The sequence below is a fragment of the Populus alba genome, chromosome 16, assembly GCF_005239225.2.
Source record: "Populus alba chromosome 16, ASM523922v2, whole genome shotgun sequence".
NCBI classification, from domain to species: Eukaryota; Viridiplantae; Streptophyta; class Magnoliopsida; order Malpighiales; family Salicaceae; genus Populus; species Populus alba.
The window spans coordinates 3,840,503-3,912,591 of NC_133299.1; the positions used below are offsets into that span (position 1 = coordinate 3,840,503).

Here is a 72,089-nt window from a genome sequence, read left to right on the forward strand (position 1 = left end):
AAAAGCGGCAGCACCAGCCATTTTAAAATATAAATCATATTACACACACACACAAATACCAAATTATCCTTAACTTCATCAAATGTTAACAACAAAATCATATTAAAATGACAAAAATCCATCCTATTGTATAGCCTTACTTTTTAAAACCCAAAAAAGTAATTTTATATTTGCACTATTTCAAACTTTCAATAGAAAAAAAAAATAAAAAAAACCCTCAACATATGTACACCACCGTAAAGAACATGGCTGTAACATACTGTTTAATTGTTTTTTGGAAAAGACAAGAAACTTTCAATCCATAGGTTAAAGCAAATTAATATTTAGATCCAAACAAACTACTAATCATTCTTTCATTATAAATATATTTCAAAAAAATATAAAAACTTAACCTTTAGCAAGTTTTTTTTAGAAAGACAACTTTATTTTTATATTGTTTCAATCATTTGTTAACTTTTAATTTTTTTATAATAAGTTTCAATTTTATATTTTTTTTACCCCTTATTTCGAGAAAATGCTAAAATATCTCTTTTATCATTTTTTTTTTTATTTATTTTATAGATCACCTATCTAGTTTGCTCTTTATTTTAATTTTTTGATATTTTAAAATTTTTTTTTTCAAAAAAACAAGCATTCAAAAAATATAAAATAAATATGTGAATGCTTTGAAAACATGTTTTTTTTTTTAATTTGGATTTTTAAAAAAAAAATCAATAAGAATAAAGAATAATTAACAACTACAAAAACAAAACAAAAAAATATCATCAAAATGCATAAAAAACAACTTTTTTTAAAAAAAAAAAAATATTTGCTGTTTTTCGAGAATAAAGTTAAAAGTTAAGTCATGAAAAACAATCCAAACATTCCTTAAACACTAAACACATCCAAGTCATACATACAAGTAGTCTAATACTCTATCTTCGAGATGTTGCCAAGGATTGAATTGCTGCTTCCACAGCTTTTGCTTGCTGCGCGGTACCCAGTAGTCGTCCATGTGCTTCACAACAATTACACCTCAGTCAACTCTTAGAATATGGCTTTTCCCTTTAGCCAACATCATTAGCATTAAGTTCAATAATTACTAATTTGAACACCTAAATGGTGGCAAACACCATAGAAGAGCACAAAATCACCAGAAAACCCCATTTCCACCACACCACAGTAGCAGCTCCTGGGACTGATCTCTCGAACAACACAGAATCAGACGTAACAGGACCATAGCCTTGCGATCCTTCAAGTCAAGCCCTGAAGATTTTCATATGCTTCACAAACCCGAAAATTAAGGCTGAACTCCTTGCACCCCTAAAGCAATACTCAAAAGCTAATTTCATTCCGCTGAAGAAAACGCTGGAAATACCAGACAGCTTCACCCAGAAAATGGGAGACACAAAACTTGCAAGTGATTTTTATTGGTGGAAGCTTTTGCTCCACCATGTCTTCATAATCGGTCTAGCCATCCAAGGATACTTTCCTGAGAGCCAATCTGCAGATCCTGTGGAACATATTAGAAACTGAAGATCATACCATTAGTGGAATTAAAATCAACAAAATGATGAAAAAGGGTAAGATTTGAAGCTTACAGCAAGCTGGAAATCTGGTGGAGTGTCCAGCTCAAGGTTCTCCAATTCAGCGATTCCACAAGGTTCGTCATTGTTTCCATTCACTTCGTTTGTATTGTGTGCCATGCCAGTGTATGAAACACGGTTTACCCCTGAATTACTTGGAACACGAGGAGCAGAAACAAAAATTTCATTGCATAACAGAGAATCATCTAAGGCACTGAAATCAGAGTTTTCAACAGCCTGAGATTCACCAGCAAACCATTCAGGGAATTCCACATCACCCTCAAGCTGAAAAACATGTGCTGGGACATCAGGTGCTTCTTCCTTAATCACATTGTTCTAGCCACACAAAAAAAAAAAAAAAAACTTCAGTAAAGATTGAATTCATAGACATGCCATCGAAAACAAAGTCCAAATTTATGAATCTGTTTCATTTTCAATATTCAATGAATGAGCTTTAGCTATCGTTTTGAAATTTTTAAATGGGAATATTCATTTTTTAACAAGTGAATGACCAAGTAGACATAATGTGTTAATTCTTGCATTAGATGTGCTTAAATCTTTCTCAGAGATGAACTATCCTACACACTCCACAATAGGTATATCATATATGCATTACATTATAGAAAAATGTATCAACAAACTAACCAATTTACCTGCACAGCCAACTGCGTTATGTTATCATTGGTAATGTCATCATACATGACAGATTTCGCTGGTCGTGGCGGGTTGGGAGGATTGGAATTAGGGGTCCTTGGACTGGTTTGATGTGACAAAATATCATTATCTTCAATAAGTAGATTGTCATCGTTCTTTTCAGTTTGTTTCTGCTGGTAGAAAATTTTGGAAACTAAATATTCACCTTCCTTTTCATCTTCATCAGTACCCAGATGGTACTGATGCATAACCCATTTAGACTTATCTGGTTTGGACCCCTTCTTTGAACTTTTATAAAGAACCATGATTTTCTTGCAGCCTTTCTGAACTCCATTGTCCATCACAGGTTTTGTCTTGCCTGTCTTGTGCCAACGGACACCCTCCTCATTGGAACCGACTTCACAGTGGATCTTTCGGCGCTTTCGTTGACCAGTAGCATAAGCATTATTTGTTCTGTGAAAGAAATGGACACTATTTCCATCTCTCTTAGCACCTGAAACAAAATTTGGAAATGGTGATGAGAATAATATTTGTGCCCTCCAACAAAGTTTTATCTAATTACTCTTGTTGACTGAGTTTTTCCAGTTATAAATACTTAAGAAAAAACTAGTCATCATGTATTAGAAGATCATGAATGTATGCAGTTTTTAGAAGTTCATGTATGTGTTGGTTCATTATATTTAATGAGTCTTTAAAGAGTCACTTAAAACTTCTATGTGAGAAGTGTTTTAGTCACTGCTTAAGATCGGAAAATTGTACACACATACAAATGCAATAAAAGTTCTCACTATATTCAACAGTTTCTCACCTTCTGCTGCTGTATATAACTTATCATTCCCAACATGGAGGGTTTGGATATCTAAAACATGGCCAACCATGGAGTAAAAAGCTCAACAACTCAAACAGAGCAGCAAAGATTAACTTGTAGGATGATTACTAAAATTTATAATGGTGAATCAAAAATTAGCCAGCAATAACTAGCAGTGACTATGCCCTACACCCCATACTTGAAAAGGTGTTGGTATTCATGCTGGGAAAAGAATTTGTCTGAATCTTTCATAGTGCTTGATACACTCATATTCCATGAAAAAAATTGTCTAATTCAATCAAGTGAATTCATTTTGCAGAAATGGCAGTTAAACGTTCTAAACTGTAGTTATCAACCAGTCATCAAAATGTGGCATTTAGGAAAAACAAGAATAAATATCATGTTTGACAACCACTGACCAGGAAGATTTGCTGGATGGGTATAACAAATTCCTTTATCACCATCTAGTGTTGGAATAAACTCATCAATGAAAATGTGAGGTTTGGAATTCCCAACAGCACATTTTGCTTCTAAATGCTCCAAAAGCTGTGCATCAGAAGGATCAAACTTTACACCAATAGGCAGGCCAGGCCATTCTTGAGTGACCTGCAGATCAGAAGCTCCATGTTAAATACCAACAGCAGTGAGATACACCACAGAAATGCACAATCAGCCATAGGTCCATGATGGATTAACAAGCTCCCAGGTAAAAAATGATAATGCACCTCATGTTAAAACCACAAAGTTGACTCAGGAAAAGTCAGTTAAATAAAAGGAACAGGAAAGCTGCAGCTTACATCACTGTTATCTATATGACAATGACACTTTGGGCATTCACGATTTGCCCCACAGTCTTTGATTTGATAAGCAGAAGATCGAGACACTTTCCTCGCAATTGATCTGCCATCAATAAGCCAAGCCCTGCGAGAATGACACAAGTCATAACCAAATTAGCAAAGCATAATTTCAAAAATATACCAGAAAGAGATGGCAACAGCGACATTTGTAGCAAAAAACAGAGGATTGTCAGAATAACTGTGAATGATACCCCCACTCGTTTCAAATAAGAACTAACAATACGACTAGAAACATTACCAACACAAGTAGACATACAAAACCAGTAATCTTAATTGCTGAAATCATGGAACACAACCAGACATACAAAAGAAGAAAGGGTAAAGAATGGAAGACACATTTTGTTCAAGTCATATCTTAAAAACAAGTTCAAGCAGCTTCAAGCTTCCAGGACAAGACTACAATTTATGATGAGGTTAGTAGGTTTTCAACAAATTTCAGCGATCCTTTTTAACATAATTTGACCTACAACTATAAAAGGAGCACCAGAATTCTAGTCGAAAAGTCTCTCCTAAGTAAGATACTGTAGCTCCTCCAATGCTTTTGGGTATCAGACTCTTCACACAAGGGAATACAATGAGTAGCCAGTTCAAACAAATTATCTCCTCTATATTTGGTTTCATCCGACCGTCAAGAAAAAACTAATCACCACTGATGGAAACTCATTGCATTATAATCAATCCATCAAATATAAACATAAAAGCAGGAAAGTCCTAAGCTTTATGACATCATGCAGGTCCTCCATTCTTCAATTTCTCTTAACTCGGTAGCTCTCGAAAGCCAGAAAAAAATCTTCACCCATCACAGGAGTACAAAAAAGATTAAAAAAAAAAAAAACACACACTAATACACGTATTTCTTTACCAAAATTAGGCAACATTTTTTCATTTATCCCAGGAGTACAAAAATAGAAAAATCCAAGCCAAACCCACATATTAAGATTCCAAAAAAAATTAAATGAATCTAGAATAAGGGACAAAATTAGTCCATAAGTTACAAACATTTGATTTTTCTTCATGATTTCCCACCTTTCAATCAAAAGAAAAAAACCCACAATTATTTTTTTGTAAAAAAGTGTTGATTTCTTCATCGGAAACCAATTTATGTAGAAGCTTATTAAGCACTCCCTCATTAAAATTAAGCTTACCTTGCCATTTCTAGAGAGAGAAAGAGAGATTTCTGAGTATTTTAAGAGCTCAAAAATCTTTCCCTTTTCTCGACCAGACTCAGTGAACTAGAGAGAGAGTGGGTTTATATCTAGATTGTACGCGAGCGGGAAAACTGAGCTTCGGTCTCGCTATGAGAGGCTCGGTTCCCGAACCAGAGCTTCGGGTTCAGAATCTTATAACTAACGAGGTGTGGGCATGACTCTGGAGGGTCCCAAGGTTGACTGAACCTAAACCCGAACCTATGTTCCGTCAATTAAAAGTCGAGCGGTGGAGGACATCGGAAACCGTGTAGGGTGTCATTTTCGTTATTTTGTCCAAATTTAACTTGCTCCCCAAGCTAAAATAGAAACTGTTAAAACTGAAATTACTGCTTTTTTTTTTTTTTTTAACCGCTGTGGATTCGGCTGCTGAAAAAGGTTAATTGATTTTTACTTTTTGTAGTAGTGCTTGCCTTTTGGAAGGAAGGGGAGGAATGTTTTGAGAGTACTGTTTATAACGCGCTGAGAGAGAGGGGTTTATTGGTCTTTAAGTAGATAGTGGATAGATGTCATGTCATGTTGTCATGTCATCGTTAAACTCCATAGAAGAATGAGATTGCCCGATTATTCAGCTGTCAGAGAGATAGATTTCTTTCCTTTTAAAATTGTTTTTTCTTTAATCAGTGCAGTAATACTAGAGTAATACGTCTTTTCAACAAAAAGATTTAGTTAAATAACATAACTTGATTTTATTGTTTTTTTAAAAAATATTTTTTTAATATTATATTTTTAATACATGATAATTATATGCTATGTTTTTAAAATATGATAACTTAAAATATCATCCTTCGTGAGCATAATATTAATTAAAAATTTAATCAGATTGAATGCATCATATATTATCTATTACTCATTTTGCCCTCTCTTCTCTCCTAAAAAACTTGTAAAACACTTAAATTTTGTCTTAACATAAATAAAAAATCAAACTTATCCTAATCTCTAAGCATATGTTAATGTTTTTATATTGAAAATCTATAATTTCTTTTATTGATACTGTTGTTGTCGTTGTTGCCTCAACCATTCTTGTAGTCCTATAACTAAAGTAAATATATTATATTGCTATTAATTTATATTTAGTTTGGTTGAAATCAAATAATTGATTAAGTTGAATTTAGGGTTTGTTGAATCAATAATAAATTAGTGGTTAAATGTTTGCCACACTAAACTTGAAACATGTGGAGAAAGGCTAACTCTTGATGATATCATGATAGAGAACAAGGTCACTCAAACAGGAGCAAGAGTTGGATTTAATCATGCTATTGATGAGCCCAAAATCATCCAATAGATGACGTAAACGTTGATAGATAGATGAATTATATTTGTATATTTTGGGATTACTTGAATATTGTATTATTGAATTATTTTATATTAATTTTTCATATATATATATATATGATTAGTAATTAAAAGTGTATTTTTATCAAGGTTTTATATCATCATTTTACACTTGAAGTATCAATAACTCCTTAACTAAAGCACGTTTTATAATAACAAGTTTGATACTATAAGATACCTTAATTTATGGTAAATATTTATCTTAAATGCAGGCCTATCACATAAATGAAAAGACTGATTGATGAGTTTAAGTACTGAAATTGAAAGGACAAATAAAGGGTCAAACTTAGAAAAGAGATGTTGTTTCAGTTTAAACTGAAACATTGTTCGGTAATTGGGTCATATCTGGAGCTGTAGATCTCAAATTTAAATCTACTTTATATGGATGGAAAAATAAGACGTAGGCCTAAAACTTTCATATGGGGTCCAAGATTTAAAAAGATCATTTTCAAGTCCAAATTATAGCAACAACGGAGAAGTTAGAATTTGTCCTGCAGCCAAGACACTGTTCAGTGTTCAGCCCATATCTTGAATTCTAGAAGTCCAAAGGACCTTAATTTTTTTTCTTTGGAAATATGAGACAATTTGTTAGAACTTTCATGAGTACAATTAGTTCAAATTCAGACATTATCAATAATATTTTGTTCAAATAAAAAGATAAAGATTGTCACCAAGTCAAGATGTGGCCATCCACTCAATAATTAGTCATTAAATCAATAATTTTAAATTTTGTCCTATAAAAGGAGGCATTTGCCATGCATTTAGACATCTTGGTTGTTCAGATCAAGACCATGCTCTTTATTTTTTTCTTTATATTTTTGTAATGTTTAAGTTATATTTTATGTTATATTTTTCTTAATCTCTTATTTATGTTTTTCATTTTCTATACTATACTTATGTTGTTTATTTATATTTCTCCTCTTTATTATGTTTAGCTAAGTTAATTATATCAAGGTGAAAATGTTTCACTAATGGTGTTAGAATATGTATAATATAAACTCAACATGGACTTCAATGTTTATATCTAAGAAAGTTGGTTATTAGCATGTCTTATCTTATTAATTCTTAATATCTTGCTTGTTAAATGGTTAATCTAGATTTGTGTTGTATAACATTTGATACACCAAATGCTTGGCACTTTCATAGCCAACCGTATGGTATAACCTATACCTTTGATATGAAAGAAACTTGATTTATTGTTAACATAAATTAGTATCGTGAATTCCTAACAATATTTAAAAGTTCGGTGTTACTTAAATAAAATAATTAATATGATTATGTTAAAAATTTATAATGCACTATTAAGGATAAATCATTCGATTAGAACCTCCTTTATGTGTGGTTTCTAGTTAATTAATAAAAAGAGTTTATACTATACTTATTTATAATAATATTAGTGGATCCTTTAACCTTGATATTTGTTTTTATCATTGTTGAATCCTCACATTAATCTGACATCTCAAAGTCCTCTTATTATTATTATTATTATTATTATTATTATAGTCAACCTCCATGTGATTCGTCCTCGGTCTTGTAGGTTATTTATTGCTTCGACACTCCTATACTTGGAAAAGACATCAATCTTTTGATCGTGTCAATATATATATGAGAATATGTTGAGTTTAGCTAGAATTTGTTAATTGTGGTTATTGTAGTTTTTTGGAGGTTTTTTTAAACGAGACAAAATTTTAGGTATAGTTCCTAAAAGAGAAAACTCTGTTCAAATTTTGATAAAATTATAAATATTTCAATTCTTTAAAATCATAAAGTAAATAAAATTTCATATTGACAAAAAAACTATGATTTTATAAAAAATTTCAGGCTTAAAACACGAAAAATGACCCAAAACCTTACAATAACCAGAACGGTCAAATCATTTTTGCTATAATTCAACTGTTTTATCAAATGTCTAGTCATTTTGCAAAATAGTTTTGAATCATGTTGCGGTTCATAAATGCGACATTTTATTAATATCGCGGTTGTGATCCATGACATCAGTTGTCATGATTTTAAAACATGATATTTATCAAATGTCAAATTTCTGAACTGCAACATTATTGAAATGTCACGTTTCTGAACTATGATATCTTCAAACTATATTATTTTGCCAAAACGTTTTCATCCTATGCTATTTTGGCATTTAATTATATTTTGGATGCTAATTGCCTAATTTATCCTTTAAAATTATTGATTTTTTTTTCAAAAAAATTATATGTTGAAAAATTATTTGGATTTGAACACAAAAGTATTTTTTTAATATTAATTTTGTATAGAATTTTTATTTTTAATAGTAGATGTATAATCATGTTTTAAAAATAATGTATTTTGCAAATTAATTAACCTTAACAAAAGTTAACTCAAAATTTTATGAAAATTCAATTATCAAAAGATAAGATTTAAGATTCAATGGCCAAGAAAGAAAAATAAGATAATGTAATGTGACATGAGAGAGAAATGAGGGAAGAAAAAAATGGAAAGAAAGAATGGGTCACTGGGTACACATTGAGAATCCATTTTTGATATACTCAGTATCATTAAAAAAATCTCGATGATATAATTCTAACAACATATTGAAAGACCACCAAATAAGGTCATGATTAACCCTAAATTAACCTCGAACAAAACTCCTAACTAATTACAACCTTACTTGGTAGTCTTTTAATGTGTAATTAAAAATTGTCTTATCGAAATCTTTCTAATTTTATCAAGTATGTAAAAAATATGGAGCCTCGATGTATACCTAAAGACCCATTTTTTTTTTCTTTTTTTATTATATTTTTTTCTCTCATGCCATATCAGTTTTTCTCTCAAGCCATTGGATTTTAAATATTATCTCTTGACCATTGGATGCTTGTAAAATTTTAGGTTGACTTTTATACTTGTTATTTAAGACATGAATTCTCGGTTTTGTTCAAATCGTTCTAATTTCTAATACTTTTTTAACTTGCATTATTTTTTAAAATTTTTTATTAATCTGAACTAAAATGACAAAAGACCCTAAAATCATATTCATATTAATATTCAGAGTACGATTATGCTATTTATTAATATTATTAATAAAGTTGTGTTTGGTATTTTTTTTTTATAAATTAATTAAGTTATTTTTTTATAAAAAAAAAGGCTTCAAAAAGTTGTTATCATGTTTTGTTAGAAATAATTTTTATTTTAAATCAAAATTTGTTATTAAGTTAAGAATTTTAATTTATCAAAAGTTAAAACCTTTAATTTGTATCTTCAGGATCCTAACTTATATATTTTTTAATAAAATTAGTTTATGTCTTTTTTTTCCAAATATTTTTCTACTCTAAAATCATTTTAATTCATTTTTACTTTATGGAAAAAAACAACATTTATATTATAACTTAAAGTTAAAAATCATAATTTTAAAATTATATTAAGCAGACTCCTATAGGAACATTCTTTGGCCACCTTTCATGTAACTCTGGTTTGATAAAAAATAGGCTAAACAAGCAAAAATTGATATTATCCACTATACATATGACAGGACCGCAGCTTAAACCATCTCCACAAATGAAACTAATTGGATATCTTTATAAAAAGATTCGACTATAAAAGTAGGAAAAGTAAGTTTTCTTGAGTCAACCTTTGGGAGCAAAATCGTAAACTTAGAGAAAAAAATGTTGAGAATACATTGACATAGTTCATTATTAGAATCATATTAGATTCCTGGCATGCGTGTCAGTTCATAATTTTTTTTAATAAAAAAAATCTTTAAATCTGATAAATATTAAACAATATCTTTTTTATTTTTTTGAAAAACATTCTTCTTTTAAAACATTTAGATGATAACTCTTAGATCAACTTAGATTAATCTGTAAAATATAAGACTCGAATTATGAGATCATGATAACTCTTTAAAAAAAAAAATCAAAACTAATTATAAAAATCAACTCCTAATCAACCCAATACTAAATGAAAAAAATATTCAAATTTAAAAAAAGTTCCTAAAAAGAACTGGCTCAAGTCTATGTGAGTAAACTTGCGACCATGTCATGAGAACATGATAAATAAATAAAAAAAATAATTAAAATAAATAATAAAGTGCAATTCCCAAGCAAACCCAATATTGAAAGATAAAATAGAGAAAAAAAATCAATTTAAATAAATTGGCTTAAAAAAAAACTTGAGTCGATATATGTTAATTTGTCAAAACCGTAACCCAAATCATGAGACTTTGATAACCTCGTAGAAAGTAAATTAAAAAAAACTTCAAAGTCTAACTTCTAAACAAACCAAAGTTGAAGGCCAAAATCAAGAAAAAAAATATTTTAAAAATACAAAAAAAAAAAACTTAAGTCAACTAGAATAAACCTATTAAAATTGTGATTCGGATCATGAGACTTAAATAACTCAATATAAAGAAAAAAAAATCAAAGTCTAATTCTAGACCAACTCAGTGTTAAAATACAAAAAAAAAAAAAAAAAAAAATCCAAAAATACCAACCCAAGTCAATTCGAGTTAGCTATCAAAATCTACAACTCTGATCATGATATTGAGGATCACCTAAAAAAAGTAAAACAAAAACAAATTACGAAGTCCATTTCTTGAAGGATAAAATTAAAAATAAATAAAATATTTAAAAAATATATAGCAATTAAAAATTAAAATCTAAATTTAAAATTAAAAAAAAATAGCATCTCACTTTGCAACTTTAAAAAGAGACAAGCACAACAAAATGGAAAAGGAAAGAGAGGAGATGAAATAAAAGAAGAATGAGTTGCTAGAGCTTCTAATTGTATCAAGGAAAGCTGCTTTCAAAGCATAGAGGGATCTATGCAACCATCCCACTAGGAGGTACTGAACGTGCTTCCCAAATAGTGTTGATGCCTCCACGCATTGGTGTGTAATGAACACCCATCAATAACTTTTTTTTGAATAAAAAAACAATTATCTAATATAGAAACACCAAATTACCCTCCATGAATATGGAATTTACAAAAAGAAACTTGTGTGAAAGGATTAAAATGCCCCTAAACACATGTTTTATTTTTTGTTTGTTTCGAAGAGCAAACATATTGTTTTAGTGTATTCTAATAAATAAAAAGATAAAAAAAAAAAAAAAAACTTTGATGAATAATTCTTTTATTTTTTTTTACTTTGAAAGAAAATAAGTTATTTTACTGTTTACAAATCTAAAAAAACACATATACCATCTAATAATTTTTTAATAACCATATGGCCATTGTAAAAGATCAAATTATCCTTAATACAAAAGCTTTTATTTTTTTCACTAAAAAGAAAATTGGTAATTTTACTATAACAATTCACCTATTAATCTAGTGATATACTAATATTTGTTGTTAATATGTATGCCCCGTGATGGTATTGGATGGATTTTGGAAACTCGTTTATCTATAAATAAGCAAATCTTTAATAATTTTACCATATCATTAGATAAACTATGTTTGTTTTTATTATTCTCATTGTACTATCCATGTAATAATAGCATCATATTTTATGCTTGTAAGAAATATTTAACTTAACCTTAAAGGATATATATTAATTAATCAAATTTTAAATTTATTTTCTAGAGATTATCGGTTCTAATCTTACAAATCTCAAGACACTAGAGGTTTATATGGTGGCTAACTTCAGGCCCCGTAAGATTAGTTAAAATACACATAAACTAACCCGAACATCCACATTAATCTAAAAAAAAAAATATTTAACTTAAAGTTTATTCCATTCAATGCCCAAAAGTAAAATTTGTTTGCAAACTCATTCCCGATTATGATTTCAAATGTATTTTATTTTACTCCTATCCACTCAAACATATCCATTCATTCAAATTAACCGTTTTTGAAATCAATGTCTCTCTAGCTAAAATGAAAAAAATAAAAGAAAATAAATTCAAAAACATGAATATATTATATGTTCTATATTCCAAAGGATGTTCAATTTATATTCTTAATTGATCTTTATTTTTTGAAATAAATACTAAAAATTAAATCATAATACCTAATATCATATTTTTATTAAAAAAATAGCTTAATCAAAAAACTAATAAAAATGAAAATGGAATATAATTTAAACTAAAATAGTTTCAAAAAATTTATATATAATATATGAATATATTCTACAGTGTTAGAATATATTCAATTTAAAGTTGAAAGAAATGTTACAAAATTGCATTACATGATTTTGTAATATTATTAGTGTAGGGTTTAATTAAGAATTAGTAAGGGTATAAATGACATGTAATTTAACTTTTATACTATCATAGTTTTTTAATAATTTAAGGGACAAATAATAAATATAGTAGTTCGCTCAACAAAATTATAGTATTTATATTTATGGATATAAGGTTGAAAATGTAAAATAATAATATTCGAAATATTGCAATGGATATCAAGGTAAATATTACTATTGGCATTTTTGTAAGTTGTAGCTTCAAAAAACAATTAAAGCCATTTTTGTCCTTTTTTTTTTTTTAAATAAGCATCATTCTATCTTATGAAAATCTATTATCATCTGTTTTTGGAGTGAAACCTAATAAAAATGGAATCACCTTCCACTCAAAGAACTCAGGATTATTTAGAAATATAGTTGTGGTTATTTTTTAAAATATTTTTCATGTTGAAATATATCAAAATAATATTTTTTTTTTATTTTTAAAAAATTAATTTTGAGATAAAACGCATTAAAACGATCCAATATATAATAATAATAATAATTATTATTATTATTATTTTTAGCAAAAAAAAAAATTAATTTTTTTGAAAATACAGATTGCCCGTATTTTCAAACGTTTTATTAAAGCTGATTATTAAATATTAATTTAAGATTTTCAATAAAGGTGTAAAAGTTAGAAAAATAAAGGTAAAAACAAGCTCTTAAATAACAATTTCTCAAATTTATAAAACATATTGACACGACCAAAAGATTAATATGTCTTATCCCAAGTGCAGGAGTATCGAAGTAATAAATAACCCAACAAAAACGGGGTCGAACCACAAGGAGGTAAACTATATATATATATAATAAAACAAAGAGTTTATGAGATATTGATGTAAGGATTAAATAATGATAAAACAATTGTCAAGGTTAGAGGATTCACTAATAGTATTAGAAATAAGTATAGTATAAACAATCAAAAAATTGATGTCTTATCCTAAGGGCAGGAATGTCGAAGTAACAAATAACCCGACAAAACCAAAATCAAACTACAAGGAAGGTGAACTATATAAATTAAAAATAATATATATATATATGTGTGTGTGTGTGTGTGTGTGCGCGCGCATGTATAATAAAACAAAGATTTTTATGAGAATTTTATGGGATATTAATGTAAAGATTAAATAATGATAAAATAATTGTCAAGGTTAGAGGATCCATTAATAGTATCAGAAATAAGTATAGTATAAACGACCAAAAGATTGATGTCTTATCCCAAGTGTAGAAATGTCGAAGTAACAAATAACCCGACAAAACCAAAGTCGAACCACAAGGAGGTGAACTATATAAATTTAAAAATAATATATATATATATATATATATATATATATATATATATAAAACAAAGAGTTTATGAGAATTTTATGGGATATTATTGATGTAAAAATTAAACAATGATAAAACAATTGTCAAGGTTAGAGGATCCACTAATAGTATTAGAAATAAGTATAGTATAAACTTTTTTTATTAATCAACTAGAAACCAAACAAAATGAGATTAATTAGATGATTTATCCTTAATAGTTCATTATAAATTTTTAACATGATCATATTAATTATCTTATTGAAGCAACACTATACTTTTAAATATTGTCAGGAATTCATGATGCTAACTTATATTAACAATAAATCAAGTTCCTTTCATAACACAAATAAAGGTTATATCATGTGGTTGGCTATAAAAGAGTCAAGCATTTGTTATACCAAGTGTTATACAACATAAATTTAGATCAACCATTTAACAAATAAGATATTAAGAATTGGTAAGATAAAAAGATAAGACATGTTAATAACAAACTTTCTTGGATATAAATATTGAAATCCATTTTGAGTTTACATTATACCTATTCTAACATCATTAATGAAACCTTTTCATCTTGACATGATAACTTAGTTAAACATTATAAAGAAGAGACATATAAATAAACAACATAAAAACATAAGTATATTAAAGGAAATGAAAAATATAAACAAGATATTAAGGAAAATATAACATGAAATAAAACTTAAACATTACAAAAATATAAATAAAGAAATAAAGAGCATGATCTTGATCTGAACAACCAAGATGTCTAAATGCATGACAAATGCCTTTTTTTATAGGCCAAAATTTGAAACTATTGATTTGATGAATAATTGTTGAGTGGGTGACCACATCTTAACTTTGTGACAATACTTATCTTCTTGTCTAAACAAAACGTCATTGATAATGTTAGAATTTGAACAGACTTAACTAATGAAAGTTCTAGGAAATTGTCTCAGCTTTCCAGAAAAAAAACAATTGAGGTCATTTGGACTTCTAAAACTCGAGATATGGGCTGAACACTGAATAGTGTCTGGGTTACAAGATAGATTCAGACTTCTCTGTTGTTGCTATAATTTGGACTTGAAAACAACCTTTTTAAATCTTAGACTCTTCATGAAAATTTTAGGCCTATGTCTTAGCTTTCCATCCATATAAAACAGACCTAAATCCAAGATCAATAGCTCCATATATAACTCAATGACCGAACAGTATTTCAGTTTGGACTGAACCAACATCTCTTTTCAAAAAATTATATATTTTTTTCAATTACATGGCATTGTTATTTTTTTGTATTTATTTTTGGATCAATTTGTATATCAATTGAGACTAAATCATTCTCTGGATAATCTTAAAAACACATCCCTCACATTGTTCTAGTATATTTAGAAAAAAATTAATAAATTAGTTTAGATAACTTGAATAGCTTTGAAAGGGAAAATACATTTTCTAATTTAAATTTGTAGTTTTAGATTGTTTATTACAATTTATTTCTATTTCTAATATATTAAGAATATATTTAAATATAATAAATTATATTTTTTAATAAGAAACTCTTTAGATAAACTAAATATACTAATATTTTTTAAGACAATATTACCAACTAGTCCATGACTTAAAAAGTGAATTGTGTTCCTAATTTTTACGTAAACACAAATTTTACTTAAGAAGTTAGGGAATTAAAATGATTAATTTTTCTCCAAAATTAATTTTTATATCAATTTCACTCCCTAATTATTTTAATTTCTCAATGAGGAATCTTGTTAGAATCACTAAATTGAAAAGGTTAGAATTTGTTCACTGACCTAATACTATTTCTCTTTTTTCAATTCCAGTTTTCTTTTCTTTTTTTAATGAAAAATTAAGAAATATGTTCATTTGTTAAGAACAAAGAGGACTCTTTCCATCAAATAAAATAAAAAATACATCAAGATTATAACTATTTTTATATATTAAATGAAAACCATAATTTATAATAGTCATCTTAATATTCTATAATTGTGACAATATCATTATAAAATACTAATTTTACTTCATTTAAATTAAGAATTATTATGAAAAGTTATGTTGTTAACTAAAAAAATCTTTATATTAAATTCATAATAAAAACTAAATTTACAACATTATCTAAACATGAAAATATATAAACAAAATAATTTTAATGTTTTACATTGTTAAAAAGTGTTTGTATATAAAAGAAAATATGTATTGTTCATGTTTTTATCCATGGAAAATTTATAGAGAAAAACTGTGAATTTGTTTTTCTAATTATATGAAAAAACAATATTGTAAGAAAAGTAACAATTAAAATTTCATTGAAACAAAATGCTTTATAAGTATAATTCCTCCTTTTCTAATTTGTTTTTTTAATGAAGAAATAGAACCCATGTTCCAAGCCTTTGCTTGAATCGGTTTTCAAATTAAATAGAATAATAGCTGACTTGATATGATATATTTAGAATCCAATTTCATATATATATATATATATATATATATATCTTCTTTTTATATACTGATATGATGATTTTTTAAATTGAATTGAATTAACTTGGATTAATTTCTCAAATCTACAACACATGATACAAGGTAGGTGAGTTTTATAACTTATTTTTTAGGATTTAATTTTTATTTAATTATATAATAAAAAAATCATAAATAAAAGTAAAATAAAAATATTTATAAAGAGCTTCAAAAGAAAAGTGTTCACTGTTATTAAAAAAAGTATACCATAATCTTTTTTCATAAATAAACAAAAACTCAATCGATATAAATTTTTTTAGTATATATTAAAAAAATATTATTAAGGATCGCAAAAAAAAGTGCTTGCCAATATAATTTTAAAAAAGATTGTGATTTTAGTTAAAAAAAAAATTAAAATTTAATGTTATTAAAAAAAAATTCTCAAATTAATGTTTAAACAATCCACTCTAAGTGATTGAGATTAAACATCTTGAAAAGAAAAGGAACAAAACCCTAAATGGGCATTGCACACCTAACCTATAAAGGAGGCCTAGCTCGCAGACTTTGTTACGTTAAAGGGCAGGTGACGTGGTTTAAAAAGAAGGCACAAACTACACGTAATTTATAGTAGTAGAATCCAAAGATCGAAGAGGTCACTGAAAAGTTGGTATAGTTTTTTTTTTTTTTTAATCTATTTTTATTTGAAAATGTCTAAAAAAAAATACTTAGAAATTCAATAAAATTGATATCTCAATCTAAAACACTCATAAATTAGTCTAAAAACATAAAAATTAACCAAATAAAATTTTTCTTTCTCAATCATGGTCAACCTTTTCCATAAAATAAAATAAAAAATAATTTTTTTTTTTTAATAAAACTACTCTTATTAAATAGAACGCATTAACCTTAAGAATGTATATTTTTTAAACAACCATTAACTTTCTCTCCCCTCTCTTATTTTTTAAAAATTCTCTTATTTGTTTTCCAAACTCAAGGGTTAAAACATAAGTAAAATAAAGTTTTTAATCAAAACACAAAAACCTAAAAAAAAAAAAAGATCAAACTTCATGACCAAAATAAAAAAACCTTGTACAATAAAAAGAAGAAAAATGGGCTATAATTTTTTTCTATTATAGATTTTAGTCCTCGGAGTTCTAATTTTTATAATTAATAAAATTGAATTTAATATTTCCAAATCAAATACCAATTTAATGGAAACATATTTTCACATTTCAAGAATCCTTTTGGAAAATATTACAAATAAATTATAAGCCCAAAACCTCATTTAACCTAATTTACAAGTAAAAAAAATCACAACCAAAAATAAAAATTACCAAAAGAATAAAAAGAACTAAAAAAATAATTTCAATAAAAATTGCAATGTGAGAAGATTTACAAAAAAAAACATTTTAGATTGTTTGGAATGATTACTGGATCTTTGGTCAGTCCTAGCCCTATGTTGGGGGTTGAACTAATTTTTTTAATATAAAATTTTTTTTTAAGTATTGTTAATGTCTTTTTTAGTAGAAAAAAATCTAAATCATGTGAGGATTGACTCGATCAACTTAGTGGATTCAAAAACAACTCAAATGACTTATAAAAATATAGCTTGACACAACATAAATATTCAAGATGAGATTTTTTTATATATAAATATTAAGACGAAAACATATTGGATTGATTCGAATCAACTCGAGTTAACTTGCCAAGTCATGAGACTATAATAACCCTAGAGAAAGTAAATCAAAATAAATTATGAATATCAATTTTCAGTAAACTTAATATTAAATGATGAAATTAAAAAAAAATCAATTTTTTAAAAAAATTAACCCGAGTAAACTCATATTAATCTGTCAAACTTGTGACTTAGATCATGAGATTGAGATGACCAAATAGAAAGCAAATTAAAGCCAATTATAAACTCAATTCCCAATCAATCAAGTGTTGAAACATGAAATTGAAAAAAAAATCTAATTAAAATAATAATATAAAAACACTTCAAGTCAATCTGAGTTAATCAATTCTCGTGACTTGAGTTATAAGACGAGAGTAATCACATAGAAAATAAACCGAAACAAATCATAAAACCTAATTCTCAATCAATTCAATGTTAAAAAATAAAAAAAAAAAAAAACACATTCGAGTTAATCCATCAAACTGATGATCCATATCTTTAGACTGAGAATCTTATAAAAACTAAATTGAAAAAAATTATAAAATTTAATTTTTAATAAATCTTTAATTGATATTGATTTTTTTATTGAAAAAAACAATAAAAATCTAAAAAAATAAAACACTATGCTAGTTAATAGTTTGTGATGAGTTATAAATTAAAATTTCGTTTTCTTTTAGTGTAATTGAAACTTAAGTACTTTTTTAATGAATAATATTTTGAACTTAGAAGTACAGTAAAATCTTTTTTTTTTTTGTTTGTTAATAGTATAAATAAAAACAAACCAGGAGCAATGAGTGCATTTTATGTGGAGAATAGCATTATCATGGCTTTAATTTTGATTTTTTAAGCTTCTATTAAAGAGTAATATTTTGAAACAAAAAGGAAAAGAAAAGACAATAACCAGTTAATAAGTCAAGCCGTAGCGGAAAAAAGAAGCTCCATCGACTTCAAGAATCAAGACTTTAGAAGTAGGGATCCATATGCAAGAGGAGGGTCCTGTTTCTGAAAATGAGACGAGATACAGAGAAGGAAGGAATCAAGCATTTGGATCAATCTAAGTTTATTACCACCATTAATACATACACACAGCAGTAGCATATCGACACAAGCCTGAAGGCATATATGACCAAAGCATCATCAACTCTAACAGAGTCATGTATATTCTTGATGAACAGCAGGAGTGAAGGCCTTTGGACGGACCTTATTTTACAATAATGATAAATCATCACAGCAACCCCAACTCCGAAACCCTAAATACACAAGTCGGAACAGACTAATATTCATGGGGGAGAAGTGTGGAAAAGTTAATAATCAGATGATGAGTAGCTTCCTACTGCAACTGAACTAACTAGACTGACATTTTTTTTTTTCAAACATGTAAGTATATTCTAATATCTGAGACTTGCTTATTTGAACGTACCTAGATACCTCCAGAAACGACTTTGTGTATCAGGAGGGATCAGTAACATTGGTTAAAGCAGAAAAAGAAACCTCTCGGCTTGTCTTCTATCTGGGTTCTTGGGGTTTCCCCTGAGTCATCTCTTACAGCCATTAAGGAACTTGTACCAGGAGACTCCGGCGGAAAAACCGCATTCTCAGATGTGAATATCCTAGCTGGGATGGCGGGCTCCGGTGCTGAATTGGTAGAAAGATAATGCAGGAGCATCTGTATAATTTGGCTGAAGTTGGGCCGCGCATTTGGATCTTCTTTCCAACATGAGGTCACAATCAAAGCCAAATCCTCTGGGAGGTTTTCAGCACTGGGTCTCACATTCTGAAACAGCAAAACCATTACGTCAAGATGCTGGAAATTGCAACTGAGCTATATAATTATAATCAATAATTAAAAGACAAGATGATCATTCAGGTTATGGCATATCAAGTTTGGAACCCCTATTAATTTCTGTACTCGAGCAATAAAAGCAGACAAATGTCAGATGGTCCTGGTTTTGATGTCCAGATGCTGGCCTCAAAACTTGAAATGCAAGCAACTTAATATAAAAACTGCATGCTATAATCAAATCCTCCATAAATTGTTGGCACATAGGGGTAAAATCCCACAATGACAAAGATAGCAGCCAGGTGAGGAAGGCTTCTGGGTCAAGGTGATGTCCAACATGTTCATCATCTCGCTAGTGAGAGTTCTCCTCAATGACCCCCCAAGCACAACAGTTTCACTAGGTGATTTTACTTCAGCAATTATAAGCACCATACCCAAACCGTCTCCATCAGTCAGTCCAACAACCCATCAGGTCCGTCTGCTACCCCATCAAAACCACCTCCATCAGGCTGCAGCCCTATAATCGGCATTTATGATTATCAATTAACTCACCAACTTAATGAAAATACTTCACTTCTAAAGAGATCGGCATCCAATCTTGCAGAAAGCAACCTTGTGGTCCAATACTCAAGAGCAAACTCAATATGTCATAAGAGGTGATAAAGTCTAGTTCAGCAGCATTTAAACAGGCAATTTCTCATATAATCTCAAAAGGGCACTGACACCAGCTGGACATCAATATAGTCACCATCCAAGTAAATCCCCTTGGAATAAATGCTTCCTTAAGATTTCATTTGAATTTTGAGATATAATGAAAACAACACTGCTCACCTTAAAAGCAGCTGCATAAGCTGCCTGTAGATTTGACATGCCTTCAAAAGGCAATTTATTATGGATGAGCTCCCACAACACTATCGCAAAGCTATAAGCATCCACCTTGTGATTATAGTGTTTCTTCTCACCATGTCTTAATGTGACTGTGCTGTAAAGCTGCCACCAAATAGAAAGGTGAACAATATGGCATCATATAAAAACAATTCTAGAGATTCTCAGTCATTCAATATAGTACCTCTGGAGCCATCCACCGGTATGTCCCTGTTTCAGCAGTCATCATCTCTGTCAATGACTCTTCTCTGGCTAAACCAAAATCTGCAAGTTTAACTGTTTTATGGTCTGCAGTCAAGATCAAGTTCTCTGTGAATAGGAAAGGAAACGAGGTAGTCAGAAGAAGCCTTGATGCTTGATTACTAAATAATCAAATGTTTTTTGAATTTTAGAGTATCACACTGTATCAGTGCTTAACAGCCTGTTGCTGAGAAAACCCCCTTGTTTTGAAGATGTAATTCAATTCTACATATCAAGAAAAATCAAGATTTCATACAATACAAAGTCACACCCAAAAACCCACAGTCACTCCTTTCTTGCTGCTCAGCTACACCTATCCTCCAGCTAAATTGTCTTTGTGTCTCTTTCAATGGAGATATTGATTTCTTATCTCTCACACTTTGCTACGTCTGATTTGTTGCAGAGAAAACACAAACAGTGTTTATGGCACTAGAATTTTATGGATGACAGCGATGATGCTTGAAAGTTTTTCTCGGAGATGATTTATGCTTTTTGCCCGTGTACCTGGTTGTTTGTCTAAATGTAGTGATGATGGAGCCTTTTTAGTGACAAATTGAGCAAAATTGAATTCTACTAATGGATGAGTTCAGTTTCCTTTTGTACAGAAATATTAAATGTTGAAAAACCTCAGAGTGAAGCAAAAAAACAAACTTTTCATACAAACACATGTAGCAGTTACCTTTTTAATGCTAGACCAATATTTCAAATTTATGGAACCCACACTCTACCACTTACATGTTGACACATCATTTTGCAAGGAAATTTAGTATAAAAAGTTTGTTCGTAAATCATTTTCCTTGAACTCAGCAAGTTTAAACTTTCCAAACAAGAGAGGTGCTCAAATAGAATTGAAATTGCACAAACTAGAAGCTCTCTAAACATGACTGTAAGGCCATCCATTCATTTTAGCACTGCACAAGGACATCTTTATGGAGTGCATATATTCAAGAGATCAAGTAAAAGGGTCCAGAAACAATGAGGTGAAACAAGAAGAAACAAAGACAATTCCTTCAATGCTTTGAATCTGATTCTATCAAACATTATATAAACCTTTTGTGAAGTTTATTTCCTGGCTGCTTACTTATGCTGATCAAGTATTCAGACTTGCACATGTCACTGAAAAAGATTAAATGTAATGCTTGCCAGTTCCCCTACCATCTCTATCCAGCAGTTATAACAATCAGTACAAGCTTATGACATAAAGTCGAATCTAATTGCTATCATGCAGTATCATAGAAAATAAGTATAAAGAGGTGCCTATTAAATACATAACATTGAAGCGCTTACTATTCCTCTTGGCAATCAATTCCTTGTATTAAGGAATAAAAGAACCATAAACAAAAATTTCATCAAGTTTTGTTCCATCACACAAGAAAGCAATTGAAATGTAGTATAATCAATTTAGACCTGACCAAAATAGAATTTTCTATTATCATGCAAAATCATGATAATTTGTGAACTTTCAAATGCACAGGCCAGATGATTGATCTGAAACTTGGATTCATTTTAAATACAACTCAAGATAAGTTCCAAAAGATATATTTTGTTATCTAGAGAAAGAAACTCATTGAGATCTTTGAAGTGAATGTAGGGGATATGGATATCCTTTGGGCAGCTAATTGTCTCCTATTTTGCAAAATGTCATCATGCGCAATTGCAGGAAGCAGGTTGATGAGGGTCCATGTAGATTGTTTAGGAATACTTATTTTAGAAAGAAATATAGGGTTTAATTTTAAAATTCTAGGTTCCTTATGTTTCCTATTTTTATCAAGACTTATTTTATTGGGTGTTTATAAATAAGCACCCTAAGAGACTTTCAGTTTTATTGTATTATTATTGGCGGAAAAAAAAGCAGAGTTTTCTCTAAGATTGAGTGTGTTTCTCTTGCTTTGGTTACCTCAAAATTTGAGTTGGTGATCTTATTGTCTGGTTCTACATCGCAGGGGCAACTTAATTGCGTTTCCACCTCAATTTAATTATTAGAAAGATATTTTGGATCCAAGATACTCATAAAGTAGTCACACATCTATCTACACTCGTATTTTTCAAGTCCCAATTATTATGCTCTTTGATCAATTGCTTATTTAAAAGGATATTACCTCTCTTGCAAGAGAAAATCTTCATTTAAAGAAACAATTGGAAACAGACTAAAAATCATACTGTAATCCCCAATAACATGGGGCCAATCGACTAGTGAAATTAGAAAGTCAAGGTAATAAACTGCCATAGCCGAGCAGAGTGAGTTTCACTAAAACAACTGAAAAAAAGGTATTTATATGAAAGCATTTCTTTTTTGGTGCTGGTATTATATGAAAGCAACCCAACATGCATTGTTTGCAATTCAAATGGAAAGGCAAAGAGAACAGAAATTACAGTAGGTACCCTCTTGAGACAATATTCCAACTGTTATATTCAGCAATTAGTTGACAACTTGCACTAAATGTATGCACGATACAAGCCCCAAAGCTCACAACGACAGAAGATGTCCACCAAACTACGTGGGACTAGTTAGCAAGTTTATAAGCCTCTCACAAAATGCTACTTGTACAAACTTCACATGCTCAAAAGTCTAAGGAACACAGCAAGAAATTTATCATACCAGGTTTTAGGTCACGATGAATGATCCCATGGGAGTGTAAACATTCCATAGCACGAGCAATATCAAGAGCAAACCCAAAAGCAACACGCATTTCCAAGCACCTTGGTCGCATGTTCAGCAAGTATTTGCGCAATGTCCCACCTAAAAGAAGCTCAGTTACTATCACCATGACAGGCTCCTTGCAAGCACCAATAAACTGGTAACACATAGTAAAATTAATTAACAAGAGCAAACCCAACAGCCCCGTTATTTTGTATTTGACCACTTCAACAAATGTTAACTAACAACATGGTAAAATTAATTCACTAACAAGCCTTTAATGCTGAAAATCAAATGCAAGAAATGGTATTGCAATAAAAATAACCTTCACTAGATTTTTGTGTTGAACTCTAGATAACATTGCAACCTCTCTTGCAAACCGAGCTTGTCTCTTGGCAATCTCTTCTGGGGTTTCTCCTCCATGTACAATTTTAATAGCAACATTTTGATTCTTGTACCTATCAAAAGAAAATTCATAAATTCCAGAACGAGATTACTGCACATAGCAATCCACCATTTAGTAAATGATCTAAACTACAAGAAAAGAAGAAGAAGAAGAAGAAGAAGAATGTTTAAGCAACAGCGTCAAAAACTTCAGTCAAATTATCTGATAAGCAGGCATGTAATTGAAAATAAAACTAAAAATATGGGATTTGATATATGCAATAGTCTTTCTCAATTGATCAGCTAAAAACTGGTTAAATTTTGGTTTAGTCTAAAACGATGAGAGAAAAATCCAGTAATAAAGTGAATCAGATTTCAAGAGCTGCAATTTGGAAACAAAAAAACAAAGACTTCAAGAAGTTTGACTTACTTCCCTTCGTATACTTTAGCATGAGCACCTTCTCCAATCTTTGGCCCAACAAATAGAAGCTTAGGATCAACGAGCCACTTGGCATCCAAATTGAACTCTCCAGAGTAGAACATATTACTAGATCCCATTTCTTACTCTATACTAAAAGTAGATGAAATAACATCAACAAACTGAACAAGACCAAAACTTTTGCTATCGCTCTTTTGAAGCAGAGTAAACAGCTAACTAGTCAAGTTAAAGAAATGGAAAGCAGGACACCACTTTGATAGAAAGGAGATAAACTATAAATAAACATGCTCCATATTGTACCCCAAAAATCACACCTTTAGATCCAAAAAGATAAGCATTTGCCTTTGTTTAGGAGGCAAAGAATAAAACCCCACATGTTTTAAAGACAGTCACTAACAAAACAAGAATTTAAAATACAAATGGGAATCAATAAAAAAAAAACTCCCAACAGGCTCTGTCAGAAGCAGATAAAATTATACTATTGAGAAGGGGAAAAATGAATGGAGGATTGAAGGGGAGGAGGAGGCGGCTAAAAGGGAGAGAGACCCAGATTGAGATTTGGTGTTAAAGAGATTAGTTTAAAGCAATCTACGCGTATGGAACTGCTTTGTTTACTTGATCTGAAGATAAAGCCGCGGCAGGATTTGAGTCTCTGTCAGACAACAGTGGTGGGGTTTTTAATTGTGTTTTGTTTCTACATAAGATAAACGAAACATTATTAAAAGGGAGAGAGAGAGAGAGGGAGAGAGGGAGAGGAGGAGGAGGAAATAAATACAGGTGGCAAGGAAAGAGATGGTCTACATGATTGTGTTTTTTTTTTTTTTTTAAGATTAATATTAGTATTTTGTCAACTACAAATATCTCAACCGATCCAATAAATTTTAAAATTAATAACTATTTTAACATTTAGTAGACTTAAATTTTATGAGATTTAAATCAGTAATTTTCAAAAAAAAAAACTCAGAATTTAATCAATTAAATTATACCCCTTAAAATTAAATTAATTTAGTCTTTTCTTTTGTTTTATGCTTATTGTTGCCGTTTATATTATAAAGTGAATAAAATATTTTTTGATTTAAAATTTATTACAATAATGTTTTTTTATATTTAATATTAGTATATTAAAATAAATAAATAATAAAAATCTTAATTTAAATCTTAAAAAAATAAAAAGTTTTCAAAAATACATACCAACTATATTCCTAAACAAACACTTAATAATTGAAATAATGATAAAATAAATGAGAGCTGAAAAAATAAGTGTCCAATACGCCCATAAATGTGATGTATCTTTAATGTGGTGTAACCCATAAATAATGAGTATCGAATATCTTCAATGGTTAATTCCATGTCTCACCGATTTGGAACTTTATTTAAGTTAGATTTTATATACTAGGTTAGAACTTAATCAAATCAAATTTGATTGACTATACAAGTCAATTCATGTTCTGATTAAAATTTAAGCAATATTAATCCAGAAATAACTTAACTAGTCATGCTCTGGGTTTGCTTTTTAATAATTACAGGTTTGAGTCCCTTTAAAATTATAGAATATTTACGTAGTCGTTGATTTTAAAACTTATGGGATTAATCGAAATGCACATAAACTGATCGGGATGGTCACGTTAATAAAAAAAATTAATATTATCTAATTTGAATTTTTTAAAAAATAATATTATTTAATTTTTTTTAATAAGCCAATTATAATCGATCCAACGTTAGATCAGGTAGGGGTGAGTAAAAATACCAAAAAATAAAAAAAATTGATTAAACCAAGAAAAACAGGAAAAAAATAACCGAAAAACCGAACCATGAAAAAAACCGATTAAAATTTTGAAAAAACCAACCGGTTTGGTTTGGTTTTATAAGCTTAAAACCGAAAATACTAAACCGAACCAAAATTGGAAAAAAAACCGAGCCAAACCGGGAAAAAACCGAGCCAAACCGAAAAAACCAAGCCAAACCGAGCCAAACTAATTTGAATTGGTTTTTGTTCTAAAAAACTGAACCGAACCGAAACCGATTGATTTTGGTTATGTTTTTTTTAAATTCAATTTTGTTATTTTTTTTATAAAAATCGAATGAAATTGAAAATAATCACCCTAGAATATAATAAGTTTAAAAGAATATAAACTTATTAGTGATTGCGTGTAGTTCAATCATATAAATGAAAGCGAGAATCTTCAAGAATGCCCGCCATGCCGTGAATCAAGGTAAGTTGACATGCACAACGAATATGTTCAGAAATTAAGCTTAATGATGAACATTGGAAAAATGGTTTAAGAATTTCATATGGTCTGTGCAAATAATGCAAATTATGAAGTCATGGCTTAGAACTAGCTTTGCATACACCTTCTGCTTATGATTCCTTTTTTTTTTTTTTTTTTTGCATATACTTGCATCATCAATTGTCGCGGGAGAAAGTTCTATAACACGATATAAATCGAAGGTCTTGTTTGTTTTAATATTTAAAAAATATTATGAAAATTAGTGCTGCATGCCTTTCTTAGAAGAAGGGTGTCAAGAACGCATTCAGCTGCGCTACTGCTCCATTTTTTTTGCATTATTTTAACGTACCAAACCTCTTATTAGCCTCCGATTAAAGTTCGAGGCGTCATCCATAGCAGAACACAGATCGAGGCGTCATCCCTGGCTGTGCTTATGGGGAACAATGCAACTTCTGCAGAAACTGGTTTCTTTCACCATTTATACAGAGCTTGAGTTTTCTACTCACTGTCATGTCAAAACCAAGTATAAATCTCAGTACGTAAGACTATAATGTCTAATAATCGGAGCTAGGATCTAGAGACCAGCAATAGCTAGCTAGATGTTGCGGATCAGAGCCATTTTCTTTCCTTTTCTTTATCGGATTATGAACCGGAGTTCTTCTGTTCAAGTTCATGGAAGTGATGATGTTGGAAAGAACTAGAGCCCATCAATCAAACACAGTAGTAAAGCATTAAAAGGGATAAATAAGATGAGAAAATACAAAGTACAGAGCTTGTCAATGGCGATCGATGACAGGCGTCCTTGTGCAGGTGAGATACCCCAGATCCGATGGCCAGGTACTAAAAGTCTCACCAACTTCGTTGTAAAAAGCAGGAAGGACATTTTCAACAGCAGACTTCATCATAACAGGAAGATAGAAAGAGAAAACCTCGATCGAAATCTTCCTCCCTCCCTCTGTGAAAAGTACAAAAAAGTAAACAAAATGGCAGAATGTAGAAGATGAAGTCAATAGACATGAGGAAAATTCTTCGAAATGGACATCCAACTGACTATACATAAAATGGCATTTTAAAACGTTGTGCTTCGGGCACAGGAAGATGCTCGCATTAAATAATCGACATCCCATCAATACATGTCAATTTAGCGACTGTTTGAAATTGTTTTAAATTTATTTTTATTTTAAAATAAAATATTTTTTAATTTTAAAATAAAAAATTTAATTTTTTTAAAAATATAAAAACAAACAAAATTTTAGTTATTAGTATTAATTTTTATTAGTGGAGGTTGCTTAGTTAACGGGTGCGCTTTTATCTAACATGGTTATTATTAAAAAAACTAGAATGAAAAGATACAACTAATAATAATAAAAAAGATAAAAGATAAAATTTAAATATTTTTATCCATAATCTTTTAAAATAAATTTTTTATGATGGACCATCGAAAATTTATATGGTTGTTAACTTTAGAGCTTGTGAGATTAATCAATATATGTATAAGCTAATTCGAATACCCATATTAATAATAATAAAAAAAACATTTTATAGACAAATAGAAAAGTTTGAAATCCATAAACTTCTTACCAAGTTTATTGTACCATGGGTATGATAAGTTTGGAATACCTAAATCAGTTAAATAATAAATATATATATATATATATATATATATAGAATCAGGGTTTTTTCTAATTAATTTATTAAATTTTAAATTATAAAATAAAGATTTAATTAAATCCTTTAAAATAATTATAAACATCTTAAGCATATCTTCGTGCACCCGAATACGTTTGTTTTTTTCTCTTTATATTTTTGGTATCCAATTTGTATCATGAAACACCATGCATAAATCTCCGCTCCATGAGCAAATCAACCTGTTACCAATTAAAGCTTATGTTTAAAAAAAAAAAAAAAAAAAAAATAAAACCGACAACGTACGTAATAATGCAAAATTAAAGCAATCAAAATCAAAGCTTCCAAAAACCGAATATTAATCTAAAAAACTTTGTTTGACTTCTACATGGTTTGACACTGCAACCCACACCGACACGGTTACCTGTGATTCAGCCAGTCAACAAACCGAAGCGTGGCGGTGCCACGTCATCTCCTGTTTCAAACATTTCCATCCATTTTCACTTCGCCACATTATTTTCTTTGGACTTTTTGGTTAGGGATGATAATAGATGGAGTTGAAGCTCAATTTTGCTTTTATCTTTTTTCCATCTAGAATATCCAAATCTATCACCTGCCTCCGACTCTAACCGGGTCGGATCAAGTCGGGTAAAAAATCTTTTAAATCGATGAATAACAACTGAATATCTTGAAAAAACCAATTTTACAACAACAAAAAAAATATAAGATAAAAAAAATGAAATTCCTATCAATAAATCATAGAACTATAAAATTGGTATTAAAACCATATGCATAACATAGTAAAAATCTTTCATAAATTATTTTTATACAACTCTTTTTTCTATTTTAGAGTGTATTTAAGAGTGTTGTAATATTTGTTTTTAAAAATGTTTTTTTGTTCAAAAATATACTAAAATAATATATATTTTTTTAAATAATTATTTTTGATATTAGCATATAAAATAATATAAAAATACTAAATATATATTAATTTAAAATAAAAATATTTATTTTTAAAAAAATCAATAAACTCTAAAAAAATGATAGTATTGAAGGCAAAAACAAATTTTTACTCTAGTCAAGTCAAATGGAATTTCATATTAAACTATAGATTGAACGATACCTAATACACAGAGAATCATGGGAAATCGCCAGATCTTAGAGTCAACACTAAAAAAGATATATTATTATTATTTTGAACTCACTAAATGGACAAGGGGGTACTTTATTTAAATTACTTAAAAAAAAACTTAATTTTAATTGACATGTAAAATACCCTATTTATAGAATAATAAAATATAAATGTGTAAGTGTGTAGTTGGTCCCACCAGTCATGAATTTGTTTGCTATGGTTCGAACCGGTGGTTGTACCAAAAAAAAACAAAAGTGCACGGAGAGGGCATTCGCTTGTTCAGTTCTTCTCCTTGGCTATAATTGTTGAACCAAACGTTGCTACAATGATTCTTCCACGTGATCCTGACACGAAGGAAACGGTAACGTTTTGTCATTGCAAAGTGTGATGACTTTTTTGAAAAGATCCGTTGTCCTCTGGAAAATCTCAACTTTTGGAAAAATTGTACTGTTATGTGGAAAAATATGTAAAAAGGTTTTTTTCTATTTTGTTTTTTTATGATAAAAATATGCAGAGGTTTAGCAGTAGTCTTTACGTATATTTAAAAATAATTAACTGAAAGTTTGAATTATGAAAAGTCTCTAGTCAAGAACAAAGTTACAGGCTCTTATTGGAAGGGTTGATCACAACGAATCCTTGGGATTTCACATTGGGAGGTCAAAAAGAGACTTTGGTATACGTTAGAAACAGACGATGGCTTCATCAACTACAATTATTTAATCTCAATCTTCTTCTTCTTCTTATTTATTTATTATTTATTTTTTTGGCAAAAGTCACTAACAAACCTAAATTTCTCCTCACGATCCAAAAAGAATGGATCTAGGTGTTATCTAGATTCATTTTCAACTATTAACAGGCTTAGAAACTAGCATATACCCAATACTTTCTTGGTATTTTTTCAACACATCTACATGAATCTCTTAATATTTTTTTAGCCAAATATATATTATTTTGAGTGGAGTACAATTTAAAATATCACATGAATGAAATGACTTTTCATCCCCTCCTCTTCATAAAAGGACAAGACTCATAGGTTATAAATACCTCATGAGTCATTCAAGCTCTAAGCTTACAATCTCTTTATTTTCAATATTTTTAACATATATATTTTTAAAATCAATATCTCTAAAATATCATTGCAATTTCTCTCTCTAAAAATATATTTACTTGAGCATATAAGAGTCCTTATATATAATAAAAAGGATCTTTTACAGGTATTAGCCACCAGTTATATTGACCTTTACCAGATACCAAATATAAGCTACCAACAACTTTGGCTAAGAAAAATAGATCAAATTATCAGAATCAAGAGATTAACTGATTATCTAATACATAAGTCTTGCTCCTACATTACTTGTATTTTTTAGGATTTCATCATTGATGTCGTCCATGAAAAACTAAATAAAGATCCACTTCATTCTTGTTTCTCAACAGCTCTTTTCATGGTTGATGAAGCCCTAACATAACAATAGTTGTGCTTATCACTATACCTGTGACCACGCTTCACAACTATGCCTGCCCCAAGGTTACGCCTATAATATTTATAGTGGTTGTACACATCAAAAAATTTCATCGGGACTTGAGGGGCTCTAATGATATATAGGGTGTGTTTGTTTTAGCTTTTGTGGTTGAGGTTGTGGTTGGGAGCTTTTTTAGTGGGTTCCACCTCTAATACAAACATACACATAAAATGTGAGTTCCACCTACCACGCGAGCTCCATCTACTCGACGAGCTCGACTTAATGAATGATTTTTACCTACTGGATAAGCTTCATCTACCAAGCAAGCTCTATCTACTGAAAACTCTCCAAAGGATTGATACAATGTCTTTCTAATGTAATAGCACCCGTCTCTAAGAGACTGATATGAGGTCTCCTTAGTGCAACAACACCACCCTCCAAGGGATTGGTATTAGGTCTTTCTAGTACAATAACACCACTTTTCAAAGACATTGCTATAAGGTCTTCCTAGTGCAATAACACCATCCTTTTTGGGTTTCCCTTGACCATTTAGAAATTTTCTAAGTGTGGGCTATTCCTTTCATAGGTTCCCTCTAGCCACTTAGAAATTTTCTAAGTAAGAGCTCTACCCCTAATACGTTTGTCTAATGAAAGTTAAGTTCCTCCAATGAGTTTGGAGATGAGAGTTCCTTTAATGGAAGTTCCTTTAATGTGAGTTTCTATGATAAGAGTTGAGTTCCTTTAATGGGTTTTGATATGAGAGTTCCTTTAATGAGTTTGAAGATAAGAGTTTCTCCAATGAAAATTTCTCTTATGGGAGTTTCTCCCCTGGATTCCTCCAAAGGGTTCCGTTATTGGGTTCTCTTAGCTATTTAGAAATTTTATAAGTATGGGTTTCACCATTAATGAGTTCCTCAATTAGGTTCCACCCATGAGTTTCTTAATTGGATTCTCCTTAGCCACTTAAAATTTTTTTAAATATGGGCTCTACCCTTAATGGGTTTCTCCAATGAGTTTCTTCTTTGGGTTCTTCCTAACAACTTAGAAATTTTCTAAATATAGGCCCACCTTCTTTGTGTTTCCCCTTAACCACTTAAAATTCCCCTTTAATCTTTTAGATTTTTTTTTAAAGTATAGGCTCATTCTCTTTGGGTTTTTCTTAGCCTCTTAAAAAACATTTCTAAATATATATTCACTCTCTATGGGTTCCTTTAACCACTTAGAAATTTTTCTACGTATAGACTCTTTCTTTATAGATTTCTTCACCTATTAGAAAAATTCTCTAAGTATTGATTTTTCTCTATAGTTTCACCTTACCTTCCTGAATTTTTTGTTTTTTAAATATGGTTTCCTCCATGGAGGGACATGGAAATTTTTTAATTATAAGCTCACCCTCCTCAGGTTCCTCCTAACCACTTAAAATTTTTCTAAGTATGAGCTTTATTTTCCATGAGTTCCCCTCGTTCTTTTAGAAAACTTTTTCAAGTATAGGCTCACTTTCTTTGGGTTCCCCAACCTCTTAGAAAAAAATTATAAATATAGGTTTACTTTCTTTGGGTTCCTATAGCCATTTAAATTTTTTTGTATTAAATCAAAGAATGGGTCTAGGCATCGCATAGAACTAACATCTATGGGCCTCAGGCAATTAACTTGGGCCCATTCTTCGCCTTTAAAAGGCTCAGACAACTTGCATAAGCTCAACACTCTCTTGGTGAATTTTTTAGACATCGATGTGAGTTCCTCAATCTTTTATATTGATATAATACATATTATTTTGAATGGAGTACAATTCAAAACATCACATGAATGAAATGACTCTCTAGCCCCTCATCACCACAAAAAGACTAGACTCATAGGCTATAAATACCTCATGAATCCTTCAAGTTTTAAGCTTACAATCTCTTCATTCTTAATATTTTTAGCATACATATTTTCAAAGTCTATATCTCTAAAATATCATTTCACTTTCTCTCTCTAAAAAGATATTTGAGCATCTAAGAGTTTTCATATCCACCAAAGAGAACCTTTTGCAAGTACTAACCATCAACTGTCTTGACTTATTAGACACTATGTACAAGCTACCAATCACATTAGTTAGAAAGAATATATTAAATTGCAAGAACCAAAAGATTAACTAATTATCCAACATATAAGCGTTATTTTTAAGTTACTTGAATTTATTGGGACCTCATCATTTATATATTTTGATCCTTCGTACGACCATTTTCACCACTAAACTTACATAGTTGTTTATGAACTTGATATTAGTAAGCGATTGTGGTGTTAGGTCTAGGCAATTCTTAGAATTTAGTTTGAATATTATTTCTGAAAAAACACAACAACAATACATAGTAATTTGTTTTTTTTATAATTCTCAAGCTAGATTGCATAACAATTACGATTATTTTTCTCATTGGATAAACTTGATGCATCTCCCACATCATCCTAATGTATTTAATTTTTTTTTATTATTAAATCTCCTAAATGTTGAACTCAATATTTTAACATGAAAATTCAAAAAAAAAAAAAAAAAAAACTGAGCCAACTTTGCAATATTTAACTAGTTACTATAAAGATGACCTTTTTAATACCAAGTTAAAAAGAAGAAGAAGAAGAAAGTATACAAGAATAAGTTTTGGAGGGTATAAGATTTAGTTTTTTTTTTTTTTAACAATGTTTGGCATAATGATAAATTGAAAGATTAATTGTTACTGGAACATGAGATAAAATAATTAAATTACTCATGATGAATGTTAAAGGGAAATAAATTTTTTGAAATAAAGAGCAATATATACACATATATATAATTCAAAAATTCAAAAAAATAATTAAAACAATTTATTTATTTATCGCTTGAACTATTATTATTTTTTTATGCTGAAAAATTATATTAGTTTATTTTTAAAAGTCAAAATAAGGATTTTGTTTTCTTAATTTTTTATATACATAACCTTTTTTTTTTGGAATTTGTTTTTTGGGTATTTTCTTATTTTATTTTAAAAAATCATAGAAAAATATGAGGAAACAAATTATGTAAAAAATAAAAAAAGTCATACATATTGAACTTTATTATTTTGCTATTTTATCCTTGCACTTTATATTTGGATTTATTTGCAGGATTCGCTTTTACTAGTGTTCTATTGTATGTGCAAGGTCTCCATGAGCGTTGTGTCAGCTAGTTTAACATCAATTTCATGAAAAATAGTTTTAATTTGTTGTTGGGAAAAACCTATAAGAACAAGAACAAGAACGAGAACGAGGGTTATTTTTTTTTTTTTAATAAAAAAATGGGTATTTGCAAAAAACTTTAGCTTGATCCCTAAATTTTTAATTATATATATTTATATATATATATATTTGACTCCTATTATTTGATGATATTATGTTTAGATTCTAAACTTTATTTTATTTGCATTTTGGTACCCAAATGTCAGGAAGGAAGACAAAATCATTAGAAAAAAAAACGTATGACTAGCCACGTCTTGATCATGAAAAAGATTAATTTTGATATCAATATATTTTTCTTAAAGTATGGAGTTTTATGGAGATAGATTTGAACTTTTATCCTATTAAAAAAAATAGATCTAAGCTCAAGAAGAATTTTTTGAGTTAGTATAAATTTTTGGATTGATTTTATAGTTTTTTAGGTTAAAAATGAGTTTACTCAAGTTAGGGTATTTTAAGGTTAAAACAAGTTGTAAAATAGTTTTGTACTCGGTCCAAGAAATCAAAACCTAATTTTTCATCTATTAGATGTGATCAGAATTTGAACAAGATGATAATAACAACGTCGTGTGTCTAAATACACGGGGTGCCATCTGTTTTATTTATTTTGAATATAATTAATTATAAATAAAATAATAAAAAAGATCTTTAAAATTATAGTTTTGTCATAGTTTGCGATGAAAATTATAGTTTTTATAATAATATTAACAAATGCTTTATAATTATCATATATGATTCTAATATGCAAAATTTATAAATAAAAAATGCCTATTAATATTAATCGAGAATAAAACATGTATTTTTATTATTTTTTAATATAGTTTTTTTTTTAACATAATTTTAGATTAATTACTCTTGCATATTTTTTTAACAAATTATCAAGCATGTTTTGTTTTTCTTTTATTATTAAACCGATCATGATAATTCTCTATTTTAAAAGTAATAATTCTTATAAAAAATTGGCAAAACAAAAAAGAAATAAATGAAAAAGGAAATGATAATTTGACTGAAGAGAGATATATTTTTTCTCCTTAATTCAAGTAATTGAGATTTATATCATTTTATTGGCCTTTTGTTTTGTTTGTTTTTTTTTTTTTTTAATTATTATTCAAAAAGACATGTTACTAATAAAAAAGACAAGTTTTTGTAACAACAAAAAACACGTTAATATGAAAATGAAAAACACCTTTTATGGATTGATTAATTTCTGTAATTTGCAAAAAAAAAAAAAAATCATTTATTTTATTTCCCTGAAAGATATTGCTTTTGTATTTTGTTTTGTGAAATACACATTGCCAGGAGGCAACAAAAACCAGAGCTAGTGTGCCACGACCAACTTGTAATTAAAAAAACTCGAAGGACGGGAAAATAATATAAAAAATACATTTTCCCATGCTATAAACTTAAAAAGAAGGGTATTCCAAGTTACAGAATCTTGGCATCTAATACAGCACATGAATAGAAATCTAAAGAAATAAAAGTTTTACAAAACTTTATCAAAATCGATACTGCTGATAATGCAGTGTTAAGTTCATGCACCAGTCACCTGATAAGGGCAACCTCTGATGATATCACCGACGCTTGTACAAACAAGGTTTCAACTCAGGCCATTCAATTCCTTTTCTCGTCGAAGTTTCTTTTTCCTATAAACAATGGTGAACAGATTAGTCATGCAAATGAACTATTATACTGCTTCTCAAGCAGATAAGTCAAGTGCACAAAAATCAGACTGACATAATCAATCCAGGTTGCGACTGACCTTTTTCTGGAAGTATAGCAAAACAAACATTTTGTTTGAGAAATCCTGCACATAATTTGCATCAGTAAGCATTCTACTAAAGAAATCCATTTATAAAAGTAGATGGAGGAACATATAAAGACCTTTAACGTTGAGGTAAATCCTAGATCAGATATGGCCTTCGAAAACATTTTTGGGTCTGCTCCTCCAGTGTTTGGATCCAATCTGCTTTTTACTTCTGCTATCAAAAGCCACCCACTAAAAGAGCAGATGTAAGTTGCACCGTTAGTTTATAAGAGAAGAAAACGACAAACAGACGATAATCCAGATGCTTCAAGCAAGCACGGAGTGCAGACCTGGGCTTCAGAACTCTGTGCGCTTCCTCAAGGTAACTTGGAAAGTTAGTCCCCATCAATGAGAGGCAAAAGACAGCAACGTCTATGGATGAAGCATCAAGAGGTGTCTGCCAATAAGCACATTAAACAAACCAATCATAAGGGTTCCTGCAAATAGATATTCTAAGACAAGAGTTTAATCCCATGGAATAATTTTGAACCCAATTTCAAAATTCAAAGGCAACTTAAATACCACACATACATTTGACATATCACAAGCAATTACTGAAGGATCATTGGACACAAGATCAAAAGAGAAAACTTTATTCTTCACATTTTTTGCAAGACGTGCATCCCCTACAACAAATGGAGCAACATTACATTGTCAAACCAACCAAAGAAACAAATCAGTGAACCGCAGATATATGTTGACAAAATGAGTATGGTAACCTAGAAATAGAAAGTGGACAGGGTAAAACCTCACCGCAGCCAAAATCAGCAACAACTAAAGAAGAGCTGCGAGCTTTTAGCCACTGTGTGATTATGTTCACTGGCTGCTCGGGCCAATGTGACATCTGTTCTTGATATCCGGTATGATACTGCTCAAGAACATAAAATACAGTCAAGACAGTTTCAGATATGAGAGTAAGAACATCCAAATAATTATGATTCCAATTCCGTTTACTTCCCTAGACTTGCATGTGTGAGTGCAAGTACATAAATGTAAGACATTTGCATAGTGATATTAAAAAGACAGAAAATATAAGGCATATAAAAACTATCCATGTATGAATTGCATGGTAAGATATCCTGAACTTCAAGATTAACATGTCCATGAAGCTCTGATCTACTTGCAACGTTACACTATCAGGCATCTATCAGATGGACATTCTACACTGTTTTGTTCAAAAGTAGATTGAGTTATTACAAGGACTTCCATATAACTCATTGTGACTGGCATCGAGAATAGTCACAGATATCCAGCAACAAGCATTGTGAATTTTTGACAGAAAACAGACATATAGAGTTTGTTTAAATTTTTTGCTTTCATCATGCTCTTTTTTTCCTTCTTAGTTTTCTTGAATTTGTTTCCTCCTACATATATATTTAGCATTTTCATAAAAACAATAAACATATCTCGATCAATTCAACAGACCATTCAGCACTGTTTTATTCGAATCAAGTTTAAGTTATCTAGAGGACTTCCACGGTAACTTTGGCGTCAAGAATTACCATGAATATCCAAGAACAAGCAATTTGAACTTCAGACAGAAAAAAAAAAGACATACAGTGTTTTTCAAATATTTGCTTTTGTCATACTATTTTCTTTCATCTTTTCTTTCTCTTCTCATCCCATCTCATGTTTCTTGAATTTGCATCCCAGAAAAGAAAGCCTACAGTGCTCTCTAGTTTCTACTAAATTCTACTCTCAAGGTTGGAAGGGGAAAAACTCAATATGCGCTTCTGATGTAGAGAAATTCATAGAGTTAAACCTATTCAATGGAGATGCATGTTACGCGTTCAGTTGAAAAATCAAAGTTGAGACGTTGAAATGATTGAATATGGTAAAATTAATGTACTACTAAATGTGAATTTCTCCAAAACTATAAGATATAGTAATTGAACAACGAAAAAGAGAAGCCAACAAACAAGAACAGAAACTAGATAGATCGAGCGTTGATTTTGGAACAAACAAAGGCTACCATATCAAACAATGATGGGTCTTCTTTAAAATAGTCGAGAGCTTCATCTCCACTGAGAAAAGTGAAAAAGAAAAAAAAGAAAGAAAGAAGAAACCATCAGCAAACATAAAAAAATTGTTTAAAATAAAAAGAAAAACCCCAATTACTAGATGAAAAAAAAATTACGTGCAAGTGTAGAGCTTTTCATTAATCATCCTGAAGTGGCCACCTGATAATCTTGCTCGCATCTGCTTTTATACAGCACAATCCATTCTATCAGAATTGAGATTTCCATACAACACACTTAGATAAAGAAAGAAGAAGAGGGAAAGAGAGGGACCTTGTCGAGAAAATTAGAGGATGACTTTGTTATTTTCGAAGAGGCAGAAGCCATATTTTGAGGTTTTCCATGTTTTTCTCTCTTGCGTTTTCTGCTCCTTGTTTCCTTCATTGGTTTGCTGTTGTTCTTCTTCTAAAACCCTCTTTCAAGCTCACACCTACAGACGGACCTTGTTATATTTTTTCAGAGGAAGAGAAGAGAAAGGAGAGCAGCAGGGGTCCTCTTGTCCTGTTTTTAAGAGGCCCATTATAGATTCCACTAGTGATATTAATTTCGGCCCACTAAACTGTACAGGCCCAGGTTGTCTTATGGAACCTTTCGATTTTTTCTATTATTATTTCAGTGTTCGTACTTTTAATTTTATTATTTGAATGTTTAAATTATTAGTTTTTATTAATTAATTAATCCTATTAGATTTTGTTAGATACAAATTGATGTCGCTGTTAAATTAACGTACTAGCATGCTAACATACTTGTCGAGGGTGCATAAATGTTTCACTTAATTTTTAATTGGGTATCTTAACCTCTTTATTATTATTATTATTATTATTATTTTCCTATTTGATTGTATTTGTTAGATTTTATTTTGGGTTTAGAAAATATAAAATATTTTGATGGATTTTTTTTTTTGGATAAAAGACTTCTTATAAGAAGGTTTGGATAATTACCGCTTATTTTCTTTTTCAAGGTAACAATATAATTATTTTTTTTAAAAATAATTGTAATTGTACTATAGTATGAGTAGTTAGTATAATTATAAAATAATTGGTTAAGTTATTGATTGATAAAATAAATCATTACGATATAATAAATAAAAGTAATTAATTATTCATTACTTTAAAGAGACTGTAGTTGTAATATCTTCAAATAATTATAAAAAATAAAAAGATAAATATCTATTTACTCTTTTATTTTCCATCTATATGTATAAATGCTATATGTTTTGTAATATTTGATCAAATAAACTATTCTTCAATTAACTTTCGATAAAAGAATTCAATAAATTTTAATTAATTCATATTTTCTTAATAAAATTATAATATAATCTTATAATTCAAATTCAAAGTTAGAAACTCTAAATTCATAAAATAAAATGAACTCTTTTTTAAAATCCCTTTGTCTATGATATTATAGGACTTCATCTCATATGTAGATTTTTTTTTGTTTTTTCAGGATAGTGTTTTTTTAACACAAAGAGTTCATCCTCTTACAAAACCTTATTTACCCATTATTCATAGGTGATTTTTTTAGATCCCTAAAATTTTTATTGGTTTACACTTTGGTTGTTAAATTTTATTTATTTTTAATTTAATCATTTGAAGTTAACTTTTCATGGTTTTAGGCACTGAAATCTTGATGCAAGACTGGGGGGTAAGAATCCTAGAACCCACAACGAGATTAACAACAATTTTTGAAAAGCTAAAATCAGATAGCAAATAAAATTTTTGACTCACATATTATTTAAATTAGAGAACCAAATGTATTTGATGAAACTTTGACCCGCTGATTATAAGAATCAAGAAACATAAGTATAGAAAGAACGCCATAAAGTCAAAATTTTTTTATAAGTTCGATAAAGTTCATAGAAGAACCAAGAGTAAGAGTTTTGCACATAAAACACACTTGTTTATTAATCACCTACCTACAAAAACTTTCATCTCAAATTTAACTTAAATAGTCCCACAAAGTAATCTTAATGTACCCTTTAGGTTGTAAACCAAAGGCCCAAATAAAACCCAAATCAATAAGTTGCTGAAAAATAAATACATGTCTATGGTTTATCTTGAAACAACTCAAACCAAAAATAAAATACATAAATAACTAAATTTAGATCCTTTGAATATTTGGACTTTTTAGTCCTTGTAAAATAAGGATTCAAACCTATAAATAGGAGATAAACCCCAGTCGCAACCAAGAGTTACTTCCTAAACTGTCACTTGCATTTAATGGTCGGAAAATGAACTAAAATCAACCCAAACTGAACTGCACAAGGTGTTATTATCCAAACCAAATTTGGTATGGTCTAAACCAAACTTGAATTTATTTAAACAAGCTAGAGCAATCGTAACCCACAAGCCATGATGAAATTGAATCATGCCCAATCCAAATCGTAATAACTATAGACTAATGACAAATCTTTTCCTCATGATTTTCTTCATTTCCTCTTAAGTTTCAACAAGCTTCTAAAGATTTCTCTTCTTACTCAACACAAGATAATCCTATCAAATTATAGCATAGTTAATGAACAAAAAAAAAAAAAAAGTTTTACATTCATCACCTCTGAATATTTGTAGCGATAGAAAATCATTTTTTACCTTCCTATTATAAAAAACAGGAGTTTTCATCTTGATGCTCTTTGAGTTTCTATCCAAACCATCACGAATCTCAAAATCACACCTAAACCCCTTATACATATTTGACCAAAACATTTCATCATTAAAACCCCTTTACTGCTGAAATCTTCCACATTGGCTGGATGAAGCCTGCTCAAATTCATTTACATCTTCATCCTCATTATCGCTAACATACTCATTTACAAATGTGGAAACTGATATTAATAACATTTTATAATTAGTAACTTGTGATAGTGGCCTCCCTTCATACTATCCATCCTAGTTTTCTATTGATCTAACCAATTTATGACATTGCTAATCATCAATTGTATTCACTTCAATTATTGCTGCATGACCTATAACACAAAAGAATTATCGAGCTTCCCCTCCTTGTGTGGTGATTCACTTTTGGATAACATATTCATATCTGTAAAATAAGTTAGTAACAAGAAAAAAAATTTCCCTCGCGTATTTCCTTATGTTTTTACACTTAAATAAATGTCACTTTACTCAAGTTTATCTTAAATTATATCTTTTCAAGATAATATGTTTTTTTCTCTCCATCTTTTCCCTCTCGAACTCCCCTTTTTAACTCTTGAAATAACTAAACAAAATAATCAATAAAAATTAGATTGGAAAGTTCAACCTAACAAATTCAATCAATGAAAACAATCAAGGTAAATGAGATACAAACAAGCAATAACATTATAAAATTATGAAATCAATAATAAAACATATGAAATAAACAATATGAAACCAAGAATTAGACCAAAAATCAATACTAGAATAAATACCAAACTAATTGAACCCAATTTGTACAAATCTTCTCAAATGTGTTTGAAATAAATACTTAATTAAACTATTACCAAAATAACAAATTTTCTAACAAATCAAGAGTATGTAATTAATCTAATTTGCCCGAAACTTTTAGATACTTAACAATTCAAACCCAAACCAAAACTTTAATGTCAAACATGATTTAGTTTTGGAATTCTTCTAGCAACCCAAATTTACCACAAGAATTTCTCAAATACCTAATTTAGATAATTTCTTAACAACCTGATTCTAACAACCTACTTTTATGATTTTCATTTTTTTTTAAAAACTTTAATAAAATAATTTACACATAAATAACCCTTCCTTTTTTTTTTTTATATATATATATATATCTTAGAACCATACATAAATCAGACAACAAAGAAAAATTAAACAAAAAACTTGACAAAAAAACCAATTAATCCAAAAAACAATATGGACAAAAACAAATTACAAGAAATTAAGACTAAACACAGAAAATAAAAGATAGATAACACTTGATTTTATAGCATTACTCTGATACCAAATGATGAGAACCTGGAGGTCCAAAATCAAAAGTTTATGGACTCAATTAAATTTTATTGAAGGTTTAATTGAATTTATGGAGAGTTTAATTGCAAGAAAAATTGATTTTTGAGTTAATTTGGACTTTAATTAGAAAAAATTAAAATTCTAGGGTCAAATTATAATTTTTGAAAGTTAATTTGGTCAAGCGATTAGTTGGGACAACTTTTAGCTTTTGCTTCTTTTCTTTTTTCGGTCCAGACAAGCAATCTTACAAGCATTTGTCCGTGCCTCTCATTTGCTTGTACTTTCCAAGCCTGTGGTGGTATTGAATTTATTATTTCGAGCTGGAATTCTTTCCGATGCAAATTCTCTTTTTAAAATAAAAGATAAGAAAAAGGAATGGGAAAGGGATGGTGCAGAACAAAGAGATTACTTAAACTGGGTAACATGTAAAGCTCGCAATTAGTGATGCTGTTTGCATTAGATTATTGAACAAAATCTCCTATTTTCCCCTAATTAGCCATAAATCCATAAAATGGCTCGTGGCAGTTCCTCGAAATTATAATCAGGTAACCATTTCTACGAGAGAAGAACGGTGAAGGACTTGGGACTTTCAGTTAATTCAGACAAAAATGCTCAAGGATTGGCCTGTCTCCAAATCCTCCTTCCTACTTCAATTCTATTTTTTAGCAGGACATGCGATATGAAATTTGAACCTTCATTTCTCCAAATCCAAGTTCGGATGTTATACAGATATCATACCACCATAATTTCAAAAGAAATTTGACCATTTCTTTGCAAACAAGGTTCTAGCTTCGGTTATTTATTTTTGACTTTGAAATTACAATAGAGCATTTCTGTAATATCTGAATCTGTGACAACTAGCACAACTTTCAACGAAGAATATCTTCCTATTATATCGGAAGGTAGCTTTAATTGGTTAAGGGGCAATATGCTCGATTGGTCTAAGAAAAGTGTATGAACAAAGGGCCATAAGATAACAAGACAAGTTCCTTTATGATTATCTGGAATGCAATCTTCTTAGCTTCCTTCAATCATTCTTTAAGAAATTCAGTTTATTTACACTAGGTTTTACAGAATGGACAGGAGGCCATGCAGATACAAATGTCTACTACAGCATTAATCAAATCTTTCATACAGAACAATAAAAAATTACTATAGCTCAACACTCATTAACACTGTTCGCATAAAAGATCGTTGATAGCAAACAAAGATACATGCGAAGTTGATAAAATATTAAAAATAATCTTTCAATTAAAATACATAAACTAATAGCAAATTAATAATGTAAATTATTATTACAAGGTTAACAACCTACAGAATTGTAGGCCTCCTTACGCTTTTTCTTGTAGGGCTTCTTTGGTGTGCGCTTGGAGGAGTCGTCAGAAACTTGGGGGCCGGCACGGTGAGGATGTGTAGGAGCAAGAGCCATGGCAACATGAGGGGAGGCAGGAATCTCGTCTTCAACATAGACTTATCTCGGATCAATGAAGTCCGTACATCTTGCACCATTAAAATAAATCCATTAATAGAAATAATTCCAAGGATAAAAAAAAAAACCACAGGAACAACTTACTTTTTCGAGAAAGACCGTAGTGATATCCCCCCGGGGCAATCCTCGCGAAGAAAGGACGCTTGACCTTTTATCAAACACTTTCCATTTGTGATTTCAATTTCAGCATCTTGCAAATAGAGGGTGTTTTTTTTTGCATTGAAAATTGCTGAAAAACTACTGGAGAATTCTTACATTTCAAAGTAACCGAAAAACTGAAAGGAAATAAATTAAAATGAAAAAAAATAAAAAAAACCACTATCGTTACCACTCTCTCTATAACTCTGCTGAGATGATAGAAAAAAAATAAAGTTACCTTGATCGTTCTTGCTCCGATATCCTATGACTTTGTAGCGATCGTGTTGTTCTATTGTTTTTGTTGCGTCTTGTGTTTTGTTCGGGAGTGATGTGGGGGTAATATGAAGTTTATTTATAAAATGAAAGCTGCAGAGAGAGAGAGAGAGAGTTGATAGGATTGAAGGTGAGAGAGGTGAACTGATGTGTCGTCTAGGCTTTTCACCAGGATTTCTTTTAGCATAATACGCTTGCATCGATATTTTCATGGATTTACTGATGAGATCGTACGGCCACTATTGAGATGATTATGTGTACGCAGGGGAAATATCTTCTTACTTGGAGAGCAAACCTATTTGGTTCGATTTCAAGTGCTAATCTCTGTCCCGTCACTTTCTAATGCCACTTTCTTTTGGAAAAATTGTAGGCCTCCTTACGCTTTTTCTTGTGGGGCTTCATCAGTGTGCCCTTAGAGGAGTCGTCAGAAACTTGGGTGCCGGCACGGTGAGGATGTGTAGGAGCAAGAGCCAGGGCAACATGGGGGGAGGCAGGAATCTCATCTTCAACATAGACTTCTCTCGGATCAATGAAGTCCGTACATCTTGCACCACTAAAATAAATCCATTAATAGAAATAAGTCCAACGATATAAAAAAAAAAACCGCAGGAACGACTTACTTTTCCGAGAAAGACCGTAGTGATATCCCCCCGGGGCAATCCTCGCGATGAAAGGCCGTTTGACCTTTTATCAAACACTTTCCATTTGTGATTTCAATTTCAGCATCTTGCAAATAGAGGGTGTTTTTTTATGCATTGAAAATTGCTGAAAAACTACTGGAGGATTCTTCCATTTCAAAGTAACAAAAACTGAAAGGAAATAAATTAAAATGAAAAAAAAATAAAAAACCACTATCGTTACCACTCTCTCTATAACTCTGCTGAGATGATAGAAAAAAATAAAGTTACCTTGATCGTCTTGCTCGATATCCTATGACTTGTAGCGATCGTGTTGTTCTATTGTTTTTGTTGCGTCTTGTGTTATGTTCGGGAGTGATGTGGGGGTAATCTGAAGTTTATTTATAAAATGAAAGCTGCAGAGAGAGAGAGAGAGTTGATAAGATTGAAGGTGAGAGAGGTGAACTGATGTGTCGTCTAGGCTTTTCACCAGGATTTCTTTTAGCATAATACGCTTGCATCAATATTTTCATGGATTTACTGATGAGATCGTACGGCCACTATTGAGATGATTATGTGTACGCAGGGGAAATATCTTCTTACTTGGAGAGCAAACCTATTTGGTTCGATTTCAAGTGCTAATCTCTGTCCCGTCACTTTCTAATGCCACTTTCTTTTGGAAAAATTGTAGGCCTCCTTACGCTTTTTGTTGTCGGGCTTCTTCGGTGTGCGCTTGGAGGAGTCGTCAGAAACTTGGGGGCCGGTATGGTGAGGATGTGTAGGAGCAAGAGCCATGGCAACATGGGGGGAGGCAGGAATCTCGTCTTCAACATAGACTTCTCTCGGAATAATGAAGTCCGTACATCTTGCACCACTAAAATAAATCCATCGATAGAAATAACTCCAACGATATAAAAAAGAAAACCACACAAACGACTTACTTTTCCGAGAAAGACCGTGGTGATATCCCCCCGGGGCAATCCTCGCGAAGAAAGGCCGCTTGACCTTTTATCAAACACTTTCCATTTGTGATTTCAATTTCAGCATCTTGCAAATAGAGGGTGTTTTTTTTTGCATTGAAAATTGCTGAAAAACTACTGGAGGATTCTTACATTTCAAAGTAACGAAAACTGAAAGGAAATAAATTAAAATGAAAAAAAATAAAAAACCACTATCGTTACCACTCTCTCTATAACTCTGCTGAGATGATAGAAAAAAATAAAGTTACCTTGATCGTCTTGCTCGATATCCTATGACTTGTAGCGATCGTGTTGTTCTATTGTTTTTGTTGCGTCTTGTGTTATGTTCGGGAGTGATGTGGGGGTAATCTGAAGTTTATTTATAAAATGAAAGCTGCAGAGAGAGAGAGAGAGTTGATAAGATTGAAGGTGAGAGAGGTGAACTGAATGTGTCGTCTAGGCTTTTTCACCAGGATTTTCTTTTAGCATAATACGCTTGCATCGATATTTTCATGGATTTACTAATGAGATTGTACGGCCACTATTGAGACGATTATATGTACGCAGGGGAAATATCTTCTTACTTGGAGGGCAAACCTATTTGGTTCGATTTCAAGTGCTAATCTCTGTCCCGTCACTTTCTAATGCCACTTTCTTTTGGAAAAATTGTAGGCCTCCTTACGCTTTTTCTTGTGGGGCTTCTTCGGTGTGCCCTTAGAGGAGTCGTCAGAAACATGGGTGCCGGCACGGTGAGGATGTGTAGGAGCAAGAGCCAGGGTAACTTGAGGGAGGCAGGAATCTCGTCTTCAACATAGACTTCTATCGGATCAATGAAGAACGTACATCTTGCACCACTAAAATAAATCCATTAATAGAAATAAGTCCAACGATATAAAAAAAAAAACCACAGGAACGACTTACTTTTCCGAGAAAGACCGTGGTGATATCCCCCCGATCTGGGCAATCCTCGCGAAGAAAGGCCGCTTGACCTTTTATCAAACACTTTCCATTTGTGATTTCAATTTCAGCATCTTGCAAATAGAGGGTGTTTTTTATTGCATTGAAAATTGCCGAAAAACTACTGGAGGATTCTTCCATTTCAAAGTAATGAAAACTAAAAGGAAATAAATTAAAATGAAAAAAATAAAAAACCACTATTGTTACCACTCTCTCTATAACTCTGCTGAGATGATAGAAAAAAATAAAGTTACCTTGATCGTCTTGCTCGATATCCTATGACTTGTAGCGATCGTGTTGTTCTATTGTTTTTGTTGCGTCTTGTGTTTTGTTCGGGAGTGATGTGGGGGTAATCTGAAGTTTATTTATAAAATGAAAGCTGCAGAGAGAGAGAGAGTTGATAAGATTGAAGGTGAGAGAAGTGAACTGATGTGTCGTCTAGGCTTTTCACCAGGATTTCTTTTAGCATAATACGCTTGCATCGATATTTTCATGGATTTACTAATGAGATCGTACGGCCACTATTGAGATGATTATGTGTACGTAGGGGAAATATCTTCTTACTTGGAGAGCAAACCTATTTGGTTCGATTTCAAGTGCTAATCTCTGTCCCGTCACTTTCTAATGCCACTTTCTTTTGGAAAAATTGTAGGCCTCCTTACGCTTTTTCTTGTGGGGCTTTTTCGGTGTGCCCTTTGAAGAGTCGTTAGAAATTTGGGTGCCGACACGGTGAGGATGTGTAGGAGCAAGAGCCAGGGCAACATGGGGGGAGGCAGGAATCTCGTCTTCAACATAGACTTCTCTCGGATCAATGAGGTCCGTACATCTTGCACCACTAAAATAAATCCATTAATAGAAATAAGTGCAACGATATAAAAAAAAAAACCACAGGGAACGACTTACTTTTTTCCGAGAAAGACCGTTGTGATATCCCCCGGGGCAATCCTCGCGAAGAAAGGCCGCTTGACCTTTTATCAAACACTTTCCATTTGTGATTTCAATTTCAGCATCTTGCAAATAGAGGGTGTTTTTTTTTGCATTGAAAATTGCTGAAAACCTACTGGAGGATTCTTCCATTTCAAAGTAACGAAAACTAAAAGGAAATAAATTAAAATGAAAAAAATAAAAAACCACTATCGTTACCACTCTCTCTATAACTCTGCTGAGATGATAGAAAAAAATAAAGTTACCTTGATCGTCTTTTGCTCGATATCCTTATGACTTGTAGCGATCGGTGTTGTTCTATTGTTTTTGTTGCGTCTTGTGTTATGTTCAGGAGTGATGTGGGGGTAATCTGAAGTTTATTTATAAAATGAAAGCTGCAGAGAGAGAGAGTTGACAAGATTGAAGCTGAGAGAGGTGAACTGATGTGTCGTCTAGGCTTTTCACCAGGATTTCTTTTAGCATAATACGCTTGCATCGATATTTTCATGGATTTAGTAATGAGATCGTACGGCCGCTATTGAGACGATTATGTGTACGCAGGGGAAATATCTTCTTACTTGGAGAGCAAACCTATTTGGTTCGATTTCAAGTGCTAATCTGTGTCCCGTCACTTTCTAATGCCACTTTCTTTTGGAAAAATTATAGGCCTCCTTACGCTTTTTCTTGTGGGGCTTCTTCGGTGTGCGCTTGGAGGAGTCGTCAGACACTTGGGGTCCGACACCGTGAGGATGTGTAGGAGCAAGAGCCACGACAACATGGGGGGAAGCAGGAATCTCGTCTTCAACATAGACTTCTCTCGGAATAATGAAGTCCGTACATCTTGCACCACTAAAATAAATCCATTAATAGAAATAACTCCAACGATATAAAAAGAAAAAAACCACGGAACAACTTACTTTTCCGAGAAAGACCGTAGTGATATCCCCCCGGGGCAATCCTCACGAAGAAAGGCCGCTTGACCTTTTATCAAACACTTTCCATTTGTGATTTCAATTTCAGCATCTTGCAAATAGAGGGTGTTTTTTTTTTGCATTGAAAATTGCTGAAAAACTACTGGAGGATTCTTACATTTCAAAGTAATGAAAACTTGAAAGGGAAATAAATTTAAAATGAAAAACAATAAAAAAAAACCACTATCGTTACCACTCTCTCTATAACTCTGGAGAGACGATAGAAAAAAATAAAGTTACCTTGATCGTCTTGCTCGATATCCTATGACTTGTAGCGATCGTTTTGTTCCTTTTTTTTTGTTGCGTCTTGCGTTCTGTTCGGGAGTCATGTGGGGGTAATCTGAAGTTTATTTATAAAATGGAAGCTGCAGAGAGAGAGAGAGTTGATAAGATTGAAGCTGAGAGAGGTGAACTGATGTGTCGTCTAGGCTTTTCACCAGGATTTCTTTTAGCATAATACGCTTGCATCGATATTTTCATGGATTTACTGATGAGATGGTACGGCCACTATTGAGACGATTATGTGTACGCAGGGGAAATATCTTCTTACTTGGAGAGCAAACCTATTTGGTTCGATTTCAAGTGCTATTCTCTCTCCCGTCACTTTCTAATGCCACTTTCTTTTAGAAAAATTAGATTAATCCCCAATTATTCATAGCTATTCTACTAAGTCCTCTAACGTTTTACTTTAACAATTAGATCCCATCTATATAGCTTTTCTCCAATTACATCCTTCTGTTAAAATAACTAGAATTAATGTTAAACATTGCACATGCTTGTTTTCTTACTTAAACTAGTGTCCTTTTGTTTTTTTTGTTTTTTTTTAAATATTTTAATCTTTCATATCTAATATTGAATCAATTATTCAATTAATTACTTGTTTTTGGTCAGAAAATCCTCTCGAATATTTTTATTTTTTAATAATTGATTAATCTTGAGATTTCAAATCTTCTTAAATGCCAAATTCACATTCACAAGTTTTTTCTTATATTTTAGCGCATGGGCAATCATAAATATAGTATAAAATTGTTATTATAATTGGGGTATTTTCATACCTAAGAGTTGAGAGAAATTTAAGGTAAGTTAAAAAAATAACTACCAAGTGCACTACATAATGTTGTCTCCGATTACTTTTAAGAAATTGTAGAAGGATGTCATGAGAATAGATTATTAGTGGAGAGATTGACAGGTATATATGTTGTAAAGTGGGCCATACCATGATTGGCCATACTTGGATCCCACTTTCTATACAAGGTGAAAAGGTCTTGTCTAAGCAAGGTGTGATCCGATACTGCTTTGCTTTGTTTACTGTATTTCGGACTTTGCAGCCTCGATAGCGAGATATAAAATAGACTTTGTTTTGATTGCTAGAGGATGAGACACGGGAAGTGCGAAGGTGTATTGTATTTGTGGTTTGGTGGTATATTTTTTTGGAAAAGATTTTATTTATTTATTTAATAATTTTAATATTTATTTTTTAAATAAAACATGTTTTAAAAAATAACTACAATAACAAAATCTAAATATTATGTTAATCCTGTTCACTACACTTTTCTTAGACAATCGAGCATATTGCCCCTTAAACCAATTAAAGCTACCTTCTGATATAATAGGAAGATATTCTTCGTAGAAAGTTGTGCTAGCTGTCCTAGATTCAGATATTACATAAATGCTCTATTGTAATTTAAAAGTAAAAAATAAATAACTGAAGCTAGAACCTTGTTTGCAAAGAAATGGTCAAATTTCTCGTGAAATATGGTGGTATGATATATGTATAACATCCAAACTTGGATTTGGAGAAATGAAGGTTCAAATTTCATATCGCATGTCCTTCTAAAAATGGAAATTGAAGTAGGAAGGAGGATTTTGGAGACAGGCCAATCCTTTGAGCATTTTTGTCTGTGAATTAACTGAAAGTCTCAAGTCCTTCACCGATCTTCTCTCGTAAGAACCCTTGGACCTAACAATTCCTGAAAAGCTAAAATCATATTTCAAATAAAAACTTTGACCCAAACATTACCTAAATGAGAAAACTAAAAATATTGGATGAAACTTTGACTTGTTCATTATAAAAATTAAGAATCAAAAGTATAGGAAAAAGTACCACAAAGTAAAATTCTTTTATAAGTTCGATAAAGTTCACAGAAGAAACACAAAATAAAGAGTTTTGCTCACAAAAACACACTGGTTTTATTAATCAGTCAATTGCCTAAAATTTAAGTTCAAATTTAACTTAAATAGTCCACTAAAGCAACCTTAATAGACCTTTTGGGTTATAAACTATAGGCCCAAATAAATCATTAAGTTTTTTTTTTAAAAAAAAATACAAGATCTATGGTTTTTTCTTAAAAACAAACCAAACAAAAATAAAATACATAAATAACTAGATTCTAAATCCTTTGGATATTTAAACTTCCTAAATACTTGTAAAAATGAGAATTCAAACCTATAAATAGAAAAGAAAAACAATTGAAACCCAAGAGTTTCTGCCTAAATTGCCACTTGTGTGTTTAATGGCCTAAATCAACCTAAAAATTAGCCCCACACCAAGCTTGCCTATGCTGCAATTGTCCAGACCAAATTTGGTCTAGTTTAAACTAACTTTAATTGATCTAAACAAACTAGAAAAACATTAGCCTATAAGCCACAACAAAACCAAACCATGCTCAATCTAAACCAAACCAAAAACCCCAAAAATAAGTTGAAGTCTCGTGAGTTACTATCAAGCTTGACCTAAACCAAATTTCTAAGAAATTCTGGTTTGATGTGCACTTTCATTGGACACCATGGAAGCATATTCTGGATCATATCAAATCTATTTTAATGTTTTTCTATTTCTTACTTGATTTATCATTAAATGTTTTGATGCTAAATGAATGACCTTTATTTTATGAAATTGAATGTTAACTTATTTTAAAAAGTTAAGATATGGAGAACCAAAATTGACATTAAAGAAGAAACAAATCCATTTTCTATAAAAAGGGCACAAAAGTTCCCTTTAATACCTCAAGTTTTTTTTTTTTTCCATATTTCATCCTTGTTCTTTTAGGTTGTTATGTTTTGATCCTAAGCTTCATTTTATCATGTTTTAGTCCATGAAGGTTGAAGAGTAAAGAAAAATCATTGACAAAGTTGTGGAGAGAGAAAAACATTGGATGATTGAATTATGACCACTAACAATTTTGATTTTATTATCCATAGATTTTGTTTTAAGAGAGGAACTCAATAAATATGGTTTTAAACTTTAATAATGCAAGAAAAAATAGATCATCCTTAATTTTTTTTTTTAAAAAAATTGATTTCATTTTGAGCTTTAAGCTGATTAAAATGTGTTTTGTAATTGGAAACAGGGTTTTAGAGGTCCATATAATTTTTTTGTTCATGTTCTTGGTTGAAAAAAAGGTTGAAATTTGGTTTTTTATGGTCCAAAATCTTGGAACTTGATTTTTAGTATCTGGCACATATGGTGACTAGAAAATATTATAGGTAGACGACGAGTTATCAATTATCTTAAAAAATTATCTTGGAATCTAAAACCAAAATATGTGGGTCTACATTGCATACCTAAGCGGGCTTGCATTACAAGCTCAAACATGCATAAGCCATGCTTTTTGGCTAAAATGCTTCATGAGTTGATTCTTTAGGCCCTCATTTATTGTTTTTTTTTTTTTACATATTAAAATAAAACCATATTTAAATAATTAATTACAACGATATTTGAAAATTAATCAATTATTCCATATCTTTAAATAATAAATGATTTTTTTTTTATGGTTATATATAAAACTTATATACACAAGTTTTATAAAAAAAAACTAGATCATAAATAATCAATGAGATTTTTTTTTATAATTTTTCTTTACTGTCAATTTATGATCACATCAAATTTTTTATTATGAGGTAATTATAAGAAATACGAGGCATAATATTCTATTTATAGAAAAAACTTGATGATCCTATAGTGATAAAATATTACTTTGTACCCTGAAAAATATTACATATTTATTCTAGGACAATTTTAGAAATTTATATAATCCAAGTTCTTGACTTTTCTAGGTCTAGAATTATAATCTTTTATATTAATTACATCTAAGTTTTTAATTTTTAAGACTTATTTATAATCAAGTCATACTTGACTAAGCTATATGGTCGAGGGTGTAGACCTCGAACTCAACAACAAGATATTATTTTCTTGTAAATTCGTTTAGGATTCAATCTTAAATGGTGTCATTAAGGCTAAACCTAAAAAAAAAAAAAATTATAGATGACTATGAAATACATGAAGGGGTGATACAGGATCAATTATCCTCTACCTATCAAACTCATGGTTTAACCTAGGTGCTATTTACTTGCCAATTAATAGTTTCTATCATCTTTTTATTGTATCTTAATAAATTTTCTTGTTAAGATTTTAGTTGGGAATGACAATTTAAAGTTGTCTAATCTGGTTGAGTAGCTTTAAATTTAATTAAAATCTAAGAATTAGAAAAGATTTACAACCTTTATTTGTTTAATGAAATATCAGATATGTTGACTTCCATATATAAAAGCCTAAGCCATCTTAAAGTGTGTTTGGTATTGCGGTAGCTGTTGTGATTGTGGTTTGAAAAAAAAAATATTTTATAAAGAGTATTTTTTAGTTGAAGTTGATTTGAAAAAATAGGTGTTTGGTTAAAACTGTAGTTGAAATTGAAGTTGAAGAAAAAGTAGTTTAATGTGTTTTGTTAAAAATGCTTTTAAAATTAAGGTTATAAAATAATTTTAAAAAATATATATTAATATTGATGATTTTTAATTTAAATATTGTGGATTTAACTATTACTATTACATCATAAAATAAACATACTTTATATAAAAATATTTTTTTTATTATTCCATTGAACTATCTACAATTCCATCACGTCTGAAATACATCCGACAATTTTCTTGGTTTCTTTAACACGCAACAACATAACTTGTAAAATATATTCAGGAATAAATTAGAATTGTGATCAAATTCTGCAAATACTATGTCATTAAGCGAATAAAATACAATTAAAAAATAAAAAATATTTTTTTTATTTTACTGGGTCGGACCCGATTCAATGCATTTTGCGCGTTGGACCAGACCCGGTCCGGTCGGAACAGTGTTCATTGCTCCACTGTTCAGTAAATAGTGTAGCATGGTTGCCTTTTGTCGCCACGCAGGAAAGCAGCAATTTGCTGCTTTCCATCTCCCTACGTTTTGCACGTAATTTATTGTGGGATCCATGTACATTAAGCAACTATTTTTTCTTAACCAAATGTTTACTCAGTGCATTTTTAAAGAAATGCAAACTCTAACGCGTAGCCAAACAGGCTCTTAGTGTGATGAATAAATAGATGACTCATCAAGAAGTTTCCTCACTCTCTTTTATTACAAGACAAACATAACACACAAGTAAAAAGGATGCAATATGTATAAACATACAAGTTATTACATGAACTAATCCCAACTTTTCATTAACTCAAAATGATATACACAAATCTGTTAATGTATATGCTATGCATAATGGTTATGCCTACCCACAAAACTTGCATTGCATTTCAATGCATTGCTCTGGTATCAATTGTCATAGGATCGGATTTTTATTGTTGCCCAACCAAAGCCTTAATTGTAAGCTTTTATTATGTGATCATAGTATTGAAAAAATGAAAGGGAAAACCTAAAAAATACCATTTAACTAAATAGGTAGTCTCAATGTTACCATCAAAAAAATTTTGGTATAAATTTTACCATCAAACTTTCAGAAATTATCAATTAAGAAAATTCTTTCAATTTTAAGGTTCTCTATATATATTTCTCTCCAAATTGTAATTTTTTTTTATAAAGAAAACCAAATCATTTTGTAGGGACTTGATGTATATTTTTGCTAAGTGATTCTAATAGAAGTCCTTAATTAAGGAATCAAAATAGCTTTGTAGTAAAATTGATATAAAAAACAGCTTAGGTGCAAAGATGATAATACCCTAATCGTTTGATGGTATATTTGATTTTTGCAAAAAAAAAAAAAAAGTTATCATCTTTGACTCTTGGAGCCTGAAGGATGGAGAGAGATTACCTGCAGTATATATTGCCATAGCGTGTAAATTGCCCGAACTCTACAAAGAAAGATCACTCCAAGATGAGAAATTGAGCAATTCAAAGTTTCTTTCTATCCTACAGTGCAATGGCATTGACTATCAGACATACCTTTCAGTTTCGGACAAGCACAAGCACCACCATAGTCGAAAAACATAAGTTCTTGATGTGTGTGAATCACACATATATAGATTTTGTAGCCTGTCCAAAATATCTATATATGTGAGTCGAAAAACATAAGTCTAGATGATAGGGTCCTGGGGGCAGCTTCAGATGACAAAGCTAACTACGGGTTCTGCGATTGAGATTTCTCGACTTCCAGGATATATTCCTCAAACAAAAGGTGCAAATACTGAAATATTTTTCAACAAGATATTATATATGTCCACTAGATATAAGATGCTGATGCTTCATTTTTTTATTTTTTTTCCTGTGCAGTTATGGATGAGGTGGTTAGCAAGGTTGAGAATGAACTTCTCTGCAGGGCATTCTTTCACATGTATCTGGGAGATGATCCCTTTGACAAGGATACCATAGAAAAATCTGGGATGCCCTTGCTTTCACTGTTCTAATCACTCAGTGGAACACTTTGCTGGACATACAGGAATAAGGTTCGAGTCCACTACCAAGCGACTAAGCATTGGTTCAATAAGAACAAGTATATGGTGAGATTGTAGCTGATTCCATAATCGAATCCAAGTCAATCCCCACCCTTTGATGATAGTGCATAAACTTTTCATGAATCTGATGTTTCTACTTTTTAAGATTTCAAGAAATCTATAACAATTTCTGTATCACAACCATGGCATCACCCACTCTTAAAGTTAACTATATCTTACATGGAAAATACTAGAAAGGCACATCACCTCATCACACAGAGGCAACATAAAAATATCTTGTTGCTCAATAATGTGACAGTGTGATCCCAAAATGATAAGCCACCATAGCAGTTTGTTTAATCTCACTCTAGATATCCTAAAAGACACGAGGGGCAATATACAGAAAAGCAAGAGCATCCATATTGTACATTAAATGAAACAGTTGACATTGCTAACAAGAAACCTTCACTTAGCCCATGAATGAGATCAGTGAAAGCCATATAGAACCTTTCGAGGATCCAATTGACCACTGCAATAACTTGATGACACAGTAGAGAGTTCTTGGTAGCCCTTCCACTCCTCAAAAGGTTTCAAGACAATTGGGGTTTCAATAGAAGCTGAATCCACGCACAACATGCTTTTGTAGTCTTCATCCCCCATATCTGGGAGAGCCTTGGCCTTTCTGTCCCAAGGATTCCACATAACTGCGTGTCAATCATGTAGAAAATGTAAGTAACACAGTGAGTGGATAGGACCACGGCAACTTGAAAGTTCAGCCACACAGTTAGAACATCAAGAAAACATTTTAGAACCTGCATCTGGCATCCCATCTTTCCGCAGTACAAAGGTTCTCTTTTTTTCATGATCTATGATGGCAATCTTTGAGGGGGTGCTCAAATATACCCTGTCAACCTAAAATGACTTAATTTTATTAGAAAAACACAGGAAAAAGGTCATGCTCCAAGACATGGGAATTCAAATAAAAGAACAAAGTTGAAACTCATATGAAATCACAATTCATTCGGTGGCTAGAAATTTCAATTAATATTCTACCTGCAAAAGATTCAAATTCAAATTGACAGTAGAAGAAAATAAAGCATAGTACCTCGCCATCAAAGGTAATCGCATCTGCCTGCTCAGTGAACCTTTCTCTGTGCATTAGATTATCTAAGTAATCAAGTGTCTCCAATCCCTCAACACGCACTTCGCTGCAAATGAAACAGCATCATGCAACCCTCTGAAAAGAATAGCAACGTAATATCTACCAAATTCATGTTCTGCCAACTCCCTTAAAAATGAGAAAAAAAAGCATGCATGTTGATAGCAAAAACTTATAGATTACAGGAATATGCACAATTCAGAATGAATAGGACTGGAATTATGAGGGTAGGGGCACCAGTCACAAACTTTAAGTCTAAGTCATTGCAAACGAAGCAATTGCTTTATAATTCATGAGACAAACCTGATATCTGATACAGATAAGTAGTTACGCAGTGCAAAAGTGAAGGAGAAGGGCCTGTTATCTGTATTTCTCACACGAGATATCAAAGTGAGCTTGCTAGCACTGAGGGTGATACGAAGCCGTAGCTCAAAGCTGCAGAATACCATGAGATTCATAAGTTCATCCAATTGATGATACCCTTGGACATGTAGTCTTATTTTGTAAGGGTTACAAATTTGCAAGCATACCTTCTAGGCCAGGTTTTCAGATCCTCTTCTGTGGACTTCAATATCAGATCCACTGATGACTGATTGTTTGTTGGAGGCAGAGGTGAAGGGTCATTGTCCAATGACCACAATTTGTTCCTTGCAAACCCATGTCGCTCCAATGAACCAAGATTCCCAAACTGAAATTGCAGCATGGACTAAGAAATATAATCTCAACAAGGATAAAATGATACGATTCTGCTTCGTTCGTTAGATCTCAAACCTGTGGAAAGCAGACAGGAATGCCTCCCCTGATGGCTTTTGGTGGCTTCCAAATTGCCTGCTAAGAAAATAATGCCTCATAAACAAGATATTATGGAAGTTATAGCTGTATGTAGCTTCTATACAGTTAATAACTCAAACAATGGTATGCTAGTTTGAGAGCAACTCGAGGTTTCCCATTTTTAATAATAACAGCAGAGCACTAATGGCTAATGAGTAATGAAAAAAAAGTGTGGATTGGATAAGTACCAAGAGAAACAGAACTAATGGAAAATGAAGACCAGATAACTACAGAACAAAACAGTTCAAAATACGTTAAGCTTCTATCTAGTTTTTGTCCTTTCTTGTGGTGATAAATTGAGATAAGCCAGCTAATTCTTTCACCATCATGTTGTCATGGTTGCTAGATCAAAGTTAAGCTATTATTCAAAAACTGCTGGAATCAACCGGTTTATTAATTGCTAAAGAATCTCAAGGCTCAACTACCTTAGACATGTACGAGAACAAAGTGAAGGCCAACATCCAAATCAATAGCATAGCTATCAAAGATTGAATTATCGATACTGTAATATCCAGAAATCAGCAACTTGTCGTTCCTAGAATCTAAATAAGGTTCACATGAAGCTTAAATATATCTGTAGTCTCAGAAGTAGTTAAACATGCAGAAGAAGAACTGCTCACCTTGCTGCTCATAAAAAGTAGTTCCTCTCTTCGTTCATTCTTCCATGAAACAACCTGCCCGCCATACAAAAGCACCTGAAACCATTTTTCAGTGAAGAGTTCTTTAGTGCTGAAGTTGACTCAATTCATTTTTTGCAAGTTGGTAAGAGGAACTTCAATATGTTTTATGGCTTAACCGAAATCCTACACCCGTGCAAACTATCTGTTCATGTGTACTGAGTAGGGTTCACGCATACAGCCCTAGAAGAATTCTTTCACTGTGTGAAATTAGAACTCAACACAGCACAAGGTGTTTATCTCGGCCCAATCTATCCTAAGCCAACCCCTAATAGTAAACTTTTTTCCATTTCTTTGTGTTATTCCAGTTATGATTGCTATTTTTTTTTAATATCACTTTCAAGATTGCATATTTTAAAGGATATGAAAAGTGAGGATTGCTGCTTATTCAACTGAAATTCATTAATTTAATTACTCAATTATTTTACTCCTGCTTATCCTGATCTTCTTTTTTCATTTTTTGAAAATTGTTTGACATAATCCCTGCAAAGTACTCTTAATTACCATAATTAATTGTTAATAATCAAGCCTACACCAATTTCAATTTCTGTCTTAGATTACAGAAACATCACCTACAAGTAACCAAGAAAAAGTAAAGAATAAACAAGAATTCAAGGAGAAAGGGTAATTACCTCAGCAGAAGAGCCAGTAGGGTCAGTCAAAATAATCCTTGGCAGCCCATCAGCATCATGAACCATATTCAACGCCATGGGTTTCAGCCTCAACCTTTCCCTCAGGCTACTCACTATTGGGTTCACTTTCCCTTTCTTCCACTCCAGCTATAACACCCACAAATGGGAAAGGAAAAAAAAATAAAGAAAATCTCACTCACCACCACAACAACAAGAAACAAGAAACCAAGCTAACATGGTACACATACACAGACACAGAGAGAGCGAGAGAGAAGATAAGAATATATCATGGCAAAGTGGGATAACATAATAAAAGAAGGAAAACTTACGTTTATTGATGTAGTAGTAGCTGCTAAGATTTGTTAAACTAATAATAGAAGATTTGTAATCGGCTTCGAGTACAAAGAACAGCCCACCAACTCTCAGTTCATGACAAGTTCATATATATATATATATATAAAGGTAAAAGGTAAGGACCATTAAAAAAAATACCATATGCTTCTTCTTTCCATGTGTGCGTGTGAGGGAGGGAGAGAGAGAGAGAGATGGGAGGATGATGGTGACCTTGGTGAAGAGAAGAGAAAAGGATAGCCAAGGAAATGAAGCCAACTAGTTCGCTTTTGTCATTGGATACTCTGTTTCGTTCATGTCTCTGTCAGTTAGCCAGGATAGCTGTGTTTTCTCTCCGTGTCTTGTTTTTTGTTTGCTTCCCCACATTGGACTCTATGTGCCAAAATTCACTCTAATTGGACGAGTATTGGCCGTCTGATCTTGATCATAATTTCATCCCACGTCCAAAAAAAAAAAAAAACTAAAAGACAGAAGATTCATCGTATTGTAAAACATGTAATTACCAATTTGCTCTTCTTAAAAAATCAATGTTCCTGGGGTCGAGATAATTTTTATTTTCCAAGGTTTATTTTTTATTATTATATTGATTAGGGTTCAAATTGTCTTTTCCTTTCTTGAGTAAAGTAGAATGAATAAAAAGTAAAAATTTTAAACCTGGCATCTACGTCTTTTTAATCCTTTTATTTCTTTATGTAAACTAAAATGGCTTAATTATTTTTAAAAGCAAACTTTTTTAAACTTGAGTCTGTTTTTTTTTTCCTATCATTTTTTTTATTAACAAATTATTTTAATAAATAAAAAATATTATTTAAATAAAACATAATCAATACATGGGAAGCATCCATGTTTTTACGGCGGCGTATGTAGTGTCTCTCAATCTCAACAACCAAAAACTCTTTTTTATCGTGTCATAGAAATCTTCTCGGTGTTTTTTTTTTCTAGTGGGGTGGCGCGTGTTAGTGATGGTGATATTGTTTGTCGGTGGTAGTTTTTTTTTTTCCCTCTATTCTCTCTCCTTCCATCGAAATTTGTGGCATCCATTCAAAATTTTCAATTTATTTTTTTATTTATTAGCATTTCAACTTCGATCTTTATTCTTTTGATTTCTAATTTTTATTCTTGATCATTTTGTAAAATTTAATTTATTTTTAATTTCACCATTCAAACATAATTTGTGATTTTTTTTATACTTTGATCCTCATTCTTTTGATTTTTTTTTTTTTTTTGTTAAATTAATTTTTCTTTTTAATTTAACCCTTCAATCAAAAAATTGTAGTTTTTTTCTAATTTTTTTTATATCAATATTGATCCTCATTCTTTTAATTGCTATATTTGGTTTTGGATTCTTTTATATAATTGATTTTTTTTTAATTTCATCATTCAACAATTAATTTATTAAAAATTGGACTTTATGTTTTTTTATTTTATATATATATAGATATGGTGCTTCTAGCCTAATGACTTGGACTAGTTTGTTTTTTACTCAATTTTGTTCTTTTGTAGTTGATAGAATAAAAATTAAGCTATATTGTTTTTTTCCACAGTTATCATGATTATTTTTTTATTTGGTTCATTTATTATTATTGTTTTTTTTATTATCTAGTTAAATAAAACCAACTTATTTAATGTAATTAAAACAATAACTCAATTGGAAGATTTTTCTTTCTTATTTAAAATAAGTGTGCGGCACATTAATATTATTTTCTTACAAAAAAAAAAAAAAATCTAATCTTGCAACTTAGCTCCGGTACACACTGGATTGGGGTAAGATGCAGAGGTGTACATGAGGTTCATTTAGTCCATCACTCACCATATTTTTTAAAACTTTTTATTTTATTTGATGGAGTTGTTATTATGATTTTATGCATGGATTTGAAGTTTAAATCTTATTTTGTGGTTTTATAATTCATCAATGGATATGTAGTTTGTCACTTAAAGTTTAAAAATCTGTTTGTTTTGCATAAAATATTTAGTACAAAAATATTTTCTAGATTTTTCTATATTTGTTTTCAAAAAATATTTTTAGAAAATATTTTTTTGCCTTTTTTCCTTATAAAATAGATCAATGAAAAATATTTTATAACCAACTTTTAAACTTAGTTCGTATGCTGCAAAATATTTCCAACTCATAAAATTTAGTAAAAATATTTTATAAATACTAATCTATTTACAATATCAATCAATTATTCTAAACACCACCACCATCATCTCATTACTACTACCTTCTCCTCCATTACCATGATCATTTAACCATTACCGCCATCACACCATAACCATCATCTTACCCCACCTCTTTTTTTATCATTGTTATCTCACTTTTATTTTTATCATTATTTCATAATAATTATTTTTGAAAAATATTTTATGGGGAAAATATTTTCAAGCCAAATATTAAAAAATATTTTATGGAAAGATATTTTACATGTAAAATATTTTATGAATAAAATGTACCTTAAGTTAAGATTTTTTTTCTTAAAATTGATTCAATATAAAAAATATAGATGGAGTCGGGCACCTGGTTGAAGTGGGACGGAAGTTTATGATTTTGGCTATTTTTTTAATATATAATTCTACTTAAATTTTTAAGAATTTCTAGAATTTTTTACTTTATTTAACTAGACAAGTGGTTTAAAAGGAAATTACTAACATCTCAAATTGCATTTTTATTTTATTTTATATTTATATTTAATATTATTAATCTTTCTTAATTTCTATCAGGATGCAAGGCATGTAGGACACTATAAAGTTCCTTTGCTCATTTCGAAAGTGAGAAATTTCTTTGTTTGATTTTTTGAAGAGGGATTTTGCGAGGTGATTGTCTGTTCTTGAAAGAGCAGAGGATGCATGTTGTCGATGCAATGGTTTTATGTTGAATGCATGGAATTTTTAAGGTAACAATGAGATCGTAGAAAATCTCACAAAGATTAAGTCTTTTACAATTATGGACGATGAGGCTGGAAAAGTTTCTAGTAGAAAGATTAGAGTTGCTTTCTATGAGCTAATAAAACTAGATCTAAAAAACTTGATAAATCTATCAACACTTGTAAGAAAAATACTTTGAACCTTAAGTCAATATGGTGTTTGTTAGGTGATGAGAAAAATAAATATTTTCTAGGTTTAAATATTTCTTAAATTTTGTTTAAATCTTGTATTAGACTTTCGTTTTTTAGATATATATTGTCTAGAAAAATAAAATGTAGAGAAATGAATTCTGACAGACCTTTCATCTAAAAAAATAAAGCTTTGTATATGTAGATTTTTTCAAGATAAATATCTAAGATATTTTATATAAATATCTAAGTTATAAGATACTTGATATAAGATATTTTATATAAATATCTAAGTTATAAGATACTTGATATAAATATCTATGATATTTATAGACATATTTATAAAATGTGTACATTGTATAAAACATTCGAGTAATTTTTTCATGTATCATCACTAAATGATAAACTAGACGACATAAGATGCAAGGTTTGAAAAACTAGAAGCTTTCAAACAAGATTCATGTTAGGTTTAGAGTAAACTTTCATACTTATGTTGGTACTAATGGTAAAGGAAAAAATCTTTTGAAGAATGTGTTGTGTGTTCGCAGAAAGCAAAGTGATGCTTAACGAGGAAAATGATGATTGTATTAAATATTATTATAGAGACAAAGATCTTATCTTATTTATATAGCCTTGAACCCACATAAATGTGTACATGCAAGAATAGGATAATCAATGTGTTTAACACCTATAATTTTGGACAACTTGAAGACAATATGTGTCTTGAAGGATCTTTGCCTTAAACGTGTTTGGGAAGGCAAACCATAATTATCAGACCCGATCTGGAGATTGACCTGATCAAGAAACTAGGTCCCTGGTTACATATGTTGACTCGGATCAACCAATACCAAATCAAATCAACTCGGAAAAATTTAAAAAAAAATTGAGGTTTTAATATTTCATATGATAAAATTAAGAAACAATCCACATGAATATAGACTAGACATGTTATAAATAATGAATTTTAAAAGATTATTACAAAATATTTTTTATTCCACATTGAAAAAACATAATTTTTTTTTCTTGTAAACATAGAGTTTATATAATAAAGAACTTCAAACCCTACATTGAAAAAATAAAACGTTATTCTAGTATTTATATAGTAAACTTTGAAAAGGGTTAAAAATCAACTAAAAAATATAAAAAAGATGGGTCTTTGGCTATGAGAAAAAAAACACATTTGAAAAAAAAAAAAAAAACTAGTCTCAATTGGTTTTTGCTGGGTCATCCAGGTTATGAGTCAACCCAACGAGTCAACTAGGTTTTTGCTCATCTTGGTCTTTTGTCTTACCCGGATCAGTCCAGCCAGCAGGTCGACCCGTCAAACCAGTCTAGGTTTGATAACTACGAGGCAAACAAAATAAGATCGCACTGGATTTGTATGATGCATCTATTTTATATATATATATATATATATATATATATATATATATATATATATATATATATATATATATATTAAAATACATATGTTATATAATAATTTTAATATGTAAAGATATTTTACATAAAAAATAAAACTTGATATTTAATATTATAAAACTAAAATATATTTACATATTAAAATTATTATATTATTATATATAACATATATATTTTTAATATTATTACACACACACACACACACATATATATATATAAAGTGTTGAATGTGACTAATTTGTTTTTTATCAGTGCTCCAATATTTTTTAACATTACAATATTATAATTTAAAAATTAAAAATCCTTGTATTTTAAATACTTCGTTTTTATTATATGCGAAACACAATATTAAAGACCTAGGCATGAATAAAACTATTTTCATCTAAACAGGTCAAAGTTAAAATAAGACAATAATCAAAGGTCTCTTATAAAAAAAATAATAACATCCAATTTATTATTATTATTATTATTATGCTAAAGATAAAAATCTCATTGAAATGAAAATGAGAAAGGCTAAAAAATCTTAGATTTGAAACCAACCAAAATACAAGATGATTCTCTAAATATGAAATTGGGCTTTTTATGCCATATTAAGGGTGCTAAAAAAATATATAATAATAATTTACTTAGAAATTAGAATTTTAAAATCCACATATAAAATATAAAAATTATTTTACAGCGGATGGATATTTGGTACACTCTTTCATGGTAATCCATCAACAATACTCCTTTTCTAGCACACTATTTTAATGTAAATTAATTTTTTAAAACATTTGTTATGTCTATGAGCTAAGCTTTCATGTGAAACATATATATATATATATATATATATATATATATATATATATATATATATATATATAAACAAAACTAAGATTTTAACAAAAAAAAATTGTCTCGATTAATTGAAAACTTAATCATGTTAAGAATCCTTCAGACCACTATCAGAGGGGTTAACAAATGGCTTTGTTAAATTGCCTTTTTTTCGTTGGAGTACACTAAAAAAAAAAAAAAAGCTAAATTACACTATTTAAAATGGTTTTTTTCCATTAGAGATGCACTCAATACTAATTCAAAGAGATCTAAAGCCTAGAATATATAATAAAGAGACAAAGAAAGAAAGTTCAATGGTTGATCAAATCAAATAAGAAGTTATGTATCTTAGCAACACTTGTAGAAAAAACATCAAGATACCTCTCTAGTTATGTTTCTCCTTTTTCTTAAATAAGTGTGCATATTGGAAATGCAATTTGCATAACATGCATTATGTTATACAACTTTTTTTGAGTATTTGTTTTTGGAATTTAGCATAGAAAAAATTTAGAGAAATATCACAATTTCAAACTTGATTAGAAAAATAACACAATTTAGCGAATCATATAAGTCACATATGACTCTCTTAAATTATTAAATGGACTAGCACAAATTAAAATGAGTAAAGAGAAGATAAAAAAAATAGAAAAAGATAGAGAGACATTTGAGGCATACCAAAAATCCAATAACAACATCACTTGTATCATCAAAAAGATTTTAACGACATGAATTCAATGACGTCAAGAAAAAATATCATAAAAAAGATCTTGATAATAAGAGTCCAACAACATTAAAAAAATGTCACCAATAATGATCGGAGTGGGCTACACGAGCCGCATAAAAGATGAGTGAGTCACTATCCATCTTTGGATGGCTCGTGTGGCCCACTTCGATCATTATTGGTGACTTTTCTTGGTGTTGCTAGACTATTCTTATCAAAATCTTTGTGATGGTATTGTTTTTGTCATCATCGAATCTTTAGTGTCTTCCAGATCTTTTTCTTTCTTTTCTCTCTCTCATTTCTCTTTTTGTATTATAATAAAAAGAGTGAAGAAAGAAGAAAGAAAGAAAAAAAAATGATTCTTGAGGCATACCAAAGCTCTAATAACAACACCATTGGTATCATCAGAAAAATTTAATGATGTCACCACTAGTATCACTGAAAAGATCTCGATGGGATAAATACAATAATAACAAGAAAGGTCATCAACAATGATTAGAGTGGTCCACATGAGTCATCCAAGGGTAAGTAAGCACCCACCACATTTTACAAAAAGAACATTTGTGTAGACCATTTCGGTTATTGTTAGTAATTTTTCTTAGTATTATTGGATTTATCTCATCGAGATCCTTTCGATGATACTGAGTGCATCATCATTGGAGCTTTAATATGCCTCTTGAGTCTTTTTTCTTTCTTTCTTTCTTTCTTTCTCTCTCTCTCTCTCTCTTCTTTTCTTATTATAATTTATGCCAACCCATTTAATAATTTAAAAGAGTCACATGTGACACATTCTACTCATGAGTTGCAGTTGTCATATGCAACTCGCTAAACTATGATATTTTTCTAAATATTTTATGGATTGTGTTATTTTTTTTTAATTTTTTATTGTGTTATATTCCAAAACACTCCATTTTTCTCATTTACGTTAAGATGTATGACTTGTAATTCCAATAAGTTCCAAGAGATTTTATCTTACATATTATTGGAGAATATCATTACTGATTTTTTTATCCAAGAAATAGTCACCTCAACCATGGAAGATTATGTGAAGAAGGCAAGTTATTTTTGAAACACTTAATGTTTGTCTTTGTTTTAAAGCTGAAATAAATATTGATTAGTTTCTCCATTCAAAATAGAAAAATCTAAATGTGAAGGAAAACAAAATCAACACCACTCCAAAGATATAAAAACTTAAGAAAGTGTTTGTACCTGGAAATGAATTTGGATTTAATGTTGTTCTAGATCTTAAAAAACCTCAAGCTAGAGCTAAAAATGAAATTGAACTTGAAACATCAAGTTAAATTCATAAATTTTGTAAAGCATTTATACAATACGATTATTTTCATACTAATCTATTCATTTGTAATTTTATTTAGACTATTGTTTTTTTTTTTTTTCCTAATAAATGGATGCTCTCATGAAATGTTGAGTTCTAAATTTTTTACCAATTTAAGATTTTTACATCAATCTCAAATTATCAAATTACCAAGTAATAAACATTAGACACATGATTATCATCATTAAGATTTAAAAGATTCATATCCAATGACATTGAAATTTGTAGATGTCAAAGAGAATGAATTTGACATAAAGAAACACACAATGCATATCTTATCATCAAAATACCTTAGTCCAACTTTCTTTCTTTCCTTCCTTCCTAAAGCATGTTGCCCATGATATTTATTCAACTCACTTTAAGAGCAATAAAATTTCATGAAATATATTTTTATAATATATCTAAATTTTCTAACTTTACATTAGAAGTTTATGATTTTTGAATTTTTTTAATCTTTATTAATTTAGTTATATACTTATATTATTATTCTTCTATTGAGAAATTGAATCATGAATCAATCCCTCGAAAGGAAATAAACATACTTTATAATCTACTAGTAAATCAATGAAACATGAATTACATCACCCGTTCATCCACCTTCTAGGTCCACTTTAATTTTCAAATCCAAAGTAAAATATGTACAATATTAGCTCAACAGTCTTATGGAGTCATAATCCATGAAAGTTCTGGTAGCTATATTTTAAGAGGTCTTTATCAAAACTATAAAAAGAAAAAACAAAGCACTAAACTTGATCAAAATTAACAAAAAAGAAAAACACATTTTTTCAAAACACCAAAAAGCTAAATAATTGACCATGCAAATAAAAAATTAAATTTTATTGAACTTAAAAAAACACAATTTATTCATTGTCAAATCAAACATTTTCCTCCTTCGTCCAAATCTTTCTTTATGAGAATGTTAAGTATTGTATACAAAAAATATATATAAAAAAGGTTATAGGAAATTAATATAGCTGAAAAAAATCCAAAAAAATAAAAATTATGCTCCCAAAAGCTTCAAAGTTCAAATAGACACAGAAAAAAGAGATCCAAAATGAAAATACTCAATCAAGAGAATAGAAAAAGGAAGGAATATATTACCAAAATGTATTTTCACATCTTCATATTTCTTTTCCAAACAAAAGAGATACAAAAAATAAAAAAAATAGAAAAAGGAAGGAGTACCTTTCAACAATAGGTAGGTCTTCATTTCTTCATATATTTTTTTCTTACTCTCTGTACGCAGATCCCTCTCCCTCCCCTACCGGTTCAATAAAACAAAAAAAAACCCATCACCATGTCTCCGTTGATCTATGCCTAACTCCTCAACCTCTCCTTTTTTATGTCCCTCTCCTTTATTTTCCTGTAGTTATCTCTCATCTTCTTCTCTCCCATTTTATATCACTATCCTAGCATGAAGATAAGGTTACAAAAATGGAGAAGGTGACTTCAATCTCATGCTTTTAGATGCAAGAAGTCAAAAAAGATGAAAAACAAATATGGTAGCTACGCAACCACGTAGCATCATGTGAAAAAAGTTTTTTTTTTTGTACAATAATGGAGTTTCTGCAATATCTATAGTGAGAGGGTGGACACAACTTCTAAAATATAAGGAGCCACTTCTCTTAATTATTTGATTTTTTAATGGCTCAGGATTCGTGAAAAAATGGAAATCAAAATTGGAATCACGAGTCTCTCTATTTTTTTTTTTTTATGAAAAAATGGAATGGGATTTCTTGTTTACAAAAGAAATGCTTGAATGTGAGAAATTTTAATGAAAGATAAATATTAATACTAGTTGAACTACAATTCTTTAGCAATAGAATTTCTTTATGGCTATTATTAATATGTAGGGTATGGCTATTATTAATATGTAGGGTGTAAGATATGTTTGTTTTTATATTTTAATAGCATTTTAATAAAAGTTAAATTTTTTTTTGTTTAAATTATATTTTTTTATATTTTTATATTATTTTAATGTGCTGATGTTAAAAATAATTTTTTTAAAAAAAATAATTTTATAATTTTTAATAAAAAAATACTTTTAAGACGTGGTTGTCTGAAATTCATTGAATCTCTAATTTATTTTTTTTATTTCACTTAAAACAGGAAGTGATCAAAGAGGATTCTTCCTCTAAAGTTGACGCATAAAGATGCAATCAATGACTCCAACATCCATTTCATTTTATCAGAAACACTTTTAAACGACGGTTGTCGTTTAATGAACTCTTAAATATGTATTCTTGTAGGTCCCCACGGTTTGTTACTTTAAGAATGTTTGGAGTGAGTTTTTGACTTGTTTATTTTAATAAAATTAAATTTTTTTTAGTTTTTTTAGATTATTTTAATGTATTAATATTAAAATTAAAAAAATATATTTGTAATTTTTTTTTAAAAAAAATATTTTAAAAAACAACTCCAACTTTAATCCCAAACAACATTTTTATATTTTGTCACCGAAGAAAAACAGTCGTCACTAAAAAATGAACCCAAGATGAAATGCTTCTGAGCCATCCAATCTATTCCTTCTTTTATAAAGCTCGGTGCCTTCTAGGAACTTTTATTTTTTAAAAGAAATTATTCGTATACTTAAAGAAAATAATGTTTTTATGTACAAATGATATAATTATAAATTTTGCTAATTATTTTTAGTGTAGGATATTATAAATATGGAAAAATTATAATTTTCAGGTTATTGCTTTTTTAAAAAACAAGTTTTTCTTATATTATTTTTTTCTCTTTATAATTGATATTTTTATCATTTTACATTTGACTACTTTATCATCATTTTTTCTTATCTTTATTTAAAGTAATATTTTTTTTAGTTTTTTTTTCCTTCACTAATATTTTTTTAGTTTTTTCTTTTTTTTTTCTTCACACTTTTTTTTTTTTTGGAATTTTTTTTTTTTTTCTTTTACTTTTTACACTTTGAATATTTATCACTCTACACTTTACCTATTTATACTATTATTTTGTTCTTATCTTTATTCTTTTGTAATTTTTTATTTTTTTTCTTTATACTTTTTATATTTTAAAAAATTAATATACAAAGACTTTGGAAATAATGTTTCATTGTAGCGATTGCAACATTATTTTATTCTTCTACTATCCTAAAAATTAGTTTGAGATTTTATATATTTTTATTAACACATATGATTTTTATTTTAGTTTATTATATGTAATTATTAAACTTTTTAATTCACATTTATATTTTTTACTCGATACCAGAAAATACATTAATAACATCTACACATTAATTTTTTTGCTTTTAAAAAAAATTAGTCAGCCTGCAACGACATTAATACTTTGTTTTTTTGCATTTATTGGTATAGATAATTGTTGATATATTTAATTAAAGCATATATAATTTTTTTTATTAATAATTAGAATTAAAAAAACATATTTAAAAAGTTTATATTTTTTTTAATAACAAAAACAGTTATTTGAACCACGGCAATGCATGAGGTCAAATAATTAGTTGATCATTAAATGGACTAAGTGATCTGGTCCTGTAAATTTGAGCCATCATTGTAACCAACCAAGTTGAATAGTGTATATCTGTAGTGAATATGAGCATAGTTTTGAAATCCGGTCCGGTAAATCAACTAAGACTTGACCGATTCAAGGTTGGAACCTGGCAGGGTTTTAAAAAATTAGAGAGAGAAAAAACCCGGCATGACTCAGTGACTCAGTTGACCTGATAAGACCTAGTCAAACCTGGTTGCAACTCATTGATTTTTTTTTTTTTTTATTAAAATGATGTTATTTTGATTTAAAAAAAAAAATTAACCACGAACAATCCAATTAAAATCTAAAATTCAAGTTTTAAATCAGGTCGACCACCAAACTGAGTTTAAAAACTATGAATATGAGGCACAATGGCGACAAAAAAGAGAGAATCTAAGGTTTAAACTTTAAAATAGGCTTAAAATATATATATATATATATATATTTATTTTCAGTTTAAACGTGGATAGGCTATTAATTAAAATAGTTAAAGATTTAATTTTAACTAGATTGATATTTCATACCACTTCGAATCAGACAAAACTTATTTGTAGCGCGTAAAAATAATATTTAAGTAGTGATAATATTTTTAAAGAAGTAGAGAAACTTGAGAATTGAGTTAAACTAGGTGATATGATACAAAAAAAAAATAATAGGCAACATAAAAAAAATACTATATTAGGTCAGGTCAAGCTAAGCTAACACGTGAAACTCATGACCTGACTCAAAAAATTAGGGTAACCCAATAAAAGGATGGAATTACAAAGAATCAATTGTAAAAAAAGAATTATTTAAAAAAACTAAATAAAACTCATTCTAATCTTTTAAACTTGTGATCTGAAAGGTTAACAAAATCTCAATAAGTAAAATGTTGGGGGATGAGTAGAAAAAATAAGTTCCAATAAAAAAATATTAAAAACAAAACAAATAGCAATAAACAAAATAAGGACCAAATCTAACATAAAATATATTCTAATAAAAAAAGATTAAAAACAAAACAAATAGCAATAAAAAAAATAAAGATTAAATCTGACATAAAAAAGTTCCAATAAAAAAGAACTAAAAACAAAACAAAGAGCAACCAAAAGAATAAGGATCAAATCTGATATAAAATAAATTAAATTAAAATATTGAGGGATGCAATTGAAAAAATAATTTAATTAAGAGAATGATATAAAATATTGAGGGATGTAATTAATTAAAAGAATGATTACAAAAAACTTAACAATTAAGAGAATGAGTACTAAATTTGAAAGGCTAAAAAAATCAAATGAGGGTTAAATTGAAAGAAAATCCCAATTTATGGATTATTTAAAAGTACAAAACATCAATAAAAATATCAGGGATCAAATTTCAAAGAAAAAAAAATCAAATGAATGCTTGAAAATGTGAATGAAAAGGCTCTAAAACCGAGGACGAGAGAGGAAAGAACAAAAACAAAATAGTCACCGAAGCAAAACCTAACATTTGTTTTGGTACACACACCGCTTATTAATGGAGGCAACTCTTTAAGGAATAAAACACTATCATGGAAGCCGTATTTTGGCCACTGTACGACGCCATACTCATCGGACAAAGATCGAGGAAGTAGGGGTGAGCAAAAAAACTGATAAACCGAAAAAATCGGGAAAAAAATAACCGAAAAAATCAAACCGAAAAAAGAATCCTAAATAAACCAATTAAAAAATCACAAAATTTTTTTGGTTCAGTTCGATTTCTAAAGTTTGAAACCGATTGAACCGAACCAAACCGGTTTAACTAGGCCAACACTAAAACAAAAAAGTATAAATAGGAAATGTTTTAACCATAAACCTAAAGTAGCATTCCTAAACACAAAACTAGCTGCCACTCTCTGCATCTCTCCCTTCCATTCTCACCTTCTCTGGATCTTCAGCAAATCCTCCCTTTGCCTTTGGTCTCTACATCTCTCAATTTTCTTCTTCTCTGGATCTTCAGCATGCCCTCCCTTTTCCTTTGGTCTCTGCATTTCTCTTTCTCTAGATCTAAACCAGCAACCCCCCTACAAGCACACACACACAAACACCTACTTGATAAACCTCACAAACAGACTTTTCCTCGACCTTTTCTTCTTCTTCATCGAACTCGAATGAGCTATGGTTTTGCCATGGCTGATATACAGATTCTTCAGTTGCTATTGAAGCTTCCATGCGATAGCAAAAAAAAATTAGACAATCCTTTACATGCAAAAGGTTGTGCCATGGTTGATGTACAGATTCTTGATAAGGATTTGGTTGCTAAAAGCAAACCCCTGTTTTGGCTTGATAATGATTGGGTTGTTAAAAGCAAACCATTGTTTTGTCTTGTACAGATCTTAATAAGGATTCAAACCCCTGTTTTAGCTTGTACAGATTCTTGATACTTGATAAGGATTCAAACCCCTGTTTTGGCCTGTAAGATTCTTAATAAGGATTGGGTTGCTAAAAGTGAACCAAATCGACCGGTTTGGAAGGGAAAAAACTGAAAAAACCGAACTGAAATTAATCGGTTTGAACTGGTTTTTGGTCTGGTTCGGTTCAAAAACTAAAAAAAAAATGGTTTGGTTGTTTATTTTAGTTCAAAACCAAACCGAATAGAAAATGATCAGCCCTACGAGGAAGCATTAACACGCTTTTGCATGAACATCAGGTGCAAGCCACTTTTATAATTAATTAATATTTTATATGTGTCTAAATA

General features: G+C 30.1%; 4 protein-coding genes across 7 annotated transcripts; all 4 read right to left on the reverse strand.

Moving 5' to 3' along the window:
- Positions 1-845: 845 nt before the first annotated feature.
- Positions 846-5,179, reverse strand: LOC118050444 (SUPPRESSOR OF GAMMA RESPONSE 1). 3 transcript variants are annotated; one of them, XM_035060791.2, is made up of 6 exons: positions 5,030-5,179; positions 3,825-3,948; positions 3,447-3,633; positions 2,219-2,712; positions 1,581-1,901; positions 846-1,511 (listed from the first exon to the last, which is right to left on the reverse strand). In XM_035060791.2, the coding sequence occupies exons 1-6, from the start codon at positions 5,035-5,037 to the stop codon at positions 1,407-1,409; spliced, it is 1,239 nt and encodes a 412-aa protein (XP_034916682.1). In that variant the 5' UTR covers positions 5,038-5,179; the 3' UTR covers positions 846-1,406. The 3 variants fall into 3 exon arrangements, with proteins under 3 accessions (XP_034916682.1, XP_073261304.1, XP_073261305.1); XM_073405203.1 differs by having other exon boundaries at positions 4,884-5,117; XM_073405204.1 differs by having other exon boundaries at positions 846-1,492; positions 4,884-5,115.
- Positions 5,180-19,100: 13,921 nt separating this feature from the next.
- Positions 19,101-25,156, reverse strand: LOC118050433 (serine/threonine-protein kinase STY13). Its single transcript, XM_035060783.2, has 6 exons — positions 24,415-25,156; positions 23,926-24,058; positions 23,562-23,757; positions 20,907-21,031; positions 20,669-20,827; positions 19,101-19,831 (listed from the first exon to the last, which is right to left on the reverse strand). The coding sequence occupies exons 1-6, from the start codon at positions 24,540-24,542 to the stop codon at positions 19,517-19,519; spliced, it is 1,056 nt and encodes a 351-aa protein (XP_034916674.1). The 5' UTR covers positions 24,543-25,156; the 3' UTR covers positions 19,101-19,516.
- Positions 25,157-35,463: 10,307 nt separating this feature from the next.
- On the reverse strand, positions 35,464-38,390 carry LOC118050423 (ribosomal RNA-processing protein 8). Its single transcript, XM_035060774.2, has 9 exons — positions 38,190-38,390; positions 38,036-38,097; positions 37,871-37,922; positions 36,652-36,766; positions 36,430-36,524; positions 36,189-36,295; positions 35,976-36,090; positions 35,854-35,898; positions 35,464-35,737 (listed from the first exon to the last, which is right to left on the reverse strand). Exons 1-9 carry the CDS (start codon positions 38,298-38,300, stop codon positions 35,666-35,668), a joined length of 774 nt encoding a protein of 257 aa, XP_034916665.1. The 5' UTR covers positions 38,301-38,390; the 3' UTR covers positions 35,464-35,665.
- Positions 38,391-55,030: 16,640 nt separating this feature from the next.
- LOC118050406 (putative glucose-6-phosphate 1-epimerase) lies at positions 55,031-58,778 on the reverse strand. 2 transcript variants are annotated; one of them, XM_035060759.2, is made up of 9 exons: positions 58,525-58,778; positions 58,196-58,342; positions 57,507-57,581; positions 56,827-56,886; positions 56,586-56,743; positions 56,359-56,490; positions 56,002-56,104; positions 55,709-55,808; positions 55,031-55,600 (listed from the first exon to the last, which is right to left on the reverse strand). In XM_035060759.2, the coding sequence occupies exons 2-9, from the start codon at positions 58,271-58,273 to the stop codon at positions 55,383-55,385; spliced, it is 924 nt and encodes a 307-aa protein (XP_034916650.1). In that variant the 5' UTR covers positions 58,274-58,342; positions 58,525-58,778; the 3' UTR covers positions 55,031-55,382. The 2 variants fall into 2 exon arrangements, with proteins under 2 accessions (XP_034916650.1, XP_034916658.1); XM_035060767.2 differs by having other exon boundaries at positions 56,827-56,883; positions 58,525-58,776.
- Positions 58,779-72,089: the final 13,311 nt, after the last annotated feature.

Excerpts from the sequence above, each read along its gene's own strand:
- LOC118050433 (XM_035060783.2), bottom strand. The coding sequence starts at position 24,542 with ATGGGATCTAGTAATATGTTCTACTCTGGAGAGTTCAATTTGGATGCC. Across the intron at positions 24,059-24,414 it reads GCTAAAGTATACGAAGGGAA|GTACAAGAATCAAAATGTTG; the intron begins GTAAGTCAAACT and ends TTCTTTTGATAG. Across the intron at positions 19,832-20,668 it reads CTTATGCAGCTGCTTTTAAG|AATGTGAGACCCAGTGCTGA; the intron begins GTGAGCAGTGTT and ends TTGCTGTTTCAG.
- LOC118050444 (XM_073405203.1), bottom strand. The coding sequence starts at position 5,014 with ATGAGGGAGTGCTTAATAAGCTTCTACATAAATTGGTTTCCGATGAAG. Across the intron at positions 3,949-4,883 it reads ATCATGAAGAAAAATCAAAT|GGCTTGGCTTATTGATGGCA; the intron begins GTTTGTAACTTA and ends TCATTCTCGCAG. Across the intron at positions 1,902-2,218 it reads TAACGCAGTTGGCTGTGCAG|AACAATGTGATTAAGGAAGA; the intron begins GTAAATTGGTTA and ends TTGTGTGGCTAG.
- LOC118050423 (XM_035060774.2), bottom strand. The coding sequence starts at position 38,300 with ATGAAGGAAACAAGGAGCAGAAAACGCAAGAGAGAAAAACATGGAAAA. Across the intron at positions 38,098-38,189 it reads CCTCTAATTTTCTCGACAAG|ATGCGAGCAAGATTATCAGG; the intron begins GTCCCTCTCTTT and ends GTATAAAAGCAG. Across the intron at positions 36,525-36,651 it reads TGTTGCTGATTTTGGCTGCG|GGGATGCACGTCTTGCAAAA; the intron begins GTGAGGTTTTAC and ends CATTTGTTGTAG.
- LOC118050406 (XM_035060759.2), bottom strand. The coding sequence starts at position 58,273 with ATGGCGTTGAATATGGTTCATGATGCTGATGGGCTGCCAAGGATTATT. Across the intron at positions 57,582-58,195 it reads CTACTGGCTCTTCTGCTGAG|GTGCTTTTGTATGGCGGGCA; the intron begins GTAATTACCCTT and ends AAATGGTTTCAG. Across the intron at positions 55,601-55,708 it reads AGATGGGATGCCAGATGCAG|TTATGTGGAATCCTTGGGAC; the intron begins GTTCTAAAATGT and ends ATTGACACGCAG.